Source organism: Nicotiana attenuata, unplaced genomic scaffold (assembly GCF_001879085.1).
Source record: "Nicotiana attenuata strain UT unplaced genomic scaffold, NIATTr2, whole genome shotgun sequence".
NCBI lineage: Eukaryota > Viridiplantae > Streptophyta > Magnoliopsida > Solanales > Solanaceae > Nicotiana > Nicotiana attenuata.
This window is the reverse complement of record NW_017674418.1, coordinates 20,950-88,113: the sequence shown is the minus strand read 5'-3', so window position 1 is coordinate 88,113 and position 67,164 is coordinate 20,950. Positions and strand designations below refer to the sequence as shown.

The 67,164-nt window shown below is 40.0% G+C and overlaps 1 protein-coding gene across 1 annotated transcript; it reads right to left on the bottom strand.

The window, feature by feature from the left end:
• Positions 1-29,930: 29,930 nt before the first annotated feature.
• LOC109218643 (aspartic proteinase CDR1-like) lies at positions 29,931-31,538 on the bottom strand. Its single transcript, XM_019383016.1, has one exon. The coding sequence runs from the start codon at positions 31,408-31,410 to the stop codon at positions 30,046-30,048; it is 1,365 nt and encodes a 454-aa protein (XP_019238561.1). The 5' UTR covers positions 31,411-31,538; the 3' UTR covers positions 29,931-30,045.
• Positions 31,539-67,164: the final 35,626 nt, after the last annotated feature.

Sequence of the window (67,164 nt, the reverse complement as noted above, 5' to 3'; positions counted from 1 at the left end):
AAAGTATGCAAAGGAGCTAATCAAAAAGTTTAAAATGGAAGAATCTAAAGAAATAGACACACCCATTTCAACTGCCACTAAATTAATGTTGATGAACCCGGTTCATCAGTTGATCAAAAGCTGCATAGGGGTATGATTGGTTCACTCTTGTATCTTACTGCTAGCAGACCTGACATTGTTTTCAGTGTAGGGCTTTGTGCTCGCTTTCAGGCTAATCCTAAAGAGTCTCACTTGATTGCTGTCAAGAGGATACTAAGATATTTGAAAGGCACCACTGATCTGTGTCTTTGGTATCCCAAAGGTAGCAATTTCAATCTAGTAGGATATGCTGATGCTGATTATGCAGGTTTTCTAGTGGATAGGAAGAGCACCTCAGGTATGGCACACTTCCTTGGTTCATGTCTTGTGTCATGGGCTGCAAAAAAGCAAAATTCAGTGGCCTTGTCTACTGCTGAAGCTGAATATGTTGTTGCTGCTTCTTGTTGTGCTCAATTGCTATGGATCAAACAGCAGCTGGTAGATTTTGGTATTGAAGTTGGTTGCACTCCTATATTCTGTGATAACACTAGTGCTATAAGTATGACAAAGAACCCTGTTCATCATAAGAAGACTAAGCACATAGATGTTAGGCACCACTTCTTAAGAGATAACTATGAGAAAGGATTGATCTCCATAGAATTCTGTGCTATTGATAAACAAATTGCTGACATCTTCATTAAAGCACTAAGTAGAGAAAACTTTAAGAGGAATAGTTGGAATTAGGGATGATTAAGATCACCTAATAGGTCCAGTTCAGAATGCACAATGAAAAAAAAATTGAAAAATGAAAAAAAAAATTTGGCTAGGAATTCTGAACTTGTGTCAATATCTAGATTAATTTTTACTCAGCTTCATACTTTAACTAGTATACTCCTGTGACATGTGTTTATATGACTCACTGATCTCTTACAAAATTTTCTCTATTATGGTATTTGAGGCATGTTCAAGAGAATTCTAAATGAAGAACCTGGTTCATCAGCATAGGCTCATATGAATGCTCAGGTATGTTTTCTATACTTTGCACAACTAGAAAGATTAATGGTTCAATCATGAGCAGAAGTCCAATACTTGTCAAATTCCTAGAAAATTCTATCCGTTGAGCATTTAACCAGTTTCGTCAATATTGAACTCTAAAACCGTGATTTTTGCCTAATATCTAGGGAAGCCAAATAATCATTAAAAGTCTGGAATTACAGTTTGATTAGACTTCTATTTGACCCCTGAAAAGCTGTCGTTACTGAATTAGTGTCTAATCCCTTTAAATATACACCACATCTCTAATCTTCTTCATTATTCTAAAACCGTCACAAATCTGTTCTTCAACTATAATTGCTCTCTTCTCCAAAATTCCCAATTTAACTCAGGAAACGAACAAAAATGTCTAACTTACAAGATCATCCTGGTTCTCCTCCTCAACCATCTCCCTTAAATTCATCCTCATCTACTCTTCCTAGTGAATCCCCAAAATCTAGGTTTCGAAGGCAGAAAATGCTTGCTAGAAAAACTGTAGCATCTGGGGCTCTGAGGAAGGTTTTAAATGAAAGGTTGAAAGCTAACCAAGCAAAAGAAAGCCCAGCTCAAAATTCTGATTCCAGTTCTGGGTCTGAATCCTTTCAATTTGCAACTGAAGGTGAAGGACATGGGTCTTCTGACACTGAGAAAGTTCAAGAATCACCCACTGAGGTAAGTTCATCTATGGTTGAAAACTTAGAGACTAGGTTTGTTCTGATTGGCCCCATTAGGGATGTTAAGTTGCCTGAGTCGAGTAGGAGTGGAGGTAAAAAGAAAGGAAAAGAGAGAGAGGGTGGAAGTGGTATAGAGAGGGGAAATGGGAAGGGAGAAGTTCTGGCTATATGTGGGGTTGCACAAGAGAGGGTAGAATAGAGTGGCATGAAGTCAGGGGGAAGTGGTTCTGGGGAAGCAGCTGAGGGGTTGGTTCATCTAAGCAAACAAAGAGATGAACCTGTTTCATCTACTGAGGAAACCTTGGCTGACCTACTGAAAAAGGTTGGAGCAAGTTATGACCCAAAGAAACGCAAAGCTACCTCACCAAAAGCCCCAAATGTTCCCAAGCCATCCAAGAAATGAAAATTTTCATCCCCAAAACCTACTGCCCCTTCAGTGCCTAAAGGAAGAGCCACAACAAGCAGGGTAAAACAATGTAAAGTTGACGTGATATTTATAACCTAATTAACCCGGTCCTTGATGAGAAGTAAATTTTCTAAGTCTAGTGTTGATGGTTAAGCTGAGTTCATACAGGTCTTTTGATCAGTAAAAAGCACAGAGTTTGTCATCATCAAAAAGGGGGAATTTGTTGGCCCAAGAACAGGTGAAGTTTTGAAGAATGACAAATGAACTCAGTCATGGACTAGGTCCATCATGTGAAGCACAGTGATGATCAACCTACACATGTGAGATGCACGTGAGGAGATAAGTCTCATTGATCAAGCAGCAATATCTCCTGATCTGATCGAAAAGATTGCATATTGGATAAGGAGAGAAAGTCTCCTTATGTGTAGAGAACACAATCCGGATAAAAGATAGTGTTGGAGTTTGTGTTGTTCAAAGACTCAACATCGATGGAAGATCAGCAATTGAGTTTCAATCAAACTCTAATTACTAACTCATTAAATAACAGTGACTGTTCTCTTTTACAGGGATTGCACAAACGCAGAAGTTAAACTAAATTAAGAGCAAAAGAGCGAGGCAATTTTGCAAGCAATTTATGTGATATTTGAGTGTGCATTCCTGAAGCTACTTAAACGAGATAGAAGAACAAATTCCATTGTGTCTTTCTTTATTTCTAGTTCAATTGTAGTAGGTGATTTAAATTTGTACCTTTCAGCTTTCATAGAAGCAATTGTATTAGGTACTTAGAGTGTTCAAGTTATATGCTAACTTGAAGTTGTCGCAACAGTTGAGGCTGTGTGCTACAACGGGATTAGAGTTAATCCTTAGGTTTACAAAGAGTTTTGTAAATGCTGTTTTGGCTCAGTGATTTTAGTGGAAGTTTGGGAAAATCCTACTGAGTAGTAGGTCGTGTTTTTCTCACCTTTTGAGCCAGGTGTTTTCCACGTAAAAATCTCTGTGTTCCTTATTTTATGTACTTATTATTCCGCAAACAGTAGAGTTAGTACACCTAGAAGAACCAGGTTCTTCTGAAGCAAAACATTGGGTACCACACAAATCACCCCCCTCTTGTGTGGTATTGACGTATAAAACATAAGTATTCCATCCATCCGAGTGCTGCGAAGATGTATCAGGATCGGAGACAGCATTATTGGTGGAGGAAGATGATGAAATATATTGTGGGGTTCGTAGCTCGGTGTCTCAATTGTCAGCAGGTGAAATATGAGCATCTGAGACCGGGTGGCTTGCTTCAGCAGATGAATATTCCAGAGTGGAAGTGGGAGCGTATCACCATGGACTTTGTAGTTGGGCTCCCACGAACTTTGAAGAAGTTCGATTCTATTTGGGTGATTGTGGATCGGCTGACCAAGTCCGCGCACTTCATTCTATTTAGATATTGGAGGACATGTTGCGCGCTTGTGTGATTGACTTCGGTGGTTCATGGGATCAGTTTCTACCACTCGCAGAGTTTGCTTATAATAACAGCTATTAGTCGAGTATTCAGATGGCTACATATGAGGCTCTATATGTGAGACGGTATAGATCTCCGGTTGGATGACTTTTGGGTACTGACTTGGTGCAGGATGCTCTAGACAAGGTAAAGGTGATTCAGGAGACGCTTCGTACAGCGCAGTCGAGACAAAAGAGTTATGCTGACAGGAAGGTCCGTGATGTGTCCTATATGGTTGGGGAGAAGGTTCTACTGAAGGTGTCACCCATGAAGGGTGTTATGAGACTTGGGAAGACGGGTAAATTGACTCCTCGGCTCATTGGGCCTTTTGAGGTGCTTCAGAAGATTGGGGAGGTGGCTTATGAGCTTGCCTTGCCACCCAGCTTGTCGAGTGTGCATCCGGTGTTTCATGTTTCTATGCTCCGAAAGTATATTGGGGATTCGTCACATGTTCTGGATTTTAGCACGGTTCAGTTAGAGGGAGATTTGACTTATAATGTGGAGCCAGCAGCCATTCTGGAGCGACAGGTTCAAAAGTTGAGGTCGAAGGATATAGCTTCTGTGAAGATGTAGTGTAGAGGCCGGCCGTAGAGGAGGCTACCTGGGAGACCGAGCGGGAGATGCAGAGCAGATATCCTCACCTATTTGAGGCTTCAAGTATGTTTCTTCACTCGTTCGAGTACGAATGTTTGTTTAAGAGGGGGAGATATAACGACCCGGCCGGTCGTTTCATGAGTTACCGCTCTGTTTCCCCTATTTTGCTTCTTCATGCTTTGTTTATCTGCGTTATGTGGTATCGGGTTAGTCTGTTCGAATCCAGAATGGTTTTGGGAAGGTTTGAGACACTTAGTCTCTTAAATTTGTTATTAGTTGGAAAAAGTCAACAGGAAGTTGACTTGTGAGCAAACGATCTCGGAAGATGGTTTTTATGATTTGGATAGCTTCGGGGGGTGATTTGAGACTTAGGAGTGTGATCGGAATGTATTTTGGAGGTCCGGAGTAGCTTTAGGCTTGAATTGGCGAAAATGGATTTTTTGGTGTTTTCCGGTTGATAGGTGAGATTTTGATATCGGGGTTGGAATGGAATTCTAGGAGTGGCAGTAGGTCCGCTGTGTCATTTGGGATGTGTGTGCAAAATTTCAGGTCATTCGGACGTAGTTTGATAGGCTTTTTGATCAAAAGCGGAATTCGGAAGTTTTTAGAGTTCTTAGGCTTGAATACGTGGCTAAATTGATGTTTCGATATTGTTTTAGGGGTTTTGATGATTGGTACAAGTTTGAAAGGTGGTATATGGCTTGCTCGTGCTTTTGGTTGAGGTCCCAGGGGCCTCGGGGTGATTTCGGATGGTTGACGGGAGATTTTGGAGTTGAGTTTGGCAGCTGAAGTTTATTGTCGTTGTCGTAAACGCACCTGCGGTAGGGAGGCCGCAGGTGTGATGCCCGTAGAAGTGGAAGGCAAGTCGCAGATGTGGCCAAGAGGGAGGTCAGGCGGAGCCGCAGAAGCGCATATCTGGGCGCACCTGCGATGGCGCAGGTGCAAGAGAGTGACCGCAGGTGCGGTCCTGAGGATTTTAATTCAATTTCACAGGTGCGCACTTAGGACCGCAGGTGCGAATCCGCAAGTGCGACCATTTGATAGCAGGTGCGGTTTTGCTGGGGCATAACATATATATTTGACCCTTCGTGATTTAAGTGGTTTTTCACCCTATTCCATTCGGGAGAAAGCTTTGGAGAGCAAATTCAAGGGAGAATTCAAGAGGGTTTCGTAGAGGTAAGGTTTTTGGTCCCTAAACTTGTTTTTATGATGATTCGTAACATTGTAAGCTTGAAATATATGGGAAAATCAGTAGCAAAATTGGGCTTTAGAGCTTGGTAATTGGAGACCTAAATTTAGGGATTTGAGGGGTCATTTGTGGTTGGATTTTGGTAAATTTGATATGCATGAAATCGTGGGAGGATAGCGATTCCATTGATGTTAATTTTGTCGGATTCCGAGACGTGGGCTCGGGGGTCGGGTTTGGTCAATTTCGGGATTTACATTGTAATTTGATTAATTTGTATGGGTTTCACTCCTTTAGCATATATTGATGGTTATGAACTGATTTTGGGTAGATTCAACGAGTGTTGAGGCCGATTCGAGAGGCAAAGGCATCGGGGGGGTAGAGTTTGGACCGGATTGAGGTAAGTAATGATTGTAAATGTTGTCCTGAGGGTATGAAACCCCGGATTTCACTTCATTGTGCTATTTTGAGGTGATGCACACGCTAGGCAACGAGCGTGGGGTTGTGCACCGTTGGGGATTGTGGCTTGGTCCGTCCCGTACGACTATTAAGTCGCGTATTTCACTTGAAAACTATTTGATATTATTATATTTTGGAAAATATTATTGTGTTTGGGGCTAATGCCGTGTCTGGGCCTTATGTCGATTGTTTGGACCCTTAAGGGCTTTTACCATCGTTTTTCCCTCACTGTTTTGGTTTAATGTTTACACTCAATCATGCTCTGTTCTTACTATTTTCATAACTCAGTTTTATTCACTCCTTTTGGTTTCATAAATGATTTTGAGCCGAGTACTTGTTTTACTGTTAGCCCGAGGGGATTGAGTAAGATCTGACTGAGTGAGGCCGAGGGCCTATGTTGTGAAGATATTGTGATATATTGTGAGGCCGGGGGCCTGATTGATCTACTCCACGAGTTGCCTTGTTGTTATAAGACCGAGAGCCTGATTTGTTATGCCACGAGGTGGCTTGTGATAGCGTTTGGGCTGTAAGGAGCCCCTCCCGGAGTCTATACACCCCTAGTGAGCGCGGGCACCCAGTTTGAGATGTGATATTGCCCGAGGGGCTGTTTGTGGTTTCATGTTATTGCCCGAGGGGCTGGTTCTGCTGATATTTTGCCCGAGGGGCGGTTATTGATTTATGTTGATGCCCGAGGGCTATTTTATATTTCTATACTTTTACTCACCGGTCTCATCAATCATTTGAAACTGTTGAAAAGTGTTTTAAAAGTGGTTTTACTGAACTGAGATGTGTTTTACTAGGTTTACTGCTTTATTGCATTATTCTGAATATATACTGTTTTTGCGGTAGCATTATGCTGTGGTTTACGTGTTTTCTTACTGCTCAGCTGCCTTTGCTTTTATTACTTACTGAGTTGGCGTACTCGCATTTCTCCCTGCACCTTGTGTGCAGATCCAGGAGCTTTGGGTCACGATAACGAGTGTTGAGATTGCTTACCAGCTAATCCTCGGAGTTGACTAGGCAGCTGCCTGGCGTTCGCAGCCCAGTGCTTCTCCTTCCTATCTCATTTAGTCTTGTATTAGCACTTTTATCAGACTATGTTGTCTTTTCCCTACTTACTAGACGAGTTGTAGCTGCTCACGACTGGTGACACCCCGATGTCGGGTTGTGTTTTATTTTCCGCATTGTTTATCTCGACTTATATTATGGGATTTCTAGTTAATTATTGACTTTAAATGTCTTATAATGAATTGTTGATTAGTTTGGGGTTTGTGTCGGCTGGCCTAGTTTCACGATAGGAGCCATCAGGACCGGGTCCGTTTTAGGGTCGTGACATCTTCCATGGCTAAACACTCTAAGAATCCTTCTTCCTCTACTAGAAAAAGTACTTGTTTCAGAGCAAAACCCCCTTCCTAGCCTCCAGAACAGGTAGACCTAGGGTCCAAACACTCAGAGGGTTTTACCTCCTCTCAGGCAGAATTTTCAGATCATTCTCATCCCTTAGGAGAAAAGCCCTGGGAAAAAGACCTCTGGAAGAACCTCTTGAGTCCTTTACTCCAAAGAAATCAAAATTTGATCTCTCAAGTTTTTTAGAGTCTGACCTAAATTTTTGGGATTCTCCAAACAAGGATTTCTTCATTGCTCTGAAGGACAAGCCAATCGCTCATGGCAGAATAGTCGACCTTGACGACATGGAAGCCCCAAACCGTGAGGTAAAAGATTTGTTTGTCCATCAAGGCTGGTCAAAATTCCTCTCAGTTCCCCCTCCAAAAGTCTATGAACCCATAGTGAGAATATTTTATGAAAATCTTCGCTCCAGTAAGCCTGAAAAGTTGGAATCCCTAGTGTTAGGAAAGCGCATTGTTCTTGATTGTGGCATGTTTGATTCAATCTTCCAGTGTAAGTGTTCTGGTTTTCCCATGCTTTTCAAAAATTCTTGGCTTGATAATTTTGAAATCACCTTTGATCAAGCCAAATAGTGTATTGCTGAGTGTCCCTCTAAATCCCTTCTAAATCAGTTAGGTCCAAGTGATGTTAGTTTTGAAACTCGTGTCCCAGCCCACATTGTTGCAACTACTCTGCTTCCTCGTACTGGCTCTTTCTCCACCTTCTACAAAGGGGCACTTTTCTTGTCTATTGTCTTGTGACCAAACTCAAGGTCAAACTGTCCTCCTAGGTCATAAATTTTATGATTGAAAGTGCTGATGATCCCACTAGTCTGTCCTATGGCATGGCCATCGCTCACATTCTGGAAGCTCATAATATTTTTATCTCAAACTATTCCTTCGTCTCGGTTTCAAAATCTTACAATTCTAGGGAGTTTTCTAGTATGGGATATGTGTGAAGGGCTCCTGGGTTAAAAACACGAAGGTGAGGTCAAGCATGTTCAGCCTGATCCCAAGACCAAAACCTCTATTTCCCATCACATCCTTAGTAATCCTGACCTTGCTGAGATACTGACTGCCATTGACAACCAGCTGAACACCATCAGAGATCTTCTTGCTACTACTCAGTCCACTGTTGGGGATATTCATGCAATCGCCAAAGAGATAGGGTATGATGTTTCCAAGATAAGGGTTGCCATTCTCGGAGTTAGGGAAAATGCAGTCAAGGCATTCAAGGAAGTACACGACAGACTTGATAGAGTGATTGTCTCAGCCAATGCTAGTTTTGAACAATTGAAGGAGGAGATTTGCAACACTCTTACTTATTTCCGGCGTCGTTAGTGTGGAAGTTTCAAATAATTTTTTTTGCTGTGCTGTTTTGGGACTGGATAACCAATCGTTGGATGTTTTTTTTGTTAGTTGTTTTGCTATAACTCTGCATGCATATAATGCATTTCCTGCTACTATTATGCTTTAGTGTATTGTTGTTCTTAACCCCTCTTTGCTGATGTCAAAAAGGGGGAGAAAGGCTGCTATCCATATATTCGTACAGGCCCATTAATTGCAGGGGGAGTCGACTACTATAGATACTACCGGAGAAGTCGACTAAAGAAAGTATTCCCAATCCAATGGCACCTATTGAGGGGGAAGTCAACTGCACTCATTGAGGTGGAGTAAAATACAGGGAAGTTAACTGATGTTTACATATATGATTTTTTGTCATCATCAAAAATGGGGAGATTGTTAGGTTTTAATTTTAATGATAAAAAATAATATATTTGCTTTTGGTGTAGGGACTCAAATGATCGAAGTACATAAAGAGAAATAATAAAAGCTGGAGGGAGAAATCAATCAAATATTGATTGAAGCATCTAAAAGGAAAAGAAGCGCTGAGAATCCGGCGAGAAAATCAATCAGAGATTGCCTGAAGAGTTAGAAAAGAAACGAAGCATTGAAGATGGAAAGACCCAAATTTAAGGAGCAAATCCGGCGCTATCAAGGCTTGAAGATGGAAAGCTGTCAAAGTCCATACATCAAGGAAGAGTAATGGGAATTAACCTTATTCTTGAAAAGAATCAATCTCTTTCCAAGGATCAAATCTCTTAGGTTGGCAAATCTCTTCAGTAACGGTCACATACCAAGTATTTATACACAACCTTAGAACTTAGAGATTTATACTTTGATCGAACCAATTACCCTCTCTTTGTTCTACTGCAAACAAACATTGTAGCTCTTCTAGATCTGTTGTGTAACAAGTTAGAGAAGAAAGAGAGGAAAACACAGGTGAGACATTGTATCAAGAAAAGACGAGTGACATAGAAACTGAGTAGTTGGTGTAAACTACACCATTTACTTTGTCCTCAAGAAACTCAATCACCGAAAGAGAACTCCCTTGCAACCCAAGGGGACTGGACTAGGATTCACATTGAATCCGAACTAGTATAAAAACTCAGGTGTCTTTAATTCCTGAACATTACTTCTGCATTTCAATTCTGCATTTCTTAATACCTCTCCATTACTTCTAGTCGATTAATTGGAAAACTAGTTATAATAATCAATATTAAAAATAAGCAATCTACCCCCCCCCCCCCCCCGCCCTTGTACTTTCAATTTAGAACGTAAAAATATTTTTTAGAAAGAGAAAAAATTTATGCTACTTTCCTTAACCCCCTTCCCCCAAATCTCATATCCCCCCTCCCCCCAACCATAAATACCTAACGTTTTCAGGACTCTATTTTCTTCAAGAATTTAATTATTTTTTTAAAAATTCACCCAAATCCAAAAGGGACTAAGGGGTAGTGTGGGATAGTGTGAGAGGGTTGGTGGGGATGGAGAATAGGGTGGGGAAAGTTGAAGAAGAGTTTAGAAAATATTTTCCTTTTTATTGATATGGAAAATATTTTTATGATGAAAATATTTTCCAAAATATTTAAGCTAACCAAACATGGAAAAATTAAAAAATATTTTCCTTCATACCAAACACACCCATAGTCTAAATTTTTAGATAGACCTGAATAATGTTTGTCTGTACTATTGCAATGTCTCTTTTTAAGTAATTGAATACTTGATTAATGTCATACTTTCTTTAATCATTCTATATCTTTAAGTTCAACGGGAAATATCAAATAAAATTATACATATGTTTTGATTTTAGAGATCAAACATTATTACTATTATATATAAATGAGAAGAGGTGTACGAACACAGCTGGAATAAGTTGTACAAAAAGCTACATGGGATGTATGTTTGTTGGGATGAACACAACTCTGGTGGATACACGTGTTTTCTATGTGTCACCTCCTTCTCTGTTGTTTTTCCACTTCTAGAGCATGTCTCTCTCTATTATCATCTTTCTCTTTCCCTCCAACGCTCCATATTCTGTCGTTCTTCCCCCCAAAGAAACCACAAATTTCACCCCAAGACCCCCTAATCAAATAACCCCCAATTCTATCTCTAAATCCTACACTCATGCTCTGAACCCTAACCCTCAACCTAGATTTATCGAAATTTGGAAGTTTTAAAAGAATAATTTATACTCTTTATCACGTTGACTAATATTGTTGGCATTCAACAATACTGAAGGGAAGCCCTGTTCCGTTTTTATCGACTGTAGATTCCTTTATCACTATTATTTTGGATTTCGATCATATCGCCGCAAAGTACCAAAGGATCTTCGTCGGCAATTGTCTTCGATCAACTTTTGTTTCGAATTATTGCTTAAAATTGTTTGATTTTCTTGATCTATTGTTTAATTCTATCCTTTTTCTTTCTGCTTTCTCTATTTTTCCATGCATGATGCATCCACTTCTCTTTTTTTTAAAGGTTAGGTTTAGTTTCTATTTCTCCATTTGGGTGTCTCATTTGTTTTTTTATTTTATTTTTAATGTGTTAATGTTTGATTTTGATGTCATGTGCATATTTATTTGTTTTATCTATGTATCTTTTTATTTTTGTTATACTCATTTTGCGGTCTGTGGTTTTGGGTATCCTTAAAATCCAGCAAAGCAGAGGAGGTGGTAGGGTAATCGTCAAGTTTATTGTTGAAGGGTTCAATCATTTTTAAACAGGTTTTGTACTGAAAAAGAATCACAATCTTTGATATTCAGCAAAGATTGAAAACGAGTGTTTAAGCACGGGAAACTCTTGAATAAAAAATATTGAAGAAGAATATTTGAGAAGCACTAGAAGATATGAGGTTCTAATGAGTTGATTGTCACTACAGCAGCATTGTACACACTAATTTACGCAATGTGTTTGACATATAGCTGAAAGTTGAAACAGCTAAATATTTTTTTATTTGTTTTCATAAATGTAGGATGGGCTAATTAACTACGAAGAATTTGTAGCAATGATGAGAAGAGGAATTGGTGATGATCATGGAGGGAAACTAAGAGAAAATTGACCATTTTTGCAAATGTGAATTTTCTTTAGTGTAAAGTGTGAATTCTCTCCAACTTTGTGCTAGAACTGCAATCATTTTCTATGAATAAGGTTTTCCCACTATGTAAAGTTTGTAAGTGAAATACCAGCAGTTTAAGGAGGGGAGTCTCCACTTCTTGTTAAATTTCAATAGAATGCTTATTAAAATACCAATTACCTCACGAGTTTAAGTTTTATGCATTGACGGCTTAAAATATATACACAAAGTAGTTACAAGTAAATTTGTTAACCTAAAACTTACTGTTCTTTTTCCTTCGGCATGCATATATGCGAGTTTCTAGCCAAGTGATGTAAAGCATGTTACTTCTTTTCCTGGCAAAATATTGTTATTATTTTCTCATATTTTGGTTGTCTCTTCTTCTTGTGGGTATATTGATATATTTTTCCCCGTTTGGTTTCCCAGTTCTGGACATGCATGCTCTGATGTTGACGGACCAATCATTCCCTGCAAAATTTTACACTTCCTTATTATTTCTATTTTTTTGTATTTATTATTTTTTTATTTATAAATAAAAAAAGAAAATTCTAAATAAAATTCGAAATACTAAATAATCAAAACTAAAATAATCAAAATAAGTTCAATTGAAATAATTCCAAAAAAAAAAAATACTACTACTAGATTTCTAATGGCGATTCTAACGAATAATTCATCAATGATGAATAAAAAAAATTCTATGCAATTCTGAAAGGGGGAAGATCCCTCGGATAGAATCATTCTATTATATTGACAATTTCAAAAAACTAATCATACTATGATCATAGATGGCGGTTGGTCAAGCAGGGCCCCATGGTCTAGTGGTTTAGGACATCTCTCTTTCAAGGAGGCAGCGGGGATTCGAATTCCCCTGGGCGTAGGCTACTACGAAAGGAAGTTGATCATGGATTACCAATAAGTCTAAAATTGATTCTTATTGAAAGAAAATAGAGAACATGAAGAAAAATTTCTGTGTATTCTTTCTTAGATACTGAACTGTACAGACTGTGACCCATATATACAGAAAAATAGAATCTAAGGCCTAACTACCTGTACACTTGTCTAATTTTCTATTGGCTACTCTATAACAAACTCACATGGTATTTACAAAATTAAATAAGAAATACAGAGAATATAAAATTGCTAATACTAATCTTATCTTCAACTTGTTGAGCCCAATGAATTGTGAGCCCAAAATAACTCTTATCTTCAGCTTGTTGAGCCCATGAGCCCAAAATAACAATATAGGCCCAAACAACTTTAATGTCTATATACCCAACTTGTATCTTCAGACGTCAATTCTCAGACATTGGAAATGTTGAACTCTTCTTCTTCTTCATCTGAACTCTTCTTCTTCTTTATCGTTGGATCCTTTCTGTATTCTTGAGCACGGATTCATGAATACCAAAATTAGGATGGGGTTTCTTCCCAATATCCCCCCTCAAGTTGGAGGGTAACCTGGTGACCCCCAACTTGTTCAAAATTTCTGAGTGAGAAACCCCTGATAGAGGCTTTGTGAAGAGATCTGCCAGTTGTTCTTTAGAAGGAACAAAAGAGAGTGTAATCAACCCGGAAAGAAATTGTTGACGCACAAAATGGCAGTCAATTTCCACATGCTTCGTGCGCTCGTGGAAGACAGGGTTACGGGCTATGTGGATAGCTGCCTTGCTATCAGAATGAAGAGGTATGGGAAGTGTGACTGGAGCAGAGAAATCCTCAAGAAGACGAACAAGCCAAGTAAGTTCTGCAGTCACTCTACGCATAGATCTATATTCTGCTTCTGCAGATGAAAGAGAAATTGACACTTGTTTCTTTGATTTCCAAGAAATTGGTGCTCCTCCTAATGTGATAAAGAAGCCACTAACAGATCTTCTTGAATCTTTGCAGGAAGCCCAATCAGCATCACAAAATGCAAGCAAGGAGAAAGATGGTGTTGCTGATAGAAGGATCCCCTGGCCAGGATCTGAGCTTAAATATTTCAGCACTCGTAAGGCTGCATTGAAGTGAGAGAGACATGGCCTCTGCATGTACTGGCTGAGGGTGAGGACCGCAAAAGACAGATCTGGTCGAGTGTTAGTCAGGTAGTTCAACTTCCCGACTAGATGTCGATACACTGTGGGGTTATGCAAAGGTTTCCCATCATCAGCTTGGAGTTTGGAAGAAGGGTCAAGAGGAGAGGTGACTCGAGGCAAGTGAGAAACTTCAAACTCATTCAGCATGTCCAAGGTAAATTTTCTCTGACTCACAATAAAACCTTCTTTTTCCCTCAGAATCTCCATGCCTAAGAAATAATGTATGCTTCCTAAATTTTTGACTTTAAATTCAGTATTTAGGAAATCCTTGATGTGCTTGATCTCTTCTAAATCATCTCCTGTCAGTAGAATATCATCTACATATACAGCTAGTATAGAAATCAGACTTCCTGTTCGTTTAAAAAATAGAGAATAATCATTTAATGATGAAGAGTATCCTTTAAAACTCAAAGCCCCTGCAAGCCTGGCATACCATTGCCTGGATGCTTGCTTCAACCCATATAGTGATTTTCTTAATAAACAAACATGCTTAGGAGTAGGAGGTGTTAGACCTGAAGGAAATTTCATATACACCTCCTCCTGAAGTTCTCCATGCAGAAATGCATTGTTAACATCCAATTGAGACACATTCCAGTCCCTTTTAGCTGCAATAGTGAGCAAACATCTTATGGTGGTCATCTTCACCACTGGTGAAAATGTCTCTCCATAATCTATCCCTTCTCTTTGGACATCCCCCCTTACTACCAGCCTTGCCTTTAATCTTTCAACTCTTCCATCTGATAGATGCTTCACCTTGTACACCCATTTGCAAGGTAAAGCTCTTTTCCCTTTGGGTAACTCAACTACATCCCATGTGTGGTTGTCTTCTAGTGCCTTAATTTCTGAATCCATAGCTGCATTCCAACCTGGATGTTGACAAGCCTGTGCAAAACTGTTAGGCTCTGTAAGTGTAGAAATTGACTGCATGACATGTTGGTTATTTGGGGATAGAGAGGAGAAACAATACTCCCTAGGTTTAGCTGTATGAGTGAAACAAGCAGCTGCTACATCTGTGAACATGATATTATTGCACACATAATCCTTTAGGTAGGCTGGTTGGTTGGTAATTCTCCCTGACCTTCTTACTGGTGTAACCTGGTTAGGTTCAGGGAGTGGTGATATGGTATGTGGTGGATCTGGGATAGGTGAAGAAGAAATTGGACTAGGAGGTGAATAAGTATGGTGGGGTGTTGATGAAGAACTTGGTGATGGGGAAGAAAAATTATCAGGAAATTCAGGTTCCAAAGAAATAGGTGACTGATGGTCCTGTAGTGGAGCTTGCTGGTTGTGTTCTGTACTGTAGGTTGGGTTGGAAAAAATAGGCTGATGTGAGGGTCTGTTTTTAGCAAAAGGAAAATGTGTTTCATGAAACTTGACATCCCTTGAAACAAATACTCTTCCTGAGGATATTTCCAGCAACTTATATCCTTTTTGATGAAGAGGATATCCAAGCAAAACACAGGCTGTTGCTCTCTCATCAAACTTTCCCCTTCCCTGTGCTAATGTTGAAGCATAGCAAAGACATCCAAAATTCCTTAGGTAATCATACTTAGGCTTCTTCTTAAACAAGACCTCATATGGTGTTTTCCCTTTAAGAACACTGGAAGGCATCCTATTAATGAGATGTGTGGCAGTTAAGATAGATTCTCCCCAATATGACATAGGTAACTTTGATTGAAACATTAAGGCTCTTGCAGTCTCCAATAGATGCCTACGTTTCCTCTCAACAACTCCATTCTGTTGGGGAGTTGCCACACAAGACAACTGATGTATAATTCCTTGAGAGGCTAAGAAGGCTGCCTCTTGAGTCCCTTTTCCTAACTCCAATGCATTGTCAGATCTTATCACTCTTACCTTCTCATTGAATTGTCTCTCAACCATAGATAGGAAAGATTTAAGCATTGGAAAAGCATTACTTTTACCACTTAGTAAAAATGTCCATGTCCCCCTACTGTAGTCATCTACTATAGTGAGGAAATACCTGAAACCATTGTAGGTGTTTGACCTATGTGTCAATATGTATAAGCTCAAATCTATGCTTGGAACTTATTTTACTGATAGGGAAAGGATTTCTGATTTGTCTAGCTTTAGGACACACATCACAAACAAAATCAGAATTAGATCCGGAATGAAAGAAATCTAAATGCTTCATTGCTGAAAATGGGAGGTGACCCATCTTACATGCCAAAGATTAACATCTGAAACAGTGTTCACTAGGACTGGACTAGAAAAAGAAACAGACTCAGAAATGGAATTTCTTCCTTTTGGAATTGAAAATACATCATTGCTAAATAAACCCTTAGACTTGATACTACTTGGTTCCAATAAGTAGAGTCCTTCTCTAACTTCACCAAAAGCTTGAGGACTCTTCATTGAAAGGCCCTGCAACACACACTCAACAGATGTGAAAAGCACATCATATTTAAATTGAACACAAAACCTATGAACTGACAGCAGGTTATACTTGAATTCTGGAACATGCAATACATTGTTCAGAACATGACCAGGCAGGATAGAAATGCTCCCTATATGAGTAACAATTACCTTGAAAGAGTTAGGTAAACTGATGTTCAAAGGTACAGGGAGTGGAGAGAGAAACAAGAAAGAATTAGAATCAAAACACATATGCTCTGAGGCACCTGAATCTATTATCCAGGTGTCTGATTTTAAAGTAGTGAAAACTGATCCTGAATACTTCAGAATAGTACCTGCTATTGCATTAGCATTGATTCCTGTATTTCCTGCCTGTGCCCATTTTGTTTGCTTGTAGATGTGCATCATTTCTGCTACTTGCTCTTTGCTAAGTTGTTGTCCAAAATTATTCCCATTAAACTCATTTCCTTGTCCTCCTGGATTCTCTTCTTTATGTGCCACCACTGCATTCCCTTTAGTTTGATTCTGATACCCTTTATGATTTGTGAATTCAAAATCATCAGGAAAACCAATGATTCTGTAACAATCTTCCTGTGTATGTCCTGTTTTTCCACAATAAGTACAAGACACATTTGGATTGTATTTCTTCTTTGCTTTGAATTTCTGCTGAGGTTTAACAAACTTGTGTCCAGAATTGTTGAATTTGGGTCCTGTCCCTGTTCCCCTTTGAATCTGATTTCTGGTGATTCTTTCCTTGTCCTGTAATCATGAAGGCTGCAAAACCAGCTAGAAGTTGTGCATTAGGTTCTTTGTTCTCTCCTGCTGCCATAAATGAAACTGATTGAGAGTTAAAACTTGCATTTGCATAAACCTCCCTTTGATTTTCATCCTGTAAGAGTAGGGAATAAGCCACATCCATGTTGGGCAAGGGATTCATCACGAGGATGTTTCCCCTTGCCTGTGCATAAATGTCATTTAGTCCCATTAGAAATTGGATCAACCTTTGATCTTCTAGTGACTTAGTTAATTTTTCCTTTCCTTCACAAGTACAAACACAAGAGCAGCATATAATGACATTCAAGGCATCCAATTCATCCCACAAACGTTTAAGTTTAGTGAAATAACCAGCAATATCACTATTCCCCTGTACTAAACCTGATAGTTCCTTTTGCAGGTGATAGAGCTTTGCTCCATTTGATTTCCCAAATCTCTGTTCAAGGCTGTCCCAAAGCTCCTTGGCAGTCTTGGAATAGATGACACTGTCAGCAATGTCCTTTGAGAGAGCATTAAGGATCCAAGAGATGACCATATCATTCACACAATTCCATTGCTCAAGTTCTGGAGAGTTGAGACCTGGAGATTTGCAACCTCCATTGATGAATCCAAGCTTCCTTTTAGCTGACAAGGACAAGAGAATGGACCTCCTCCATCCTGGGTATCCTCTTCCATCAAATACACTATTGACTAGAGTCATACCCGGAGAGTCGGAGTTATTGAGGTGATAGGGGTGATTAGCATCATAGGTGACAGCTTTTGCAGTATTGCTGGTTTCTGCAGCAGCGACTGTGTCTCCCATCTTGTTCTATTGAAGAAATTAGTCTAGAAAATTGATTGTATTGCTGGATCGAGCTAATTGCTCTGATACCATGAAAGAAAATAGAGAAGATGAAGAAAATTTTCTGTGTATTCTTTCTTAGATACTGAACTGTACAGACTGTGACCCATATATACAGAAAAATAGAATCTAAGGCCTAATCACCTGTACACTTGTCTAATTTTCTATTGGCTACTCTATAACAAACTCACATGGTATTTACAAAATTAAATAAGAAATACAGAAAATATAAAATTGCTAATACTAATCTTATCTTCAACTTGTTGAGCCCAATGAATTATGAGCCCAAAATAACTCTTATCTTCAGCTTGTTGAGCCCAATGAATTATGAGCCCAAAATAACAATATAGGCCCAAACAACTTTAATGTCTATATACCCAACTTGTATCTTCAGACATCAATTCTCAGACATTGGAAATGTCGAACTCTTCTTCTTCTTCATCTGAACTCTTCTTCTTCTTTATCGTTGGATCCTTTCTGTATTCTTGAGCACGGATTCATGAATACCAAAATTAGGATGGGGTTTCTTCCCAATACTTATTGGGTCGATACCCGAGCGGTTAATGGGGCGGACTGTAAATTTGTTGGCAATATGTCTACGCTGGTTCAAATCTAGCTCGTCCCAATAATTCGCCAATCCGCCATGAGATGATATAACCCCTTTTGTACTTCAGAAATACCCGATCCGGAGATAAAAAAAAAATCAAATTTTCTGCTCGACCCCGTATTTCCTTGGGATTGTAGTTCAATTTGGTCAGACCACCGCCCTGTCAAGGCAGAAGCTGCAAGTTTGAGCCCGTCAATCCCGATGGATCCAATAAATATATCGATGAATCTCTCCCTTTTTATGAATTTTATGAAGGGGACCGGGGGCAGAATTTCATTGTCAAAGCAAAGGGGAAATTCTTATTTCTTTTTTCTTTCCTTTTGGTAGGAGAAACACATATGCGGTTGGATTAGTACAATTATTGGTAGCATAATAGTCAGTATTTCAAGAAATGCTGGCTTTTTCGATTGCCCCCGATGCATGTAATGGAATCGAGTACTATACCTTTTTGAGGCGCGCATACACAAGAGGAATTCCTTTCTTGTCCGATACAAATTTTAATATAAGAAAATACTTATCTTGAGATTCTTTTGTAAAGGTAACGTTATGGATCTTGAAATTACTGATATATGTGGATTAAAAATAGTATGGTCAGAGTTCTCATGTAAAGGGTGACGTGTTTGTCATGAATAGAGATGGGCTTGAAGAGACAACAAGCTATCTATAGTTGCTTGGCTAAAGAAGTTTGAGTTATTATCTCAGCCTTTGTGACACACTGTAAGTTTGAATTCGCGATACCATTTAAGCATCACTCTTATATATCAGTATGGAAACTACAATTTGCTGTTACACTTATACTTGATCGGCAATGAGATCTAACTTGTTTCCTTTTAGGTTGACTGAATTCTCCATCTTTTCTTTTCATGCGGTAAAAGCGGTGGATCGATTTCTGCGGTAAAAAGTGTTTTCCTTTGTGAAATAATCAATGATGCACCAGCAATTTTTCTGAACTTTGCTAATATATAAAAAGCTTTGTTACATTTAGTTGCGATTTATGAGGTTATGTGGATGTCGCTGAAATTTTTAATTGTTTAGAGGCCATGTATATACATTCACATTTTTTTTTTTTTGCATTGATTTTGTATATTCAGGAGTAATTCTTTTGCTGGGTATTTATCCCCAGAGACTACGGAGTTAGGAAAAGTTTCACTTTTGTTATTTCCCGTCGTGCGATTCTGTTTCTCAAACACTGATTGTCTTTCTACTCTGTTCTTTCGCAGATGGCGAGAACACGTGTTCTTCTTCTACCGCGCAGCAGCCCGAGCCCCCAGCAGCAGCTCCTGCGAGGGGCAGAGGCCGAGGCCGTGCCAGAGGCCGAGGCCGGGGCAGAGCTCAGCCCCGAGCAGCAGTCCCAGCGGTACGGATGCAAACAATGCCCCCCCCACCCACCCACCCCAATCTTTCTCAAAGGAGATTGTATGATCTATCTCTGTTGGTGCGGTGAGCTCTCTTTTTGAATGTTCTTTAGTCGTCTTAGGAGATATTCTAGGAGTAGATGTTATAATTGTATTGACAGTAGTTAAGGTCTTACCATATCCTTTCTTATTATATGTGTGCTTTAATGGGTAATGGTGAAAGGCCGATTATAGTATATGTTCTGCATTAATGATGAGCACATGTTCTAAAAATCATAATAGTTCAGTGGATGTAATTAAAAAAGGTTTTTGACATTTTGTGTGTTGGTATTTGAAATATTTTTGAAAATACATATGCCTTCTAAACAATTCAGCTATTGCTAACCTCAGTCTTTGTCCTTTTCTGAAACTTCACTTTTGTATTGGATGAATTTCTTAGCATATAATTTTGAGTTAGTTGTTGTTAGAGATTGTGCGTCCACCAGACTGTATAGAGAACCGGGTTCTTTATGTGTTTCCTCAGAAAGTACTGATGAACCAAACTGTATAGCGATCCGGTCCTATATCAGTTTGGCACAGTGCTAAGTTTGTGTGAGACCACCGATCAGTAGAGTACCAGGTCCTTTATGGGGTTCTGCTGTAAATGCTAGTAAAGTTGTATGTAAATAAGGCCGAGGATTTTTACGTGGAAAAATCCCACACAAGGGGATCCAAAAAACCACGACCTACACCTGTAGGCTTTTAACTTCACTAACTTGCAATCTCCCTATTACAAGCCACTTTACAATAACCCTATTGCAAAGACTTCAACTAACTTGTGATGCTCTCATCACAAGCCACTCTATAACTATCCTAGTTACAAAGAATTTGACTAACTTGTGGTATTTTAACCACAAGCCACTTTGTCACACTACGGTTACAAAGGCTTTTGACTAACTTGTGATGTTTCCACCACAAGCCACTTTGTCACACTACGGTCACAAAGGCTTTTGCTTATGACTATCCCTAGTCACAACATAAACTCAGAAGTTTACGAATTTTGGTTTCTTCCTAAGACAACGCTTCTAAGAAAGCAAACTAGGAATTACAATGAAGAACACATAACAAAGACTCAACAACCTAAGGACTTAGGATGTCTTCGATCTTGGATCAGGTCCTTGAGGTTGAAGCAGCTTTGTTCTTGAGAGAGGTTCTTGAACACTTGAGAGAATATTTTCCTTTTCTGATTCTGCAAGTGTTGAACAAGAATCTTGTCCTTTGCATGAGGATTATGCTACACAAGACATTACCTTAGTGATGTCAATTCACAATGGTGATGTCCAATCTCAATGGGAAGTGACTGTTGCACTGTCTGCAGAACTGTTACGTGTACAGTTGCAGGCAGTCACTTTCTGCAGTTGCTTTCCAGCTATACTATTGACTTATACTTCTGTCAGGGGAACACTAAGATATCAGGTTCCTAATCTGGTTCCTGTGAACCTAAAGCACACTGCCCAGATTATCTTGAGTCGATTAACCTGAATGATTGTACCAGGCTATCTTGAGGTCCTTTGTCTGGTTCTCTCATGAAGTAAGTTGTTTTACCTTCCTTGATGGTATTTATACTTGTGTGACATCACTTACAATGATGTAAGCAAGGTAGGTAAAAAGCCTTCCATAGAAAGTTGACTGCTGCACTGTTTCTGTCCAGTAGCGTGTGCAGGTAGTAACTTTCATGCTGGAGAGTTGACTTCATACAGTCTCCTCGGGAACTGGTAGGGACCTGTTTCCTCAGCGGTTCCTTCCACTCTGAAGTGTTGATTTATATCCTACGCTGGATCCCAATCTGGAGTTTTGTGATCTCAAGGTCTTGTAGATGTATAACAGTTTCCGTATCTGGTTTTGGATGGTAAGTTTGTTAGATTATCAAAACATAAAGTAAAGTACCTATGCCCAAGGTACTTGTAACCTATCAATTTCCCCCTTTTGATGACGACAAACTTAGAATTGATCTTCCCCCTGAGAACCAGATCTCCACATTGTTCCCCCTACGAATCAGCCATATTCCTCATGAGAACCGAACCTAAGGAACTGATCACAACTAGTTCCTCAAGAATGTTTGGCAAATCATCAAAACTCAAAGTACCATAGCTTATCAATTTCCCCCTTTTTGATGAATGACAAACCCAAAATTATTCCCTGAGAATCAGGTTCCTTATCTGCACTGATCGCATCCGGTCCGTACCCAGTATGTTGAGAACGTTTGTCATCATCAAAACATGACATAGAGTAACTTAGATCAATTTTCCCTTTTTGATGATGACAAACATAAAATTATTATTCCTCTTGAGAACCAGATTCCTCACATGTTTCCCTGCAGATCAGACCTATAATCAACTTGTTTTCAGCACGTTCCCCCTACGAAGCAGAGCCATCAGCAACACGTTCCCCCTGCGAAGCAGAGCCATCTTTCATGCACAACACACATATCAATTCGATTATGTTCCTCCCCCATGTGGACACCTATATTACTTCCCCCTTTTGCCATCATCAAAAAGAATAACAGAAGAAGTACCACCAAAAAGAAGTTCAGCAACATTAACTCAGGCCACTTGGGCAACACGGCATAAACAATAACAAGAACAACAAGTGAATGTCAGTGCCCAAAATAGAGTGATTGCCCATAGTGGAGTAATTATGATAAAAGCACAGTAGCTTCAACAATACATAATATGACAATTTAAACAACTGAAGTACCAATGTCATCAAATATAGGGATCAAAAGAAGGTAAGAATTCAAGGGAATTGGGACGGAGTGAAGGACATGGATCACTGGGTAGGAAGAAAAGTAAGATGCTAAGGCTTTGATGAGCTTGTCCATTCGTTCATTTACTCCCATTTGATCAATGATCATCTGCTCTCTCAGTTCCTTTACCTGTTTCCTCAATCTTTCATTTTCACCCTTCAACTTAGCATTCTATTTTGCCAAGGGTCCTCGAGGACCAGGTTCTCAACCTATCTGAGTAGGTTGAACCATCAATCAGATCACCAAGAATCTCCCCAAATTTCATCTCATCAAGAACAGACTCAGTCCCATGCACATATAGCATCATAGTATCACGTAAAACATAGAAGTGTTTACTTCTTCTTTAGAAACATTGGGACTTGGAGGAACAAAGAGGTGAGTCTATCTTTGGAACTCAACAATGTTGAGAAGTTCCTCCATTTTTCAGCAATATTAGAGTCAACACTCTGCCTTACAGCACCTTTTGAGACTTCAACGTCTTCTCCCTCCAAATCTAATGGCTTAATCTTTTGCTTCTGTAAGAAACCAGGTTCCTCACTTACACTACCCTTTCTATCCCTGAGCAACCATGTCTCCCTCTTCTTCTTCTCAATCTGTTTACCCTTATCATCTGCTGCATCTTTCTCAGCTAACTTTCCTTTTTTTTCTTTTTTTTTAATTCTTTCTCACAGGAAAAGATTTCATTTCATTCTCTAATCACATCAGCAGCTCACACCACTTCACCATCAATCACCCTACTTTTCATGAATCCTTTTTACTGATCGAAAGTTCGTTTATACACAGAACTCAAGGAGAAAAAGATCATCATTAAAATTAACTTCATGAGAAGGAATTGAGGGATCAGGTCCCTCATTCAGTCCTCATATTCACCAATTTCTCCATTCTTCAACATTTCTACGAATCCAACCGCAACTTCAGCCTCACGCTCTAGAATATTAGATCTACCCTGTTCCCTTTCAGTTACACTTCCATCAAAATCTACCAAAGACTTCTTGGGGTTATGATTCTGATGGAGTTAGTTTTTTGGTAAGTGAGAGAGTTGGGTTCAGCTTTGGCATATTTGGAAAGAAGGATTACTTTGAGACAAGGTTGATTCTGGTTTTGTAGAAAAGACTCGGTTTTATTAGGGTGTATGATAGAGAAGTTCCTTTTTGGGGCAACTGGTCAGTTTAGAAAAGGTTTAACATTTTGGACTTCAAAAGTTAGGAGGAGAGACAGAAACAAATTGATGACATGACACTTCAGCAGCTTAAAAAGGCATATAAGTATTGAAGAGACTACTAACCTGAGTCACAGGAACCAGGTTCCGTGACTATTTTTGAAAATTTTGAGCAAGGACTCCTAGAAGTGCAATGTCACTCTTACTTGTTCTTGTCCTGAGACTGCCATATATGTATACCTTTAACAGTATAGATTTGAGTTATATGTTGCCGAAAAACACTTTATAGCATTGTACCTTTCCTTCTTAACATAGCCAATAATCAAGGGACCAGGTTCCTCTGTGCCATTTTGGAGATTCTAATGCTTCTCCTTCATCTTTCTGCTTGACTTGACTCATCAAATCAGTCTTTCCATTGGCAATATCTATAGCTTTACCAGGAGCATTTGTGAATTCTCCATCTTCATCTGTTTGGTTTTGTGACCCTTTTTCCATCATTGTTGAGAATAAAACATTTGCATCCAAAGGCTCTCGGGTACGTTAACTTGGCTTTTCTCCCATTGAGCAGTTCATAGAGAGACTTCTTGAGGAGGGACGTGATCATGCATTTGTTTATCAAGCAGCAAGCAGTGTTGACTGCTTCAGCCGATGAACCAGGTCCTCCATAACCAACTTGTTCAACAAGTAGAAACTCACATGCCCAGTTATCTTCACCATAATTCAGCATCATCATTCATTAACGGCACTTAGGCATGTTAGATCACAACCATGCCGGGACATAAAATCATCAGTGTAGACATTCTTGTATCTTTTGGCCACAAGCACCACCTCACTAGTCACAAGATTTGTGACTGTGCATATCTTGGACAAGAATTCCACTTTATTTCACACATTGTGTCCTTTTGTTGCAGCCTCGTAGGCTTTGTTTTCAGAGGAATATCCCAGAAAGATTCTTTCATCACTCTTGGCATCAAATTTACCAGGCTGATCCTTTCCATTGTAGAGAACAAAGCATTTGTACCCAAATGTTCTTAGGTGAGTCAGCTTGGGTTTCCTTCCAGTCAGCAACTCATAGGGGGTTTTGTTCAGGAGAGGTCTAATCATGCGCCTCTTTTCACTCCTGCTCAGTATTCCCATAGGAATTGCATGCTCCGTGTTCTTTGAACTTTGAATTTGACAGACCATGGACCAGGTCCTTCTTCATCAATATCTCCAGAAGTGGGAAACTTGTATCCCCCCAATCATTTATGCCAAGTCTTCAAATCATTATCAACTGCATTCAAGCAGCTCATATCTCCAGCTTAGACACAAACTTCTACCTTGTTTTTCTTCCTCATACCTCGAATGTACCCCTTCTTTCCATTTTCAAAAGGGTGCATCCCTTCCTTGCAGGGCTTTCCGTGAGAGAAAATTCATGGAATTTCCAGTCATGTACTTTGAGCATCTACTGTCCATGATCGATTGCAGTCTGCTTCCTCCCATTGTTCCCTGCACATCTAAATTATGGGTTAGATTTAGGAACCCAAACTAGTTTAGGTCCCTTTTTATGATAGAAGGGATGGATAAGGGCTTTTCTAGTCCATGCAGGCAGCATTGGTTTCTTACGAGCGGTACTTGGTCCCCTGTTAGTAGTCACTTTGTTAGTAAGCACTTTGTTTTTCTGAACAGATTGAGCCCTGGCCAGACAATTTTTTTTTGAAGTGCCCATTGTTCCCACAGTGGGTACACAGCCAGTTATCAGGAACTGTGACGTGCTTGCTGTGAGGGTTGTAAGGATTTTTCTCCTTTTGGAACCCGATTCCTTGCCTGTTTCCACTATTTTTGAAGTACATGGCAGTGACAGCATCTGAGGACCATGTCCACTTGAGAGATTTCTCAAGGTCACTTTTTACTCTCTTCAATTCAGCTTGAAGCTGCTTATTTTTCTCGAGTTCACCACATATCCTAGTTCTAGTAGCTTTCAACTCATTTTCAAGCCTAATGTGTTCCTCACTGGCTATCTCCTTTCCTTTTCCAGATTTTTTAGGTGTTAGCTTAGTCCAAGGTTTCACTATTATTTCCCTTAGGTCTGTAATTTCCGCCAAAAGATCATTCTTTTCTTTTCTGAAAATTTCAGTGGTTTTCTTATGGTTAGTAACTACAGCCACTAAGTCGACTCTAGTTTGTTCAGATTCTGCTGACTCTAAGGTCAAAGAATCTCTATCCTCCACAAAACTATGAAAGGCATTGATTAATACGTTAGCTAAAGACATGAGTTTTCTTGGAGAATAGGATTTCAGATTTCTCTAAACATCCCTAAAATTTACCTCTTTGTTGTCCTTGTCTTCATAATCATCTGGTTGTGCCATCCGCAAAGGTTGAGTCATATTCAGCTGGTCTTTTTCTCTTGAAGTTCTTGGAGAATTCTTGCTTCAAGAGAGGACAATTTTTCATGAGGTGTCCAGCCTTTCCGCACTTGTAACAAAGATCATTGTTCTTTAATCTGTTAGAGATGTCCCTTTCTAGCACTTCTCCATCTCTTCTGACCATCTTCTGAAACCTTTTGGTTAAGTAAGCCATGTAACTGTCTTCCTCACTCGAATCATTGTTAGCAACTTTAAGTACCCGGTACTTTTCCTTCTTTGGTTTTCTCCTTTCAAGATTTGGTGGAGCAGCCATGAGAATCCATCCTAGGTGTTATCCTGATAGGAAGAACCTGCTCTGATACCACTTGTTAGAGACTGTGCGTCCACCAGACTGTATGGAGAACCGGGTTCTCTATGTGTTTCCTCTGAAAGTACTGATGAACCAAACTGTATAGCGATCTGGTCCTATATCAGTTTGGTACAGTGTTAAGTTTGTGTGAGACCACTGATTAGTAGTACCAGGTCCTTTATGGGGTTCTGCTGTAAATGCTAGTAAAGTTGTATGTAAATAAGGCCGAGGATTTTTACGTGGAAAAATCCCACACAAGGGGATCAAAAAAACCACGATCTACACCTGTAGGCTTTAACGTCACTAACTTGCAATCTCCCTATTACAAGCCACTTTACAATGACCCTATTGCAAAGACTTCAACTAACTTGTGATGCTCTCATCACAAGCCACTCTATAACTATCCTAGTTACAAAGAATTTGACTAACTTGTGGTATTTTAACCACAAGCCACTTTGTCACACTACGGTTACAAAGGCTTTTGACTAACTTGTGATGTTTCCACCACAAGCCACTTTGTCACACTACGGTCACAAAGGTTTTTGCTTATGACTATCCCTAGTCACAACATAAACTCAAAAGTTTACGAATTTTGGTTTCTTCCTAAGACAACGCTTCTAAGAAAGCAAACTGGGAATTACAATGAAGAACACATAACAAAGACTCAACAACCTAAGGACTTAAGATGTCTTCGATCTTGGATCAGGTCCTTGAGGTTGAAGCAGCTTTGTTCTTGAGAGAGGTTCTTAAACACTTGAGAGAATATTTTCCTTTTCTGATTTTGCAAGTGTTGAACCAGAATCTTGTCCCTTGCATGAGGTTTATACTACACAAGACATTACCTTAGTGATGTCAATTCACAATGGTGATGTTCAATCTCAATGGGAAGTGACTGTTGCACTATCTGCAGAACTGTTACGTGTACAGTTGCAGGCAGTCACTTTCTGCAGTTGCTTTCCAGCTATACTGTTGACTTATACTTCTGTCAGGGGAACACTAAGATATCAGGTTCCTAATCTGGTTCCTGTGAACCTAAAGCACACTGCCCAGATTATCTTGAGTCGATTAACCTGAATGATTGTACCAGGCTATCTTGAGGTCTTTTGTCTGGTTCTCTCATGAAGTAAGTTGTTTTACCTTCCTTGATGGTATTTATACTTGTGTGACATTACTTATAATGATTTAAGCAAGGTAGGTAAAAAGCCTTCCATAGAAAGTTGACTGCTGCACTGTTCCTGTGCAGTAGCGTGTGCAGGTAGTAACTTTCATGCTGGAGAGTTGACTTCATACAGTCTCCTCGGGAACTGGTAGGGACCTGTTTCCTCAGCTGTTCCTTCCACTCTGAAGTGTTGAGTTATATCTTACGCTGGATCCCAATCTGGAGTTTTGTGATCTCAAGGTCTTGTAGATGTATAACAGGTTTCGTATCTGGTTCTGGATGGTAAGTTTGTTAGATCATCAAAACATAAAGTAAAGTACCTATGCCCAAGGTACTTGTAACCTATCAGTTGCTATTGTGTAGATTCAACTATCATCACCGACTTGAGAGTTCCCACATATGGTTGGACAACCCAAAATGATTTTCATGTCATGAGCTTTGTTGTACACGGAGGTAAAGGGAGTCACATTGTTACTGCTAGTTATTGTTTATATTCTTATATGTGTATATTTGTTAGTATTCTAAAAGGGGATAAAATAGCTTTTGTTGGACAAAATTATTGAATTGCAGAGAAGGTAACTTCTTATCGACTAGAGTGATAAAAGGAATAGTGTTTACCACGAAAGAAATGATGAAGCAGCTACAGACATGAATGGATAAAAGACGATTCTTTATAATTTATGCTTGACATTTGTTTGTCTTGCAACTCATTCGATCTACAGGATTGTAGGCATTGGAGGTTTGTTTCTTTGCCTTTGTTACATTTGTGGTATTTGATGGAAAAGAGCAGTGGCAAATTTGTGGCTAAATATAAATTTTATATAGTACCTAGTTGTTCTTTTACCCTTTTTTAACCTAAGGTTTTCTTTTTATTTAGAGACGCTGTATTTCTATTCAACTATATATAAATTAAGGTTCAAATATAATTTTAAACCCCTCGATTTTCAGTGATATATACCCTTTATTTTTAAAATTTACTGATTAGGTTTCCTGCTTATGATTGAAGTAATGTTAAAAGCCTCCATCTATTAATATTATTGTTATATGCTAGAGATTTGCTTTCTTAATTCAAATTCTAAGATTATAAAAAAGGTGAGTTGGCAGATTTGAAGATGTAGCAGGGAAGGAGGTAAAGAGGGACCATAAGATTGTAGTCTTAAATAAAATAATTAAGCACATGGAAATTTAATGTACGAGAAAAGAATGATTAATAGTAAAATGTGTTAATGGAGATCTTTCTTTCTTTTTTTTTTGTTTATTGAATGCAATGGAGATTCCCTTTTTGGAGGGATGGTAGTCGTTTTCCATTTTCCTGACCTGGAGATATGCTTAGATGGAAAAATATAACTATTATTTGGGTCTTTCCTTGAGCATGTTATTTGTTTTTCCTGCTTATATGCAGTTCCACATGGATCACAGTACGTTGTAAATTTCAATTTTGTGTTTGTTTTGTCAAAATTTATTACGCCTCCTAAATTTTACAATGTCCATGATTAATTTTTGAACATTAAGGTGTTAAACATTTTTTCATGAGATGAATTGAAATATGTAATAAATTTTCTGCTTTAAGAGTGCATCACAACGCCACTATTGATGAATATAATAACGTCACTATTGATGAATATAATAACGTAATAGAGGATGCAAATCTTACTGAAAGTTGTAACTTGAACAACAATACGTCCTAATAATATTGTCCCAATAACATTCTATGATCACATTGTTGGGCCCGTGCTTTAGCACGGGCAAGAACTATTTAGTTAATATATAAGTGAACTCTTTGTTTGGGTTGACATATAACTATGTTTTTCAAAATAAGATGAGTAAAATAATTAAAACTGTATCATATAAGTGTTATATGATATAAGGGTTTTCCACGTTTAGAGTATTATGGCAACCGAAGCCCAACAACTGGTATCAGAGTCCAGGTTCAGCGGAACGAGTATGGAGATGGCGGAGTGATGGTGCAGGGCGGTACGCACACAAGAAGAAGCTAGTTGCGGGCTTCGGTTGTCATAATACTCTAACAATGTGGGTGGCACACAGTAATCTCGAAAATTGACCCGTGGATCGTGGTAATGGGCCACGTGGAACTTAGTTCGAGGGGGAGATTGTTGGGTGTGCGAACAAAGTACCACATTGGTAGCTGAAAAGATTGGGAGTCTACATATAAGGTGTAGGCATCTCTTAATGGTGTGAGGCCTTTTGGGGAAAACCGTGCGGGCTTGGCCCAAAGCGGACAATATCACACCATGTTAAGAGTGTCATTGGGCCGTTTAAGCCCAACAATAAGATGGTTAAATCATAGTGATTGTTTTCCAAATTAATCAGCCCATTTTTTACAAAGTTGGTAATAAACTTTCACAATAATAAACTAATGAAAATCGACCAAAACACCAAGAGTAATAAAAACTGTCCATTAAACACATATAAAAGCTCCATTGGTAAGCATCAGATCGAAGTAATCTTAAGTCATTAACATTAACTGAATGACATTTGAATTACATTTGAATTCATTATACATATATTATGACTTTCAACCCCATCTCCACAATCCTAGCTAATTCCTTTAGTACTTAGTGCAGTCTGTAGGCAAGAAAGAGACTTTGTTGGCAACAAGATCATATCCAATTAGAAAATTGGCCTGCGCCAAGTTTCCAAATATAGAAACTTCCTCTACTGGCACTATTGTAAGACAAACCAAACCTTCCTCCACTTCGGCAAACGTGCTCGAAGGCGACAACTCTAAATCTGCATCTGTAAAATGTGCGACAATCTTGGGAGCATCAATAGTACCATTCTCAGACTCGTAACAGAGACCAAAAGTGCCCGAAGGATCATCCCTCCTAGTAGCATTGATCGAATCCACTAACATTGATTCCAAACTCGAGTAAAATTCACTAGGCAGCAACGTTAATGTCGTACCAGAATCAATTATAATGTTTCCTTGGCCATCATCACCAGCAGTAGAAGAAGTGATTTTAGTAGATTTGAAATCCACTATCTTATCTCCAATGTTAATACTTTCTAAATTTAGATAGTAGAACGTAGACGGTTCCTTTTTTATCAAGGGAGTTGAAACAACGTTAGGACCAGACACAGTGGCACTATCACCAAAGTTGATGTGACTTGTGGCATTGGAAATAGATGATTGTAATGGAATTGGAACTAAACAATAAGAGAATTTCCCATTGATTTCTTTATCCAATTGGTTGATAATTGAGACTTCACCACCACCTAAGCCAATAATACCAGAAGTATAATTATTGAACGTGCCACTATTGTCATGACCACAACCAAACACAACATTAGGAATAGAAACATTATTTCCAGAAGTAGAAGGAAATGTGAATTTCTCAAAAGCAAGATCACCAATAGTTTGTGATTGGTCACCATAACTCATTTGATATTCACAAATATTTCCTCTAACACAAGAAGAAGTCCCTAGTGATGCACATTCTTCAGTATTGCACCCTATGGTTTTATATGTAGAGCTTTGTTTGGAATCAAAAAGAGGGGATGATTGTTGGAAACAATTAGCGCAAGGCATACATTGTGTCCATGTTAAGTCACTACCAGTGTCAGCTATAGCTACAATTTCCACTGGTGGAGTTCCAACAGAGATTTTCATGAGATATTCTCCTGGGATTGGAAAAATATCCGATTGGATTGTGTCAGTAGTAGCAAAGGAAGATTTCTTGAAGAAGGAAGCACGAGAAAATGATCGATGGAAGGCGTTTCGAAGGCGGTTCGATGGAGTATTTGATGGGTTGTAGAAAGGCGAAAGAGAAGAATCCCGGTGGATAAGATCAAGAGTGAAGCCGTTTCCACCAGCATTGCTTATTATTTTGCGACAAGAAACCAAAGAAAGGTGGAAAAAGGCTAGAAAGACTAATGTGGAAAAGAGAGTGCTAGCTTTAGTATTCATCTTCATGACTATAGGGTTTATGAGATTAGATATGGTTTTCAGAAATGATGAAGAAAAAGCTTGTGATTACCATTTTATAGGTGAAAATAAGCGAATGGGAATGCATGTAAGAATATAGAAAGTCAAAAGGACATAATAACTTGGAAGAAATGGTAAAGACACCAAATGCAGAGTATAAGAAGTGAAACATTTTTTGAAAATTAAAGAAGAACTAAATTAAAGAAGAATTAAATTAAAGAAGAATACATGAGGAGTTTCATTTTCCTTAGAAGAGACAAGAATATTTTTAAGTGACTATGTCCAAAATGATTCATTTAATATACTCTTTTTTCCCAATATTTACATTCACACCATGTGTAATACCATGCATTGATTTTCTAGGCATGGATTGTTTTGCTTACGTTAAGAAATATAACATGATAATCATTATATAAACATTTAATACTGCATGTGTACGAGTTTTGACCTATTACCTTCCTGCCGTAGAAAAACTTTCTAATAAACGATATGTTCACGTAACATAAGTTTTTGTATGGTTTTAGAACAATGAATTTTGGAAGTTTTCTCACTTAGGAATAAATGAACTCCCATTTGAATGCAACATGTCATACATTTACCCTTTTGCCTTCCATTAATGACCCCTCTCCCCTCCCCCCCCCCCCCCAAATAAAAAAAGGCACACACACATCCAAAGTGGATTCGATATATTAAAAGGAAAAAGAATGCAATCTATCATTGCTAACAGATAAAATGAAGGCAATGATAGTAATTACATAACACTACTAGAAAACTGCGAAAAATCGTTCAGTAATATCGATCCAAATCGGTTAGAAAACTGGAAAAATTTATCGGTTTTGACCAACTTTAATCCGTCGAAATTAGACTAATCGGTAATAAATAGCGACCGAAGTCGGTCGCAATTTTCAATCAATTTCGGTCGGTCAATTAAATTTCATAAATGACCAAAAAAGAAAAAACCAACCGAAGTCGATCGGTATTTTTAGTTATGTAATTAAAAAATGTACTGTCTGCAAATCAATCCGGGGTCTGTATTGTGGCAGGATATTATTCTACCACTAGACCATTGGTACATTTTGATTTAAGAATTTATTATTTTATTTGTACTCTTTCATTGCATCTTCGCGCAAAAATAACGGACCGATTTCGGTTGGTTTTACTAAAAATATAATATTACGGATCGAAGTCAGTCGATTTTTTAAAATGATCGACAGAAATAACCGACTGATTTCGGTTGGTTTTTTAAATATTAATTTTAATTTATTTTACATGAAAAACCGACCAAAGTTGGTCGGTTTCTTAAAAATAAATTTCGCGGGACGCCAAAATAGTTTCCTCCATTTTTGCGCCAAAAAGAAATGCCCAAAGTTGGTCGGTTTCGTAAAAAAAAAATTTTGAACGCGGTCTGTTTTGGCCAAATTTCTAGTAGTTTAGTAAGATATTTTTAAAATTTAAAATAAATTTTAAATAAAATTAAATAAGTATTTTATGTGTGTGTGGGTGGGTGTGTTAGGGGGGGGGGGGGGAGGGACTGCTAAATAAATTTTAACGTGTGACAAGTATACGTTTATCTAAGAAATATTACTATGTATATTAAAATACATATTTTACGGTTGAAAATAAATTGTAGTAATATCTTAAAGAATAAATGGTCCAATTGCAAGTCTGAAATTAACCAACTGACGTGAATATAATCTAGAATTCAGGATTGGTTTCCTTTTTACAAGACGAAAAAAGATATATAAATATGAGATGTGAACCATATTTACACTCTTTTAAATCCTGATGTATGTAAGCTTTCCAAAGATAAAATAGAGTTCTTTGCGTTTTAAACTCTAACGTATGTAGTCTTTTTTAATTTACATTGTATCTTTTCTTTTTTTTAAAATAATTTGCGCCCTAACTTTTTTATTTTCTAGTAAAATCATAAGGAAGACTTTCTTAGGGAAAAAGTTGGGTATTTTCATATATACTTACATTTTGGGTCACTATTGAAGTTATATTGCATTGCACAAAATTTTACAAAATATACCCCTCGACTTTGAAGTAGTACAATATCTTCAATGCAACTTAAGAAATCAAATCTGATGTTCTTCTATCTTGCAAACGTAACTTCGTAAATTCAAATTTTAAGTAGTTCAATCTATTGAATGCAATTTCAAATTTCGAATCTTAAGTTCTGAAACATAAACTTGTCATTCGAATAATTTCAACAATCCAATACACAATCCAGTGCCCAAATCTACTCTAAATGAGCTCTAATTTGAAACATAACTTTCAAACATCATAAAGAATAATGCTCAATCATCAAATTATCAAAATGTTTACCTCGAAAAATGTGAGTAACAATTAAAGATAATTTGTGGTTTTAAAGATATGTGATTTATTCTAATACCAGTGAATATACAAGTAATATTAAGTTTAAGTAAGAAGAATTGATGAGCCAAACCAGTGTTGTTAGAGCAATAAGGACCTCGAGCTCGATTATCTCAGGGGCCTCAAGATGAGCTAAGAGCAATAAAGTATGAACAATAATGCAAAGACAATAAGGGTGAACAACAATTATCGAGCACGGTAAACAAGAAAAACAGAGTAGAGTGTTCTATTGCGGTCAATGAGATCCCCCTTACAAATGATTGGGGTCCCCTTTATATAGGGAGGAAAACCCTAATACAGTACATTTCCAATTATGGTAAAGAATTCTATTGGTACAACTGTATAACGACCTAGTACGGACTTGTACTATTTCGTACAAATCTTATCCTATAATTCATGCCCTGACCCACGTGTCCTTGAGAAATTTCCGCTCTTTCTTGAGTGTCTTCGAGATTGTACTGCCCTCGAAGTAGGTCAAGACGGGTTCCGATTTGCTTCTCGAGGTGCGCTCATCCGGGCCTGGCTTGATTCTTACTTCGAGCTTCCAGAACTCGGGCTCGGAGTGTAACCAAGTCTTCGAAATCGGGCTCTCCGATTCCTACCGTATACAGATAGTCCCTACATTTCTTAGAATGTAATGATATGAAAAGATTTGGATTCGTGAAAACCTTAGTGATGATTTCATCCCCGTGATGCAAGCGTTCGAACTGACCGAAACATCTCGTCGGTCCACTTCCCCAAAAACATTGAATGCATGCCAGTATTGGTCAGCCACTAATGCCGCTGAACCGTCGTTGCCCCTCTATAAATATGAGGCGATTCTTCTAAGTAAAGAACTTTAATCTTTCTTCACCCCTTTTCCATCTTCATCTTTTTCTCCAAACACCCATTTCCTCCGCCTCGTTAAGCGTCGTAAAACACCAAGCTCTTGCCGAAAACACCACATCCCTATGCACCCGTATTATTTTGCTTACAACCATGGCCAAAACTTCCAAGACGGTCCCCAAAAAGGATAAAGCATCTTCTTCTTTTGCCTCCCGGACGGCCAAACCGGTGGTGCCGCCAACGCTTGAGGAAATCACCCCTGGTAATTGCATTATTAAGAAAGACTTCAATATCCAGAATCCTCCCGATGTCGCAGGCGGATGCGAGCACGTATCTCGATATATTAGCTTGATAACGAAGAAGCTTACCAAGGATGTAACGAGGGAATGTTGCTGGGGAGATGAGGCTGAGGTTCAGATCCCGAGCCCCGATGAAAGCATTACTACCCACAAGGAGGAGTTTTTGACTGTTTACACTTACCCCTTTACACTGGGTCCCTTCGATCCGGTGGTGATCGACTTCTGCAAAACGTACGAAGTCACCCTCGGTCAGATTCACCCTTCCTTTTGGTGTATCGTGATCATGTTGCGGTATTTTTCTGAAAAGGCCAAGGGTTTGGAATTCACCCTCAGCCACATGGTTTGATTGTATCGTCCCCAGTTATTTCGAGGGCTCATCAAGCGGCAACTCCGAACAACGAAATCCTTCTTTGCCAGTACTGACGAACCCAAAGATCGGGGTTGGATGAGCTGATTTGTTAGAGTAAGAACTTTGGACGTCATCCCCGAGGATAAAATGTTGTTCCTGGAGAGATGGAACTTTAACCGCAAGTGGAGCTCGTATTCCCTGTATCTATTCAAATTTTGGTTCCATATTCCATAACTCTTATATCTTTCTTTTGGAAGCCAATGCTTCGGCGCTCCCAACGGTGCCCGACCTCAAGGATTGGGTCCGAAAGTTAGCTGCCACTTCTTCATATGATGAGCGCAAGTGGCGTGAACTAGCGAAGGGCCAATGGGAGGCCAAGAACCACAGTAAGTGCCTTTCAGTAGTTTCAACACTTTCCATATATTGGCGGCGTTTTTACTTACTCATGCTTGCCTGTGCAGGCCTTGGGTATTCGTTCGAGATGAGGCCCGCTCCGACCGGGGAAATACCAAGCCTTCAAATTCGAAGTCCGAGAAGGACAATAAAATAAAAAAGGGCCTCGAAACTTGAAGACCCTCAAGACAAGAAAACCCCCGCTCGAAGGCTGCGGAAAAGATTTGCACAAACGGGTGCAGACTCGGACCACGACTCCCCGGATGATGAAGAAAATGATGATGAAGAGTCGGCATTGGTTACTCGAACCAGGAAGCCAGCCGAGGTTGCCAAGCCTTCCGAATCGGAAACCTCGTCCTGTGGTGAGGATGCCCCGAGGGAAGAAACGGGCAAGGCCCCTGCATCCCCAGAGGTCGAGATTGTCCTCAGTCTTCAACAACTATACCGGAGGGGGTAAATGTTGAGACCCCAATGCTAATGAGACCGCCCCGAGTGAAGAGCTCGGGGCCGCAACAACAGGTCATTCCCTTTCTTTGCCGACTTATTTCGAGGGGGTAATTGAAGAAGCCTCTGCGTAAACTCGATCCAAGCAAGGTCATCGAGGAAGATCCTTTCCAGGGTTGATACGCTGGGATTGAGGATGTCGATTACCTAAATGATGCGTCCACTATCTTTGAAGAGGCTCAACATCTCCTTTCCTGAGTAAGTACTTACCTTTAGTATTGCAATTTTTTCTTTCTTTTCTTTCGACTGATATGTCTCCGTTTCATGTATAGGACATCGCAAAGTTTAGAGCCAAGATGAGCCAATGTGAGGCCGAGCTCAAGAAATTTTCGGGCGAAGAGAAGGACTTGAGGCTCCTCTGTAGCCAGAAGGAAGAGGAGCTTAAGGATCTCCGAACCGCATTGGCCAAAGCTCAAAAAAGCGAGTCCGAGCTAGATGAGCAGGTAACTGTGATTTCATCAAAGTTCGACCTTCTTGGCCCTACTTCGGAGGCTAATACATCAATATCTCAGCTGCAGCAAAAGCTAGATACGATTGGGCAGCTTCGGGGTGAGGTAGATCAAGTTCGTGCTGATTGTCATCAGCGGAAGAAGAACATGAATCAACTTGCTGCCGAAAAGGAAGTTGTTACGTCCCAACTAGTGTCGGCTGAAGCTCAGCTCCGAGGCGTTGAAGAGAAGGGTCTGGCTCAAGCCAGGAAAATTGAGGGGTTAGAGGCCGAGCTGGCTAAAGCCCGGGCCGAAGCTGCACAGTAAGGTTAAAGCTATACAGGCTAAAGCCGAAGCTGAGAAGACGAAGGCTGCGGCCGATAAATCCGTTGCTATATACTTGAAGGAAACCGCGACCGTTCAAGCTGAGTTGACGGAAGCCTCCGACCGGGGAAGACGGAGCAATGAATTAGCTAAGTGCCAAGCCCGGAGGGAGACTCTCGAAGAAATCCATGCCCGAGGGTTCAACCTCGCCGGGGAGATAGCCGAAGCAAAGGCGCGAGAAACCGATGCTAGGTTTCTTGTCTCCTACGATGACGAGGATGTGGTGAGTGGCTTCGGGGACGAGGAAGGTGAAGAAGATGTTTCCAAAGGAGAGGAGATTCCCGAAGATAGAGTCGCTGGAGACGTAGTTTCTGAAGACGACACTCCCGGGGGTGTGACCCCGAAAATAGATTAGGATTTCATTCTTGTACAAGGGCCTGTTGTGAGCGTTGTAAATATGTTTTGTAATTTTACCTTATGAATATAAAGTATCGTTTTGTTCTATCCTTGATTTATGTTGACTTTTATTTCATCCCCGTTTGTGGAAAATTCTGATGATTCAAATATTTAGTTCGAGTATTGGTTCAAACTCGTAATAAACCCTTAGGTTTTTATTGCTCAAGATCATACCCCTTAAGGTTTTAGAAGATCCTCAAGCTAATCTTAAAATCAATTTGATGCGAGCTCGGAACAATGGGGCCTTTGGGTCCGAGTTGAATAAGAACGGAATCTCGGACTCCCATAAGCTTTTGGCCCTATATCTCTTTAAAGCTGGCCATTAGGCTCTTGTATATCGGCCCTTAGGCTCTTTTAAAATTAGCCCTTAGGCTCTTTAAGTTGGGCCGTTTCGGCCTCTAAAATGGCTATACAATTTTTCCCTCATTTCGACTAAAAGACTTAGTGGAATTTTAGTTATGTGTTTTTGTACCCGTTGGGTTTTTTGAAGGTTCAACGTATCAGAACCTTATTAGTCATCTTGTTTGTGTAGAAATAATCTAATTCCTCTTGAGGTTTTTCTGAAGGCTGGTATTATCGAAGCCTTTGGATTTTTTGGGGGTTGAATTTATCGAAGCCCTTTATATTTTGATTTTGTCGGGGGTAGCCTGATTTAACCAGTTTTTCAATATTTGTAGGCCTTTAACTTATAGCGGAAATCGGACGTCTTTAAAATAAGACAAAGGGATAACGAGATGCTAAGGGAGTTCGGGTCCCGGTTTCAGATGGAAGGATTGGAGTTACCACCGGTATCCAATGACTGGGCAATTCAGGCCTTTATGCAAGGTTTGAATGAAAGAAGTTCGATTTCATCTCGACAGCTAAAGCAGAACTTGATCGAATATCCAGCTGTGACATGGTCAGATGTGCACAATCGTTATCAGTCAAAATTAGGGTCGAGGACGACCATTTAGGAGCCCCCCAGGCTCAGTTCATCCTAATAGATTCGCAGCCAAGCCCCCTAGGGACACAGACCGGGGATCAAGATTCAACAAAGAACGGTATCCACCATATGCCAATCGAAGAAACAACGGCTCGAGCCACAACACCTCTCAGAGCGATCGAAGAAATGACCGAGGTCAAAGTTCTCAAGGACTCATGAGCAAGAACGGGTTCGATAAGCACGCCGACCCCGTCGAGGTCCCTCGATTATTAGAGTACAACTTCAGCATATATGCATTAGGGATCGTCTCAGATATTGGGAGAATCAAAGATACTAAGTAGCCCAGGCCAATACAGACTGATCCCTCCCAAAGAAACCCTAACTTGATGTGAAAGTATCATGATACACATGGTCATAGAGCAGAGGATTGCAGGCAGCTAAGGGAATAAGTGGCTAGGTTATTCAATGAGAGCCACCTTCGAGAATTCCTAAGTGATGGGGCTAAGAATCACTTCAGAGAGAGAGATGTAGGCAGGAAGAATGAACTTGAAGAACCTCAACATGTCATTCAAATGATCATCGGAGGAGTCAACGTGCCACAGGGACCTATATTCAAACGTACCAAAGTATCCATCACAAGGGAGAAATGGACTCGGGATTACATGCCCGAGGACACCCTCACATTCAGCGAGGAAGACATCGAGGACTTATCTCAGCCTCACAACGATGCACTGGTATTTCTATCCTTTTAAATAAATTTAAGTTAAACGTGTTCTCGTGGATCCAGGCAGTTCGGCAAATATAATCAGTTCAAGGGTCGTGGAGCAGCTCGGGTTGCTAGATCAAATCATACCGGCATCTCGAGTCTTGAATGGCTTTAACATGGCAAGTGAAACCACAAAGGGAGAAATCATCCTCTCAGTCAACGTGGCCGGAACCATACAAGACACCAAATTTCATGTCATCGAAGGTGACATGAGGTATAATGCTTTGCTTGGAAGGTTGTGGATCCACAGCATGAGGGCGTTGCCATCGACCCTTCATCAGATGATGAAGTTCCCAACAAAGGATGGCGTGAAAACAGTATATGGAGAGCAGCATGCAACTAAGGAGATGTTTGCTGTACACGACTTGGCACCGGTATTAGCACCATCCATATCGGAAAAGTCGAAGGACGAACAGGCGACCAAATAGCAATCACATCCCGTGCCCTCGGTTGAGCCCGAGGGACAGGTGTTCGATGAATAGGTGGTAGAGGACGAAGAAGAAGATTTCCTCATCCCCCGAGCCTCCATTTTCTCTGAAGAATCGGATGCGATGAATTCCACGGCCGAAGAACTCGAGCAGGCCACATTGATCGAGCATCTTCCAGAACGAAAGGTATACCTAGGGATGGAGCTAACCCCCGAACTCAAGAAAAAGCTCATTCAGTTTCTTATCGATAATAATGTTTCTTCGCCTGGTCCAACTTAGATATGACAGGGATCCGATCGGAGATAACTACCCATCGACTCGATCCCAGATTTAAACCGGCGAAGAAAAAGAGGAGACCTCAGTCCGAGGTAAAGCATGCATTTATCAAAGAAGAGGTAACCAAACTTTTTAAAATAGGATCCATCAAGGAAGTAAAATATCCCGAATGGCTAGCTAATGTAGTGGTAGTCCCTAAAAAGGAAAATAAACTTAGAATGTGTGTAGACTACAAAGATTTGAACAAAGCATGCCCTAAAGATTCCTTCCCATTGCCCAACATCGATCGTTTGATCGATGCTACGGCCGGCCACGAGATCCTTACTTTTCTTGATGCCTACTCCGGGCACAACCAAATTCAAATGAACCCGGAGGACCAGTAAAAGACTTCATTCATCACGAAGTATGGTACGTATTGTTAAAATGTAATGCCCTTAGGGCTAAAAAATGCATGAGCCACATATTAACACCTAGTTAATAAGATGTTCGAACATCAAATAGGAAAATCCATGGAAGTTTATATTGATGACATGCTAGTTAAGTCCCTGCGCAGAGGACCATTTGACCCATTTGCAGGTGACGTTCGATATCCTAAGAAAGTACAACATGAAGCTCAACCACGAGAACTGTTCCTTTGGAGTCGGCTAGGGTAAGTTCTTGGGTTTCATGGTATCGAATAGAGGTATCAAGATCAACCCCGATAAAAGCAAAGCGATTGAGGAAATCACCATAGTGAACAATTTGAAAGCCGTACAATGGCTGACCGGGCAGATAGCTGCCCTAGGCCGGTTTATCTCGACGTCATCAGATCGGAGCCATCATTTATTTTCCCTACTCAAAAAGAAGAAGAACTGCGCTTGGACTCCAGAATACCAACAAGCCATGGAAGAATTAAAACGGTATATCTCAAGCCCACCCCTGCTCCATACTCCGAAGGAGAATGAAATACTCAACTTGTATCTAGCCGTGTCCGAGGTAGTGGTAAGTGGCGTGTTAGTTCGAGAAGAGCAAGGTACGTAATTTCCTGTCTATTATGTGAGTCGGGCCCTAGGAGATGCTGAAACCAAGTACCCGCATTTGGAAAAGTTAGCTCTCGCACTAATAAATTCATATAGGAAATTAAAACCATATTTTCAATGCCATCCTATATGTGTATTGACTACGTACTCACTTCGAAATGTCTTGCATAAGCCCGAATTATTGGCCATATTGGCCAAATGGGCCATCGAACTTGGAGGATATGATATCGAATATCAGCCTCGAACGACTATCAAGTCTCAAATTTTGGCATATTTTGTGGCTGACTCCGTGCCTGCCCTCACACCCGAAGTAGAAAAGGAACGCTTGCTAAAAACGGGTACATCATCGGGGGTATGGACCCTCTTCACAGATAGTGCATCGAATGTGAAAGGATCCGGGCTCGGCATCATTTTAAAACTACCTACGGGCAGTGTCATTAGGCAATCTATCAAAACTACTAAATTGACTAAAATGAGGCCAAGTATAAGGTCATGATTGCAGGTCTTGAACTAGCTAAGAGCCTTGGAGAAAAGGTCATCGAGGCAAAGTATGACTCCCTTTTGGTAGTAAATCAAGTAAACGGAAGCTTCGAAGTTCGAGACGATCGAATGTAGAGGTACTTAGACAAACTCCAAATGACATTGCACCGCTTCAAGGAATGGACACTGGACCATGTACCTCGAGAACAGAACAGCGAGGCCGATGTAGTTGCAAACTTGGGGTCGGTGGTCGAAGAAGGCCATACAGAGATTAATTCAAAAAGTTTAACATGGGATTGGAGGAATAAGTGTCACACCTCCTTTTTTACACACCTACCCTGAAGGATAATGTATAAGGGAGTTTTTCCATTTTAAGTGACATTATTAGAAATGGAAATATTTATTTATTTAGAGTCGCCACTTGGGATAGGTTTGGCTTTGGTGTCCCAAGTCACCGGTTTTAATTTAAATCCCAAGTCGAGGAAAATTTTCGACTTCCCAATTGGAGTCTGCGAACCAGAAATTCTGAATAAGGAAATCTGTTGACCCAAGGGAAGGTGTTAGGCACCCTCGGATCCCGTGGTTCTAGCACGGTCGCTTAAACTATTATAAATGGCTAAAAATCTGATTTTTATACATGTCATCCTATAGTGCAATTTTAGAATTATTTACCACTTTTAGTTAAATTTTTTAAGAAAGTGAACGTCGTTTAAAAATGTGCTTTTGGATCACGTCACATGAAATGCACCCGGATCCTCGACACATTTTTATCCATCGTTTTGGGATTTGGATTTGGGTCGCATGAAATGCACACCCGTGTTTAGGAAGGTAAAATTATTAAAAAGCGCGCCTAAAGCGGCTAGCGTGTTATTAACTTCGCGAGAGGCCGTGAAAATTCGCTAAACGGCACGTCCCGAATTCTAAGTATTTTAATATAAACAATTAAAGAGGGCCGCGCAATTTATGCATTTTATTTGGCGCGACTCACCTCATTTTACTATTTAAAGGCCATCCTAGGGCAAACTATGATTTTCTACTGGGTTTGTCTCTAAAGGGTCCTAATAAGTTAATATTACTAATACTATTTATTTAAAGTGATCAAGGAATTTGGGCTCCGGTTCAAGTCCACACTTGAACAAGAGGTAAACCTCTTAATTCAAGTATGCTACTTAACTAGAAGGCCCAAAATCTATGTTGCCAAAATTAATCTCAGATTTTTAATGTTCATTCAGGCCTTCGAATCTTGAACTTGGCCCAACATAATATAAACACAGTCTGTCAGTTTGTTGAGCTGTTACCAGCTCTGGGCCTCAACGTAGGCCCAATTAGTGAGATGGGGAAGATTGGAACTGGGCCATGCCTTAGTGATACTGAGGCCCAAACGTATTCAGTAGTTGGGGATATCAAGGAGAGGGAAAATTCAAATCCAGTTGGTCAAATGACTATTAAATTAACCTTTTTAAATTTTGCTCTAATTTGCATTAACAACTTCCTACACATATTCGAAGAAGTAGATAACTGAAGTGTTTATACTGAAATGCCACTTTGATTCAAAATAAAAATGTGAAAACCGAACTACTGTAACTGGGATTCAAATTGAACTACAAATTTTACTCATTTTTGATACTTGTTTTTATCAATTACTATAACTCAACTAGAACTAGTAGCTATACTGGATTTAAATGCACTATGGCTAATAGCAGATTTATAAACCTGAAGCACAGCTTCTTCAACCAAATAATACCCTAATCTAAATTCGAACCTCGAACTAATCTAGTAACTCGACTGACGTTTACTACATTACAGTTAGTACTACATTATAATACTTCTACAAGTCCATCCTGTTTCAACAGTCCAATACAAATAACCACAATATACTAACGAATTAATCTCTAGCGTAACAGTCACCATATCGTAATTCTAGGCAGTCCTTAATTGATTGCACACGAAAATATAGTAAATTTTGAATCTAGCTAACTATTGTATGAGTTTGAACAAGGGAAAGCAAATAAACAACATTTCATTCTTTCATTTCCAACACTTGAGATCTACAGGGAGTGTACTTGGAATTAAAGCAAACAAGAGAAGAAGGTAGGGTCAGCAATTTCTCAGCAGTACAGCAACAGGAATCAGCAATGAAATCAACAATGTAGGATCAGTTTTGAATTCAAAACAGCATCACCAAGTCCAGGAATGAATGAAGGAGAAACAGCACCAACAAAAACTCAAAATAGACCCGATAGAACCTAACAAACTTGAAATTTAACCCAGGATTACTTCTGCGACTTCAGTAGCCAAGTACTAGGACCTTCAAGCCATTTTTATCCTTCCTATGCTATGGATGTGAATTAACAGCTAAAATATTTTGAGATTGACCTAGGAAATTCCAATAGAACAATATTTTTTGGAGTTTCTATTGCTTTTACTCTTTTTTTTTGGTTTTCTAAAGAGAAACTGAATCTAAGATGAAATTTTGAACTTTTGAGTTCAGATTTTTAGTATTTGAATTTGAAATTCAAATTTTTGGATGCTAGAACTTGCAGAAATTGTTTTGGGGGGATTTTTAGAAGCTGGAACTTTTTGATTTTTTTTAGGTGTTCGAACTTGGAAAAGAAGGCAAGGGGACTGCCTTTTATAGGCAGAAAATCAGGGGGAAGTTTCTAGATTTCACTTACCCCTTTTCCCTCCCTTTTTATTTTCAGTTTTTATTCAATAGTCCTTCAATTTCTGACTTGTTTCTCAAGTTACTGCCCTAAGTTCTGAAATTGTAACTACAACCCTAAACTAGAAACTTCTAGAAGGTTCTGTTTTAGTTACTACAAAGTTCTTTATGTCTAAATGCCTAAACTGACCTTTTATTTAATCTGAAATTACAAAACTAGGCTACCTAAATCCCATCCTTTTACCCTAGTTAGTAACTATAGTTAGACCAACAAATCTAATTCAACTATATCCAAACATACTAACACTAACTAAATCTAATTAACAGCAACAATAAAAAATTACTAACTAAATCAAACACTAAAATAATAAAAATCAAAATTAATGAAACAAAACATATATCAAAACAGATTCGAAACAAAATTAAACTAACATCAAGCATCAGAGAAACAGGATTAACTAAAAATCAAAACAAAATTAAACAAAAAAAATCAGAAACAGCCACGAACAGAACAAATATTAAACTACAAGAAAATTGAAAACTCATGAAATCAGAATCAAGTATAACAAAGAAATAATCAAACCAGGAAGAAAAACTTACTGAATCATGAATTAAAACTAACCTAATATGAACCAAAACAATCATTAAGAACTGGATTAGTCTATGGACTAAAATCACAAGAAACCTTATGAACACAATGTAAATTAGTCATGAACATAAAACCAAAATAACGAGTAGACTGACTGAGCAAGAACAAAGAAAATAAAATAACAATCAGTCAAAAGAAAAATAAAAAAGGAAGAATGAAAGGTAATACCTAAATTTAACACTGGAAAACCCCGGTCAGCCTCTTTGGGACTATCTGGACCAAAACGTCCTTAATCATGTGTTTCCATGAGGAAACACAAAATTAAGGACTATTATAGTCCAATAATCAATAAACCTTGAACTTTTAGGAAATTAGGGTTTCTGGGTCAAACTTCGATCTGAAATTCGAGGAGGTCCAATGAGATTCGAGGGAAACTGATTAGGGGTTTAGGAAGAGGGGAGCGAGGAGAGTTTAGGGTGTTATTTTGGTAAGATTTGGATTAGTTGGTGTTTTGGTCCGAGTTTTGATTTGATATTCGAAGATATTGGCTTGGATTTGAGGGAAAGTAAGGTTGGATTTGGCATGGGGAGGCGACGGGGAGCACAGGGTGTATTTTTGGGGCTCATCGGAGAATCGCCGGCGGCGGAGGCGATTTCCGACCGGCGGCGGACGGCAGGAGGCGGTGGGGTTGAACAGGGGTACGAGGAGGAAAGGTTCTGTCTCTAGGGTTCTGAAAGGTTTTGGACAGTTTTATTTAAAATCCATGATTGAACTAGAACCGTTGGATTAGAGTGGATGGATGGCTTGGATTGATTTGGCACTCACTAATTCAAAACGACGTAGTATTCCTCCTATACTACGTCGTTTCATTGGTCTCAAAGGCATGGGGTTTGGACTGGGTAGGGGTGCATTTGGGCCATTTTGGCCGGATTTTGGGGTTTGGGCTCGAATTTATGGCCCAAAAAATGGTGGTCTGATCCCTTTTCTTCATTTCAATTTCTTTTTGTTTGCTTTCTTCTCTTTTCTTTTTTATTTATTTAAATTACGGATTTTATTAAGTACAAAATTAAAATATAGCCAAAACCTAATTTAATTCTAAAATGAGACTAATTAATTCTCAAAAATTAAACAAATCCTAGTTTAAGGAAAAATCAAAAATTTGCAAGTAAAACAATATAGAAGACTATTTTTAATTATTTTCTCCTATTTTCAATGATGTTAACTAATCTAAAAATGTAGAATTGGCTCCTAAATGCAAGTATACTATTTTGTAATTTTTCTTTTCATTTTTTATGACAACTAAAAATGCACACAAAATGCAAACAAAACACAAAATCATGCAATTAATTCCTAAACAATTCAAATACTAAAAGAAAAATTCTAATTTTAATGAATTCTATAGGAGTAATTTGAGCGTGGCAAAAATCACGTGCTCACAGCTGCCCCTCTTTGCTCGGAGACACGAAGAATTTTCGGGCAAAGATAAATGAGCAACTATGAGATTTTTGCCTGCTTGGCACTCCAGGAGAAGCATTTTGAAAACCGTCTAACTGAACCCTGCTTCAAAGGTTGCCTACATATCCTTGGCTATAAAGGAATCAGGTCAGTGTAGTTCTGGAAAGTTTGGTAGCTGGGACTACCAGGAGCTGTGATTTCACTGCTGTTGCTGCTGCTACTGCTTGCTGACCTCCTTATTACACCAAAAGGAAAATCAAAGCTAAGCTAGCTATGCCTATCAACTATGAGTTACAAGATTCCTATCTATAATTCTCTTGAAACTTGATCTTGAGTCTTAGCTGGTTTTGATGTGGACCCTGATCTGAATCTTGATGCTTGTAAGTTGTAGGTGTTTGTTTCTTTCTGCAGCATTGGATCAAAACGGGATCAGCGGAGCTTGTGACTTCAATCAGATTTTGAGAAATCCGCACCCTTGTTTGCTTCACATTTGAGTTCATTTCTTTTTGTTCTTTTCTTCTTTTCTTTATTCTAGATTGATACTCATTCCATCGGTTATTTCGCACCCTATGTCTTGAGGTCAACCTGCTTAAGATACCAAAACAAACAAACGAACGAAATTTGTCCGCCCCAGTTTTCACTAGGAAAACTTCGTGAGTTTGTTGTGACACATATCTAAGCGATCAAATCAGGATTGTGTATCCTTGTGAGTGAATCCAGGTTATGCTGGGAAATGACCGGGTTATGCCGGAAAAGAAAAAGGGTCCTCGGGTTATGCCGGGACGGAAAGAAAAGAAGCTCCTTGGGTTATGCCAGGGAGACCCACGGGTTATGCCGGGATTGAAAAGAAAAAAGCTCCCTGGGTTATGCCAGGGAGATCCACGGGTTATGCCGGGATGGAAAGAAAAAAGGCTCCTTGGGTTATGCCAGGGAGATCCACGGGTTATGCCCGGATGGAAAGAAAACAGCTCCTTGGGTTATGCCAGGGAGATCCACGGGTTATGCCGGGATGGGAAGAAAAAACCTCCTTGGGTTATGCCAGGGAGATCCACGGGTTATGCCGGGATGGAAAGAAAAAAGCTCCTTGGGTTATGCCAGGGAGATCCACGGGTTATGCCGGGATAGAAAGAGAAAAGCTCCTTGGGTTATGCCAGGGAAGTCCACGGGTTATGCCGCTATTGAAAGAAAAAAGCTCATTGGGTTATGCCAGGGAGGTCCGCGGGTTATGCCGGGATTGAAAGATAAAAGCTCCTTGGGTTATGCCAGGGAGGTCCACGGTCATGCCGGGATTAAAAGAAAAAAGGCTAAAGGGAAAAACGCTCAACTCAGGGATTGGAGCCCTAATGTTGGCTAAAGGAAAAACGCTCAACTCAGGGGTTGGAGCCCTAATGTTGGCTAAAAGGAAAAAACGCTCAACTCAGGGATTGGAGCCCTAATGTTGGCTAAAGGGAAAAATGCTCAACTCAGGGGTTGGAGCCCTAATGTTGGCTAAACCAAGTAACAGGTTGATATTGGGAAGTCTACACTATCCTTTTTTGGGATTCTTTGGTTATCTCTTTTTTCTCTTCTTTTTTTATTTTATTTTATTTTTGATAAGATGCAGGAAAGAACTTGGAGGAAACTTTCCTTTTGCATTGATTATTTGCTGCAAAGCTATTTCAGCACTTGCGCGTTTCTTTTCTTTTGGCTGCACCTGCTTTTGCGCAGCTGCCTGGATTGCACCTGTTTCAATTTTCAAACAAAGAACAATTGTTAGTTTGAAACGGTGGTTGGTTTTGTGGCCTTGATTATTTGATCCCGGCCTATCTTCTGTTGAGAACCTCTGCTGCTTGCTGGTTTTGAAGATTCTTCTCTCTTTCAAACCGGATGGCTCATCTTGCAGGATTTCATGACAACACGCCCGCGTGGGGCTCCGGCCTTTCACTTTATTCTGCCTTTAAGACCTTTGTCCTTGACCTTTTTTTGTTTTTCTCTTTCAATAGCTTGATTTCAAAGCATCTGCCAACATGGCCAGTCGGGATTGACTTGATGCATCCGCTGAGGCTGGGTACTTTTCTTTAGCTTTTGTTAGGGGGAGCCCTGTAAAGCCAATCCTGCCACCTTTTCTTTGTAATAGTTTCGGAATCAGCGTTAGACCGAAAGGGATTCAAGGAAAAAGTAAGCAAGAAGATGAATTTAAAGAGAAGCGTCCCTTTCGGGGGGAAGAGAAGGACTTATATGGGGGTGCATGCAAGCTTCAAATAAACATGACATGCTTCTTGGACTGGATGCCCGACCCGCACAAACTTTCCAGCTTCTCGTGAACCCATTGATCCGTATTTCAAAACCAGGGAACCTTGCCAGGACTCTTTTAGTGGTGAGATATCTTCTTTTCGGCCGACCGCGCCCTTTGCGGGTTTTCGCTAATCGACCTCTCTCATTTCTCTTCTCACCGTCGCCCGAAAGTGCTCTTTACGAGTTTTCACCAAACGGACTCTCTCATTTTCAAATTCTCTACTCACCGTCGCCTTATGGTGCCCGAAGGTTTTCACCGATAAGACTCTCTCATTTTATTTCTCTCAATTTGATTCCAACAATGATGTTTTCAAATTCCCACGCCTTTGCCAATTGATCGGAAGGACTTAGACAAGGTTTTTGGGTAAAAGAATCTTGGATGGAATTACAACTTTGGAACCGTTTTGGTGGGCTCATTGCCGAGCCATTATAACATCTGCCCCAGTTTCATTTTTTGGGGGAATTGGGATTTTTGTTTTGGTGTGACTGAACCCCAGAGAGAGGCTGCCTACGTATCCTTTCGGAATCAAGTCAGACGTAGTTCAGGGAAACATTTTGTTTTTGTTTTTCTTTTCATCATATTTTCTTTTCTTTTTTTTTTCTTTTTTTTTTCATATAGTTTTTTTCTTTTTCTTTTCTCTTTTTCTTTTCTTTTTCTTTTTCTTTTTTTTCAATAATACTTTCAGGTTCCAAAGAGGGTGAATCAAAAAAGCGTAACCGGCTCAAAGGGTTTACGAAGGATTGATAGTGTTTGGGGTAGCGGGGAGGAAAGCCTTCGTCATCTCAATTACACAAAAGCCATCACCGCAGGAGGTCTAGACATAGTACCTTTTTACTGCATCTGCATTGACTGATGTTTCAGGATCATTTCCTTTAATGTCTCCCAGATACAGTGCTCCTCTTGGCAATATCTTCCGGATTATGTATGGACCCTTCCAATTAGGAGCAAATTTTCCTTTTGCTTCCTGGTGGTGAGGGAGAATGCGTCTCAGCACGAGTTGTCCCACTTCGAAATTCCTGGGACGTATTTTCTTGTTATAAGCGCGGGCCATTCTTTGTTGGTACAACTTCCCGTGACAAACCGCAGCCATTCTTTTTCATCAATTAATGACAGCTGCTCCAGTCGGGTCTTAACCCATTCACTGTCCTCAATTTCTGCTTCGACAATTATCCGGAGCAAAGGGATTTCTACCTCTGCAGGTATGACAGCCTCAGTTCTGTAGACCAATAAGTACGGGGTTGCTCCGATCGATGTACACGCTGTGGTGCGATATCTGAGTAATGCAAAAGGCAGCTTTTCATGCCATTGCCTGGAGCTTTGAATCATCTTTCTCAAAATCTTCTTGATGTTCTTATTTGCTGCTTCAACGGCTCCATTGGATTTCGGCCGATAAGGAGTAGAGTTTCTATGCGTTATCTTGAATTGTTCGCATACCTCTCCCATCAGACGACTGTTCAAGTTCGCAGCATTATCGGTAATGATAGTGGCAGGAATGCCAAAGCGGCAAATGAGATTGGAGTGCACGAAGTCTACCACAGCTTTCTTGGTAACTGACTTGAGTGTGATGGCCTCAACCCATTTTGTGAAGTAATCAATGACAACCAATATGAATCTATGTCCGTTCGAAGCTGTCGGCTCGATTGGCCCAATGACATCCATGCCCCAAGCAACAAATGGCTAAGGTGCTGATATCGGATGAAGCTCTGTTGGAGGTGCATGAATCAAATCACCGTGCACCTGACACTGATGGCACTTTCGGACAAAGCTGAAGCAGTCCTTCTCCATAGTTAGCCAATAATACCCCGCCCGAAGGATTTTCTTTACCAAAACATACCCATTCATATTGAGGTCCGCACACTCCCGCATGTACCTCATGCATAATTCTTCCGGCTTCCTCGACGTCAACACATCTTAACAAGTTGAGGTCCGGGGTCCTCTTATACAAGACATCACCACTCAAGAAAAAACCACTCGCGTGCCGTCTAATGGTTCTCTTTTGATCTCCAGTAGCTTGCTCGGGGTATTCTTGCGTTTTTAGAAACCTTTTGATGTCATGGTACCATGGCTGGGTGATGGGTTCTGCCTCAACCGCATTACAATAACCATGCCTTTCCTTGATTTGAATCTCCAGAGGATCAATATGGGCATTGCCTGGGTAAGGCAGCATCGAGGCCAGAGTGGCGAGTGCATCAGCTAATTCGTTGTGACACCGAGGGATGTACCTGAACTCTATTGATTTGAATCGCTTGCCAAGATCTTCCACATGTTGGCGATAGGGAATAAGCTTAACATCTCGGGTTTCCCATTCTCCTTGGACTTGCCGGATAATCAAATCTGAATCCCCCATAATCAATAACTCTTCAACGTCTTGGTCAATCGCCATATTCATGCCCATGATGCAGGCTTCATACTCAGCGGTATTTTTTGTGCAGAAAATCCGGAGCCTAGCAGTGGTCGTGTAATGCTGACCGGTGGGTGAGATCAGGATTGACCCAATTCCAACACCTTTGGCGTTTACCGCCCCATCAAAGAACATTTTCCAAGCATGGTATCCTCAGAGATTACTTCTATTGAATTTACCTCTTCATCTGGGAAGTACGTGCTCAACGGTTGGTATTTCTCGTCAACCGGATTCTCAGCCAAATGGTCCGCCAACGCCTGGGCTTTCATCACCGTGCGAGTGACATAGACTATGTCAAATTCAGTGAGCAGATCTGCCATTTCGCCAACCTCCCAGTGGGCATCGGTCTCTGGAATATGTACTTCAAAGATCCAACCTGGTTATGAGGTAGGTAGTGTGAGCTTGAAGATAATGTCTCAACTTTTGAGCAACCCAAGTCAAAACACAGCAGGTTCTCTCCAATAGAGTATATTTAGCTTCATAACTAGTGAACTTCTTGCTCAAGTAGTAGATTGCCTGTTCTTTCTTCCCGGTTACATCATGTTGCCCGAGGACACAGCCGAAAGAATTTTCCAAGACCGTCAGATATAAGAAAAGAGGTCTCCCTGGCTCCGGTGGGACCAAGACTGGCAGATTTGACAGGTATTCTTTGATCTTGTCGAAGGCTTCTTAACATTCATCCGTCCAATTGACTGCTGCATCCTTCTTCAATAACTTGAATATGGGCTCACAGGTGGAAGTCAATTGAGCAATGAACCGACTGATATAGTTTAATCTGCCCAACAGGCTCATCACATCTTTCTTGGTTCTCGGAGGAGGCAAATCCCGGATAGACTTTATCTTTGTTAGGTCTAACTCGATACCTTTCCCGCTAACTATGAAGCCCAAAAGTTTGCCGGATAGGACTCCAAACGCAAACTTGGCTGGGTTCAGCGCAACCGCTCGAAGAATTTTCTCAAGTCTCGAACGTGATCATCCTGAGTTCGGGACTTGATGATTACGTCATCAACATATACTTCTATCTCCTGATGCATCATGTCATGGAAAATGGTGGTCATGGCCCCCATGTAGGTTGCCCCAGCACTCTTTAGACCGAACGGCATGACTCTATAACAGTATGTACCCCAAGGTATGGTAAAAGCTGTCTTTTCGGCATCTTCTTCATCCATCAACACCTGGTGATATCCTGCGTAACAGTCCACGAAGGACTGTATCTCATGCTTGGCGCAGTTATCAACAAGGATGTGGATGTTAGGCAAAGGGAAATTGTCTTTGGGACTTGCCTTGTTTAAATCTCTATAATCCACACACACTCGAGTCTTTCCATCTTTCTTTGGAACTGGGACTACATTGGCCAACCATGTAGTGTACCGGACTACTCGGATTACCCCCGCTTTTAACTGTTTCGTGATTTCTTCTTTGATCTTATCACTGATATCAGTTTTAAACTTTCTNTTAGGCTCTTGTATATCGGCCCTTAGGCTCTTTTAAAATTAGCCCTTAGGCTCTTTAAGTTGGGCCGTTTCGTCCTCTAAAATGGCTATACAATTTTTCCCTCATTTCGACTAAAAGACTTAGTGGAATTTTAGTTATGTGTTTTTGTACCCGTTGGGTTTTTTGAAGGTTCAACGTATCAGAACCTTATTAGTCATCTTGTTTGTGTAGAAATAATCTAATTCCTCTTGAGGTTTTTCCGAAGGCTGGTATTATCGAAGCCTTTGGATTTTTCGGGGGTTGAATTTATCGAAGCCCTTTATATTTTGCTTTTGTCGGGGGTAGCCTGATTTAACCAGTTTTTCAATGTTTGTAGGCCTTTAATTTATAGCGGAAATTGGACGTCTTTAAAATAAGACAAAGGGATGACGAGATGCTAAGGGAGTTCGGGTCCCGGTTTCAGATGGAAGGAATGGAGTTACCACTGGTATCCAATGACTGGGCAATTCAGGCCTTTATGCAAGGTTTGAATGAAAGAAGTTCGATTTCATCTCGACAACTAAAGCAGAACTTGATCGAATATCCAGCTGTGACATGGTCGGATGTGCACAATCGTTATCAGTCAAAATTAGGGTCAAGGACGACCATTTAGGAGCCCCCTCAGGCTCAATTCATCCTAATAGATTCACAGCCAAGCCCCCTAGGGACACAGACCGGGGATCAAGATTCAACAAAGAACGGTATCCACCATATATCGATTGAAGAAACAACGGCCCGAGCCACAACACCTCTCGGAGAGATCGAAGAAATGACCGAGGTCAAAGTTCTCAATGACTCATGAGCAAGAACGGGTTCGATAAGCACGCCGACCCCGTCGAGGTCCCTCGATTATTAGAGTACAACTTCAGCATATATGCATTAGGGATCGTCTCAGATATTGGGAGAATCAAAGATACTAAGTAGCCCAGGCCAATACAGACTGATCCCTCCCAAAGAAACCCTAACTTGATGTGAAAGTATCATGATACACATGGTCATAGAGCGGAGGATTGCAGGCAGCTAAGGGAATAAGTGGCTAGGTTATTCAATGAGAGCCACCTTCGAGAATTCCTAAGTGATGGGGCTAAGAATCACTTCAGAGAGAGAGATGTAGGCAGGAAGAATGAACTTGAAGAACCTCAACATGTCATTCAAATGATCATCGGAGGAGTCAACGTGCCACAGGGACCTATATTCAAACGTACCAAAGTATCCATCACAAGGGAGAAATGGACTCGGGATTACATGCCCGAGGACACCCTCACATTCAGCGAGGAAGACATCGAGGACTTATCTCAGCCTCACAACGATGCACTAGTATTTCTATCCTTTTAAATAAAGTTAAGTTAAACGTGTTCTCGTGGATCCAGGCAGTTCGGCAAATATAATCAGGTCAAGGGTCGTGGAGCAGCTCGGGCTGCTCGATCAAATCATATCGGCATCTCGAGTCTTGAATGGCTTTAACATGGCAAGTGAAACCACAAGGGAGAAATCATCCTCCCAGTCAACGTGTCGGAACCATACAAGACACCAAATTTCATGTCATCGAAGGTGACATGAGGTATAATGCTTTGCTTGGAAGGTTGTGGATCCACAGCATGAGGGCGGTGTCATCGACCCTTCATCAGATGATGAAGTTCCCAACAAATGATGGCATGAAAACAGTATATGGAGAGCAGCATGCAAATAAGGAGATGTTTGCAGTACACAACTTGGCACCGGTATTAGCACCATCCATATCGGAAAAGTCAAAGGACGAACAGGCGACTAAATAGCAATCACATAAAGTGCCCTCGGTTGAGCCCGAGGGATAGGTGTTCGATGAATAGGTGGTTGAGGACGAAGAAGAAGATTTCCTCATCCCCCAAGCCTCCGTTTCCTCTGAAGAATCGGATGCGATGAATTCCACGGCCGAAGAACTCGAGCAGGCCACATTGATCGAGCATCTTCCAGAATGAAAGGTATACCTAGTGATGGGGTTAACCCCCGAACTCAGGAAAAAGACTCATTCAGTTTCTTATTGATAATAATGATTTCTTCGCCTGGTCCAACTTAGATATGACAGGATCCGATCGGAGATAACTACCCATCGACTCGATCCCAGATTTAAACCGGCGAAGAAAAAGAGGAGACCTCAGTCCGAGGTAAAGCATGCATTCATCAAAGAAGAGGTAACCAAACTTTTTAAAATAGGATCCATCAAGGAAGTAAAATATCCCGAATGGCTAGCTAACGTAGTGGTAGTCCCTAAAAAGGAAAATAAACTTAGAATGTGTGTAGACTACAAAGATTTGAACAAAGCATGCCCTAAAGATTCCTTCCCATTGCTCAACATCGATCGTTTGATTGATGCTACGGACGGCCACGAGATCCTTACTTTTCTTGATGCCTACTCCGGGCACAACCAAATTCAAATGAACCCGGAGGACCAGTAAAAGACTTCATTCATCACGAAGTATGGTACGTATTGTTAAAATGTAATGCCCTTAGGGCTAAAAAATGCATGAGCCACATATCAACGCCTAGTTAATAAGATGTTCAAACGTCAAATAGGAAAATCCACGGAAGTTTATATTGATGACATGCTAGTTATGTCCCTGCACAGAGGACCATTTGACCCATTTGAGGTGACGTTCGATATCCTAAGAAAGTACAACATGAAGCTCAACCACGAGAAATGCTCCTTTGGAGTCGGCTAGGGTAAGTTCTTGGGTTTTATGGTATCGAACAGAGGTATCGAGATCAACCCCGATAAAATCAAAGCGATTGAGGAAATCACCATAGTGAACAATTTGAAAGTCGTACAACGGCTGACCAGGCAGATAGCTGCCCTAGGCCGGTTTATCTCGACGTCATCAGATCGGAGCGATCATTTATTTTCCCTACTCAAAAAGAAGAAGAACTGCGCTTGGACTCCAGAATACCAACAAGCCTTGGAAGAATTAAAACGGTATCTCTCAAGCCCACCCCTGCTCCATACTCCGAAGGAGAATGAAACACTCTACTTGTATCTAGCCGTGTCCGAGATAGTGGTAAGTGGCGTGTTAGTTCGAGAAGAGCAAGGTACGTAATTTCCTGTCTATTATGTGAGTCGGACCCTAGGAGATGCTGAAACCAAGTACCCGTATTTGGAAAAGTTAGCTCTCGCACTAATAAATTCATATAGGAAATTAAAATCATATTTTCAATGCCATCCTATATGTGTATTGACTACGTACTCACTTCGAAATGTCTTGCATAAGCCCGAATTATTGGCCATATTGGCCAAATGGGCCATCGAACTTGGAGGATATGATATCGAATATCAGCCTCGAACGACTATCAAGTCTCAAATTTTGGCATATTTTGTGGCTAACTCCGTGCCTGCCCTCATAGCCGAAGTAGAAAAGGAACGCTTGCTAAAAACGGGTACATCATCGGGGGTATGGACCCTCTTCACAAATAGTGCATCGAATGTGAAAGGATCCGGGCTCGGCATCGTTTCAAAACTGCCTACGGGCAGTGTCATTAGGCAATCTATCAAAACTACTAAATTGACTAACAATGAGGCCAAGTATGAGACCATGATTGCAGGTCTTGAACTAGCCAAGAGCCTTGGAGAAAAGGTCATCGAGGCAAAGTATGACTCCCTTTTGGTAGTAAATCAAGTAAACGGAAGCTTCGAAGTTCGAGACGATCGAATGCAGAGGTACTTAGACAAACTCCAAATGACATTGCAACGCTTCAAGGAATGGACACTGGACCATGTACCTCGAGAATAGAATAGCGAGGCCGATGCAGTTGCAAACTTGGGATCATCGGTCGAAGAAGAGGATATCATCACGGGGGCGGTCGTCCAACTTTCGAGGTCGGTGGTCGAAGAAGGCCATGCAGAGATTAATTCAAAAAGTTTAACATGGGATTGGAGGAATAAGTACATCGACTACTTGAAGCATGGGAAGGTCCCCGCGGACCAAAAAGAGTCAAGTAACACTTCGAGCCAAAGCAGCTCGATTCTCACTCGATGAAAATGGAACGTTATACAGAAGAACCGTCGATAGACCACTAGCAGTGTGCTTGGGACCCGGAGACACCGATTATGTATTGCGAGAAATCCACGAGGGCACTTGTGGCAATCATTCTGGTGCAGACTCTCTAGTTTGCAAGGTGATCAGAGCAGGTATTATTGGGATAGCATGGAAAAGGATACTAAGGAATTCGTTCGAAAGTGTGATAAATGACAAAGATTTGCACCGATGATCCATCAACCTGGTGAAACTCCATTTGGTCCTATCCCCGTGGCCATTCATGAAATGGGGGATGGACATTGTCGGCCCCCTACCGACGGCGTCGGGTAAAGCTAGATTTATTTTGTTTATTACTGACTACTTCTCAAAATGGGTTGAAGCGCAGGCCTTCGAGAAGATAAGAGAAAAAGAAGTCATTGACTTCATATGGGACCACATCATATGTCGGTTTGGGATACCAGCCGAAATAGCATGTGACAATGGGAAACAGTTCATCGGTAGCAAAGTAACAAAATTTCTTGAGGACAATAAAATCAAAAGGATTCTATCAGCACCTTACCACCCAAGTGCAAATGGTCAGGCCGAGTCCACAACAAACCATCATTCGAAACTTAAAGAATAGGTTAGATGATGCAAAAGGGAAATGGAGAGAAGTATTGCCCGAGGTGCTATGGGCATATCAAACGACGCCAAAGTCGAGCACGAGGGAGACCCCATTTTCTTTGGTATACGGGTCCGAAGCATTAATCCCAATCGAAGTCGAGGAACCTAGCGTCAGGTTTCAGCATGACACCAATGACTCAAACCACGAAGCTATGAACACTTTTCTCGAACTACTCGATGAAAAACGTGAGGCCGCATTAATTCGAATTGCCGCGCAAAAACAAAGGATCGAAAGATATTACAATAGAAGGACGAACCTTCGATATTTTGGAGTCGGAGACCTAGTCCTAAGGAAAGTCACTCTCAACACTCGAGACCCAAACGAAGGGAAACTAGCCCCCAATTGGGAAGGACCGTATCGCGTCCTCGGAGTCGTTGGGAAAGGATCCTATAAACTTAGCACAATGGAAGGCAAGCAACTGCCAAACAGTTGGAATGTATGGTTACTCAAATGATATTACTACTAAGGTATGACCCTCTCCCCCTTTTCCGTTTGAATTTAACACTAACTCCTTGCAGATGTTCGATTGGAAACATCGAGGCACCTTTCAGCTCGTAGACCTTGGGTTTTAAAGCATGCGTTGCACTCTTTTTCCCTTAGATCGAGTTTTTTCCCAAGTGGATTTTACCGGCAAGGTTTTTGATGAGGCAACACCTATATGCTACCTAAGGAATATTCAACAAGTATTCAAGGCTTCTTTTAAATTAACCTCGAACACTGGGGGCATCACTCTCGGAGGGCGCATTCTCGAAGAAAGCAATTCACGCCAAGGACAGCCTCGATAGGGGAATGTTGTAATAGGCCAAACGGTCAAATGAACCGTGTCCATATAGAATAGTCGATCCCCCAGCGGCAAAAAAAGTAGCATGTATCAATTATTTGAAGAAGCCCTCTTATTATATCAAAACACTTTGTGCCTCAAAGAAGTCTACTATTTTCACATTTAACGGCTCAAAGGCCAAAATCCCGAATGCACCTGAATAACTCAGGGACTATCATCAACAATCGACACATCGAGTCATCAAACACTCGAAATTATAAGGCCTCAAAGAGACATACTCGAGCTCAAAATACCTCAAAGAGGCACCCCCTCGAAAATGATATACTCAGGGTCTAACTTTTCGAACAAGTTTGGAAAGTTATCGGGAAACAAGTCCAAATGACAAACCCAAAGGCTACGGCCATACTAAAGACTACGGTCACACAAAGGCTACGACCAAAATAATGCAATTTGGAGACGTCCGATTTGGTGTCTTGTATGGTTCTGGCCACATTGACTAGGTGGATGATTTCTCCCTTTGTGGTCTCACATGCCATGTTAAATCCATTCAAGACTCGAGATGCCGGTATGATTTGATCGAGTAGCCCGAGATGCTCCGCGACCCTTGACCTGATTATATTTTTCGAACTACCTGGATCCACGAGAACACGTTTAACTTGAACTTTATTTAAAAGGATAGAGATTACCAGTACATCATTGTGAGGCTGAGATAAGGCCTCGATGTCTTCCTCGCTGAATGTGAGGGTGTCCTCGAGCATGTAATCCCGAGTTTGTTTCTCCCTTGTGATGGATACTTTAGTACGTTTGAATATGGGTCCATGTGGGACGTCGACTCCACCGATGATCATGTGAATGACATGTTGAGGTTCTTCAGGTTCATTCTTCCTGCTTGCATCTCTCTCCCTGAAGTGATTCTTAGCCCGATCACTTAGGAATTCTCGAAGGTGGCCTTCATTGAATAACCTAGCCATTTCTTCCCTTAACTTCCTACAATCATCCATTCTATGACCATCTATACCATGATACTTGCATATCAAGTTCGGGTTCCTTTGGGAGGGATCAGTCTGTATTAGCCTGGGCCAGTTAGTATCTTTGATTCTCCCAATATATGAGACGATCCCTGATGCATCTATGCTGAAGTTGTACTCTGATAATCGACGGACCTCGGTAGGATCGGCGTGCTTATCGAACCCGTTCTTGCTCATGAGTCCTCGAGAACCTTGACCTCGGTCACTTCTTCGATCGCTTCGAGAGGTGTTGTGGCTCGGGCCATTATTTCTTCGATCGGCATATGGTTGATACCGTTCTTTGTTTAATCTTGATCCCCGGTCTGTGTCCCCCGGGGGCTTGGCTGCGAATCTGTTTGGATGAAGTGAGCCCGAGGGGGCTCCCAACTGGTCGTCCTCGACCCTAATTTTTGACTATTAACGATTGTGCACATCCGACCATGTCACAACTGGATATTCGATCAAGTTCTACTTTAGCTATCGAGATGCAATCGAGCTTCTTTCATTCAAACCTTGTATAAAGGCCTGAACTGCCCAGTCATCGGAGACCGGTGGTAATTCCATTCTTTCCATCTGAAACCGGGACACGAACTCACTTAGCATCTCGTCATCCCCTTTTCTTATTTTGAAGACGTCCGATTTTCTTGTAGTCACCTTTATGGCCCCAGCGTGTGCTTTCACGAAGGCGTCCGCCAACATAGCAAATGAATCAATAGAGTTAGGAGCTAAGTTTTGATACCAGATCATAGCTCCTTTTGATAGTGTTTTCCCAAATTAATACTGACTCAATTTCATCGTCATTCAAGTCATTTCCTTAGATTCCACAAGTGTATGAAGTAATATGTTTGTTAGGGTCAGTTGTTCCGTTATATTTCTGTATATCGGGAATGCAAAACTTCTTGTTAATGGGCATTGGAGCCGCACTTGGGGGGAAAGGCTTTTGTATGAATTTTTTGGCATCTAGACCTTTCAAATTGGAGGTGCTCCCGGTATCTGGTCTACCCGGGAGTTATAAGTTTCCACCTTCTTATCGTTGTCTTCTATCTTCTTTTCTCCTAACTCGATCCTTTTTGTTAGTTCCTCGAGAATTTTCATGATTGTGGGGTCAGTCCCCGAACTGTTTTCATCGGGCCTTTCAAGCGCTGGTTCAGTATGCCGGTCGTTCACTAGTTCGACGGTGATTGGAGTTCTATTCTGAATCTAAAGTTGAGCAATGGTGACTTGCTGAGCTTGCAGCATCTCGAATATCACTTGGAGACTGACTCCTCCTTCTTCCATTCCTCGTATTTCCTGGCCTCCGGCTCGGGCTTCCCTGTGCATGCGTCCGTGATTAGAGCGTTATGCGAACTGATATGAACTGGCTCTATATTTGGCACTCCCTCAAGGTTTATGGGTGGTACATCGACCCCTATACCGTTGTTTTCTCCGAGTTCCTCACTGTCATGAGCAGGTACGTTTTGTGTGCTAGACATATCTTAGCCTGAAATCAAAGAATCTTTGACAAGAAAAAGTGTGAAGAATAACGTGTGTTATCATAAAACAAACACTAAAATAATCACTATCATCTTTATCTCCACGGGGGGGCGCCAAACTTTTTACCTCGAAAAATGCGAGTAACAATTAAAGATAATTTGTGGTTTTACAGATATGTGATTTATTCTAATACTAGTGAATATACCAGTAATATTAAGTTTAAGTAAGAAGAATTGATGAGCCAAACCAGTGTTGTTAGAGCAATAAGGACCTCGAGTCGATTATCTCAGGGGCCTCGAGGTGAGCTAAGAATAATAAAGTATGAACAATAATGCAAAGACAATAAGGCTGAAGAATTGTTGAACACGGTAAACAAGAAAAGCAGAGTTGAATGTTCTATTGCAGTCAATGAGATCCCCCTTACAAATGATTGGGGTCCCCTTTATATAGGGGAGAAAACCCTAATGCAATACATTTCCAATTATGGTAAAGAATTCTATTGGTGCAGCTATATAACGACCTAGTACGGACTTGTACTATTTCGTACAAATCTTATCCTACAATTCATGCCCTGACCCACGTGTCCTTGGGAAATTCCCGCTCTTTCTTGAGTGTCCTCGAGATTGTACTGCCCTCGAGGCAGGTCATGACAGGTCCCCGATTTGCTTCTCGAGGTGCCCATCGGGCCTGGCTTGATTCTTACTTCGAGCTTCCAGAACTCGGGCTCGGAGTGTAATCAAGTCTTCGAAATCGAGCTCTCCGATTTCCATCGTATACACAAAACAACAACAAATTTAATAAACTTTACAACTAAGAAGAAGAAGAAGAAACTCTAAGCACAACGAAGAAGAAAATAACATTAAAGAAGAAGAGAAAAGTGTATGTATCTGAAAGTATTCAAAAAAGGGTATCCGTTAAACATTTTTTTAAAAATAGGTACAATTTCAATAGGTAGCGCCAAACTGGGTGCCACATGAAAGTTTTACCGGAAAGGCTCAAAGTTCAAACACTATAACAAACAAGGTTTTCAATGACGGTCTTTGTCGATCTCTTTAGTCGGAGCCAAAAATAGGACTATAGTACCTTAAATCTATTTTGTTGCGCATTTGTTTACTTTTAGTGGTGAGCTCAGTCGCCATAAAAGCTAATAATAAATAAATTAGATTTTGTAGCGACTAAGTTTGCCACCAAAAGTAAACAAACATGCACAAGATAAATTTAAGATATGTTGTTTTGAAAATCGACATGCCTTAAATCTTTTTATGGTGCATTTAAAACGACATACCTTAAATTTCACGACCCATCCAACCTCCTGTACCTAAAATCAATTATAGAGATATATGTTTTAGTTGTATATTTCCTTATTTTATCCTCATAAGTAAGTTAACAAGAAACTTTTTATAGTTTTGCATGTAAATAGATTATAAGGTGCAAATCATAAAATATACAGTAAGACGATAAGGTGAGACTCATAAAGGAAACGCTACTAGAAATCCGGCAATTACCGATAAAAAAAACCGATCAACTTTGGTCGGTTATGGCCAATTACCGATCAAAATGCGATCAAATACGCTTGGACGGCATGTTGGTGGTTGCTTTAGTATACCGACCAAAGTTGGTCGGAAATTACCGACCAACATTGGTCGGTAAATTAAATTCAAAAAAAATATTGCAAAAAAAAAAAAAACGGATCAAAGTTGGTCGGTATTTTAATTATGTAATCAAAAGATTCACTGTCTGGGAATCGAACCGGAGTGTGTAATGTGGCAGGATACTATTCTACCACAGACCATTGGTGCATTTTATTTTAAGATTATCTTTTTTTTTAATTTATACTCTTTAATTGTATTTTCGCACGAAAATAACTGACCAAAGTTGGTCGGTTTTATTAAAAAATTAAATTACCAACCAAAGTTGGTCGGTTTTTTAAAATGACCGGCCGAATTTACCGACCAAAGTTGGTCGATTTTTTTAATATTAATTTTTATTTATTTTAATTGCAAAAAACGATCAAAGTTGGTCGGTTTCTTGAAAAATAAATTTCGCGGGACTCAAAAATAGTTTCCCGCATTTTTGCGCCAAAGAAAACCGACCAAAGTTGGTCGGTTTCATAAAAAAAAATTAAAAATTAAAATATTTTGAAAAACCGACCAACTTTGGTCGGTGTTTGGCCGGTTTTCTTACCGACCAAATTTTGTCGGTTTTTTCCGAATTTCTAGTAGTGAAAACTGTTTTACAAAAAAATTGCTTAACAAGAATATTAATTTGAATTAATGAGGCTACAATATAGATAGTTTTTATTATTTAACTGAATGGAAACTTGTGGAGAAAATATAATCCAAAGGGGCTTTCTTATATAGCATTTTAGCATAAGGGGCATTTACCCCATATTTTAAATTTTGTGGGATGTTTGAGGAATTTCACTCCAAGAAAAAAGAAAAAAGGATTATTGTTATAAATAGAATTTTATTTATGGTGAATGTCTATATTTAGAGAGATTCTAGGGTTTATTACTTGGTGGCTAAGTCACCCCCTCCCTATAAATAGAGGGTTCTATTCCATTGTAATTCATCCCAAAATTCAATAAGAATTCCTTCTCTCTCTTTCTCTGCAATATTGCTCTTGTTCTTTTATTATTTCATAACACATTATCAGCACGAGATTCTAACCAATTGAGTAGAAGCTTTGGGATTGAGCATAATGATTGTCAATTATTCCATGAACTTCCCTCATGATTAAATTCTGGATTTAAGGTAAGTATTTTACTTTGTTTTTCTCTTTTAAATTCTTGAAATTCTATAATTTGATTTTATATACAAGCAAAGACAACAGAGTTTGATTATAACTCTAATGGAGTTTGTAAGAAATTATAACCACCTGAAGTGGTAAAATTTCTACAATTTCCACTGGTGGAGTTCCAACAGAGATTTTCATGAGATATTCTCCTGGGATTGGAAAAATATCCGATTGGATTGTGTCAGTAGTAGCAAAGGAAGATTTCTTGAAGAAGGAAGCACGAGAAAATGATCGATGGAAGGCGTTTCGAAGGCGGTTCGATGGAGTATTTGATGGGTTGTAGAAAGGCGAAAGAGAAGAATCCCGGTGGATAAGATCAAGAGTGAAGCCGTTTCCACCAGCATTGCTTATTATTTTGCGACAAGAAACCAAAGAAAGGTGGAAAAAGGCTAGAAAGACTAATGTGGAAAAGAGAGTGCTAGCTTTAGTATTCATCTTCATGACTATAGGGTTTATGAGATTAGATATGGTTTTCAGAAATGATGAAGAAAAAGCTTGTGATTACCATTTTATAGGTGAAAATAAGCGAATGGGAATGCATGTAAGAATATAGAAAGTCAAAAGGACATAATAACTTGGAAGAAATGGTAAAGACACCAAATGCAGAGTATAAGAAGTGAAACATTTTTTGAAAATTAAAGAAGAACTAAATTAAAGAAGAATTAAATTAAAGAAGAATACATGAGGAGTTTCATTTTCCTTAGAAGAGACAAGAATATTTTTTAAGTGACTATGTCCAATATGATTCATTCAATATACTCTTTTTTCCCAATATTTACATTCACACCATGTGTAGTATCATGAATTGTTTTGATTTCATTAAGAAATATAACATGATAATCATTATCTAAGCATATAATACTGCATGTGTTCGAGTTTTGACCTATTACCTTCCTGCCGTAGAAAATCTTTCTAATAAACGATAAATTTACGAAAAAAAACTTTCTGTATAATTCAAGACAATGAATATTGGAAGTTTTCTCACTTAGGAATAAATGAACTCCCATTTTAATGCGACATGTCATACATTTACCTCTTGGATCATAGATAAACTTCCAAATATGTTATTGTCACGATCCAAAATCCACTAAAGATCGTAATGGCGCCTAACACTGCCGCCAGACAAACCAACGGTGATTTAATCGCCATAAAAGCTAATAATAAATAAATTAGCTTTTGTGGCGATTAAGTTCGCCACCAAAAGTAAACAAACACGCACTAGATAAATTTAAGATATATCGTTGTTTTGAAAAGCGACGTACCTTAAATCTATTTGTGGCGCATTTAAAACGACCTACCTTAAATTTCACAACCCATCCAACCTCCTTAACATAAATCAATTATAGGGGTATGTGTTTTAGTTGTTGTCACGACTCGAATTTCTCACCGTCGGACGAACCGTGATGGCGCCTAACCTTTCAGTTGCTTGGCAAGCCAACAATTAGAGATTAATACGCTAACTCTTTAAGCAACTCGATAAATAACAATAATTTAAAACATAACAGATTAAGGAAGTGTGGAAGTTCATAATAACTCAAATATTTATACACAATTACCCAGAATCTGGTGTCACAATTCACGAACTTCTAAGAGTTACTACAAATACTGGCTGAAGGAAAATACAACTGTTTTCAAATAAAAGAAACAGTAAACTAAAATAATTAGAAAGGGACTCCAGCGAACGCCGACAGATCGACCTTAGGTCTCCTGTGGGATTGAAGTCAGCAGCTCAACTCGGGATCAACTCGGTCCAGTACCGTAATCTGCACAGAAAGTGCAGAGTGCAGTATCAGTACAACCGACCCCATGTACTAGTAAGTGCCGAGCCTAACCTCGACGAAGTAGTGACGAGGCTAGGACAAGGCAACAACATAAACCTGTGCAGTTAATCAATATACGGGCATAATAACAAATAATAGAAGCTAAACAGATAATAACAGGAGGGGGAGAACATGTTGAGGGGAGTAAAAGATCATGAGAATGGTAGCAGTAAAGAAACACAACAAACAACATGCTTTGCACCAATGGAAATATTAAACCTAGCAAAAATAAGTGCACGGCATCACCATTCATGTTTTTACTCTCATCCTCGCCATAATAAATGAGAGAAACGATGATAATGAATATAGAATGTCACGGCATCACCCTTCGTGCTTTACACTCTTCCTCACATGATAATGAATATGAAATGTCACGGCATCACCCTTCGTGCTTTACGCTCTTCCTCACATGATAATGAATATGAAATGGCACGGCATCACCCTTCGTGCTTTACACTCTTCCTCACCCAAACAACAAAACAATAACAACCGACAACCGTGAGATGGAATTTTTAATAGCAAGTCCCATTTCAACGTTTATCAATATCTAATTTCATAAAACATGATAAGAATTGCCAACATAAAGAATAGCAAGTCTAAGCATGAACTATACGAATAAAGAATACAACGATCACCAGAATAAGACTCACTCGCATACTATGACTCGACAACAATGCATAGGTACTCGTCACCTCACCTATGCATTATACTCAACAACCAAACACATAGCAAATAGGAAACAATACCTTATCCCTCAAACCAAGGTTAGACACAATACTTACCTCGCTCCAACGGCCAAACTCAAAGCTCAATCACCGCTTTACCCTTCGCACAAGCCTCCGGACCAATAGAATCTAGCAAATTACCAACCAAACAATTCAATTCAAGCCTTAGGAACTACCCACGATAGCAAGGAATTCAATTTAGGCCATTTTTGGAAAAACTCAACAAAAGTCAACACCCGGGCACGCTTGGTCCAAACCCGAAATTTAGACCAAAACTCGATTACCCATTCACCCCCGAGCCCGGATATATAATTGGTTTTGGAATCCGTCCTAATGTGAGGTCTAAATCCCCAAATTTCGAAATCCCTAGTTTATACCCAAAAATCCCCAATTCCACTATGAAAATCTTAGATTCTAGGTTGAAATCTTGTAAAATGAAGTGAAAGGTAGAAAGAAATGAGTTAGGAATCACTTACCTATGATTTGGGGAAGAAGTGGTCTTTGAGAAATCGCCTAGAGGGTTTCTCGTTTTGAAAGATTTGAAAAATGAGCAAAACTCCCGTCTAAGTCCCTTTTACACAGCTGCGATGTCGCATTTGCGACTTGAGCTTCGCAATTGCGAAGCTCGCAAATGCGACGACCTTCGCATCTCTGCTGCCTTCACAATTGCGAAGGTAAGTTCGCAATTTCAAACACAAACCTCCGCAAATGCGATGAAATGATCGTATTTGCGATCACTGCCCCTCCCAGCTTTACTTCGCAAATGCGAAGAATTCTTCGCAATTGCGAAGACTGTTTGGCCCAGCTTCTCTTCGCATTTGCGATGAGAAGCTCGCAAATACGAACCCCTCAGAAGTTGTAATGGTGAATCATGACCTCGCAATTGCGAGATCAGGGGCCTGCAACACCATCAGTTATACCGGCAATTATCTCTAAGTTCAAATCACTCCGTAGCCTATCCGAAATCCACCCGAGCCCTCGGGGCTCCAAACCAAACATGGACACAAGTCTTAAAATATCATACAAACTTGCTCACACGATCAAGTCGCCAAATAACACATAGAACTACGAATTTCGCACCAAATCAAATGAAATTCCAAGAACACTTTGAAATTTCTATTTTCTCATCCGAACGTCCGAATCACGTCAAATCAACTCCGATTCTCACCAGATTTCACAGATATGACTTAAATATTATATTAAACTTGTACCGGGCTCCGGAACCAAAATACTGACTCGATACCAACAAGATCAAACATTAACAATTCCTTATAAATTTTCAGACTTATAATTTTCAATAAAAATTCATTACACGGGTTAGGGATCTCCGAATCCGATTTCGGGCATACGTCCAGGTCCCATATTTCGATACGGACCCACTGGGACTGTCAAAATACGAGTCCGGGTCCGTTTACTCAAAATATTGACCGAAGTCAACTAAATCAATTTTTAAAGGCAAAAATTAGTTTTTACATCAACTTTTAACATAAAAAGCTTTTTGGACTGCGTACGCAAATCGAAAAAGAATAAAATGAGGTTTTTAAGACCTCGGAACACAGAATTTAGTTTTAAATGATAAGATGACCTTTTGGGTCATCATAGTTGTATATTTCCTTATTATATCCTCTTAATTAAATTAACAAGAAACTTTTTAATAGTTTTTCTAGTAAATAAAGATTAAAAGGTGCAAATTATAAAAGATATATTAATACGATAAGGTGCAATTCATAAAAAAAAACTATTTTATAAACAAATTGCTTAACAATAAT

Bases quoted from the DNA above. Each gene is read 5' to 3' on its own strand.
- LOC109218643 (XM_019383016.1), bottom strand. From the start codon at position 31,410: ATGAAGATGAATACTAAAGCTAGCACTCTCTTTTCCACATTAGTCTTT.